The sequence below is a fragment of the Rutidosis leptorrhynchoides genome, chromosome 8, assembly GCF_046630445.1.
Source record: "Rutidosis leptorrhynchoides isolate AG116_Rl617_1_P2 chromosome 8, CSIRO_AGI_Rlap_v1, whole genome shotgun sequence".
NCBI classification, from domain to species: Eukaryota; Viridiplantae; Streptophyta; class Magnoliopsida; order Asterales; family Asteraceae; genus Rutidosis; species Rutidosis leptorrhynchoides.
This window is the reverse complement of record NC_092340.1, coordinates 258993757-259065845: the sequence shown is the minus strand read 5'-3', so window position 1 is coordinate 259065845 and position 72089 is coordinate 258993757. Positions and strand designations below refer to the sequence as shown.

Here is a 72089-nt window from a genome sequence, read left to right as displayed (position 1 = left end):
TATTACATTTATGGAAACATAAGTTGCAGTTGGTCAGTTGTAACCGTTGCCTTGTGACTTGTCTCTAAAGGGAAATGATGAAATAACATTTCTGATTCCAATTGTCAAATTACCTAAAAGGGTAATTTGACCCTCAAGTTGCTGTAATCTAACAGAAGCGTCAAGATGATTTTAATTTTTTGGCAGTTATATGAGCGAAAAAAGATACTAACAACTACTTGAGATATTTTAACACGTAAAAGTGTCAAAAAGTTATGGACACTTTATACCGTCAACGATTATTGAGTTTTTGACACTTATGATTGAGATAAACTACTACAAGTTTTTGACAGCTACAAGTGTAAAAAAAAAAAAAAAAAAAGTTCAGAATATAACAAATAAAAGAGTCAAGAAATTAACCTCAAAAAACAAACTAAGAATCTCAAAAAAAAAAAAATTATGCTCTCCAAGGCCCAAATAATAATCGTAGATCTCGTAAATGAAATTTAATTTGGGAACCTGTTCTCTCTCTCTCCCTCTCTCGTCTCTATCAAACCCAAACCCAAACCCTAACTTTAACGTTTAATTTTTCCAAATCATACACTGAGATTACTCAAATCAACCATAGATTCACTGGCTTCAAGTTTGCACTGATCTCGAAAAACTGTTGGAGGTTTTATTGAAATTTCGTGTAGGGTAAAATAATCGATAGCCGGATAAATCACTGAATCGTGGTATCACTTTCCGAAAGTAATTATTCGACCCTTATTGCCTGGGTTACACGAATATTACTTTGGGATAAGACAGAGATTAGTTCTTGTTATTGGCAGTAAACAAGAACTCTTTTGCATAAGAGTATTAAGGTGTTTTTGTATCTATTTTTTCTCATGAATGATAGTCCTTATTTATAGGCACCCAAAAACAAGTATTATTCCACGATGGAGATGTTTCACTAACTAATTTTCTTTTCAAATCTAAAACAAATCCTTTTCATAAAGTTGTTTGTTTTATTTCCAACAACCAAATCAAGGAAATCGATTAAATCCTTTTCATAAAATTCAATTTCCTTTTCAAATCTAAAACAAATCCTTTTCATAAAGTTGTTTGTTTTATTTTCAACAACTAAATCAAGAAAATCGATTAAATCATTTTCATAAAATTATTTGTTTTATTTTCATGATGGAGATGTTTCACCTAGTGCAGGAATAATACTTCCATAATCACTCAAATTTGTGATAATGGAAAATCACTTTCGGGTCCGGGTAATCTATCACTTAATGGTTGTACACTCCGTACCTCCTAACCCATTTACAAGTGTAGATTAAATCCCTCAATTACACTAAATTTCCAACAAAAACGCTGCTGGTTTGATTGTTGTCCATCTCATACTTGTGTATATATATTTTATACTTTGGTAGGTGAAAGTTTTGGTATCGGTTGTTTTGATTTCGTACAATTTGTTTGATAAATTTTGATTTGAAGGATCTATTGCATGTTAGGTGAAAATGTTTCAATATATGCGGATTTAGTATTTATAAAACTTAGGGTATATTTTGTTTTGAGTTATGTTGTTGGTTGCTTAGAGTAATACCTGTATTAATATGATAGTAACTAAATTATCACCGACTTTATGGTTTTTCTAAACTTTTAACTAACTCGGATCGAGTGTATAGAGTGCAACTCTCTTTTTGATAGACTTGTGAAGGAAAATGGCTTGTTTATTTGTTATATGTTTATCAAGTTTGTAGTGTTATATAATGGATTATGTTGTTGTTGTTGTTGGAAAAAGGACTTTGTGATAGAGTGTGATCAATTCAGGTGATTACTCCAATTCAAACTTAAATGGTAGTACCCGTCAATAACATTGATAAATGATTCTCATCAAATCATCAAATTTAGTTTCATTACATGGCTAACTGATTGTTGTTTATCAGAAAAATATGCATATAGATGGTAAGTTCAGTTTACAAAGTTGAGACTCTTTTTCAGGTTACAAGTGATTTTTTTTTTTAACAAGGTTGGTACTGGATTAGCAGGCACTCTGTCCCAAAGTATTGGAAACTAAGGTCATCTCCACGCATTGTAAGTTTATCGAACTGTTTTGTGTCATATATATTGGGATTTCTTCATTTGTTAGGTTATTGGTCATCCATATAGATCTAAGAATGTATATCCTTTAGTATGCACCAATACTGATACTAAGCAAGCAGGTACACATACTAATACTAAGCAAGCAAACGGTGTTTTTGTTATGCTTAATAAGCGTTCGTGTACTGGAGAACACGAATCAATAATGAAGTGAAGGTGGTGATATGCTTAATGAATTTCAGTGCATCCCACCCCTCTCTGACTTCCATTCACTCGCTGCTCGAACAAGGTACCTTCTTTCATATGCTATCATTAGTTTATTTAATTTCCTAATGAACTAAATATATATACTTTCACATATTTTGTAATGACCCAGAATTTTCCGACCAAATTATACTTATGAGATTAATATTTACATAAATTAAACCATATCAACATGATAAGCAATCTAAATTGTTGAGACTTGTGTTTTTGAAAAGAGCTTTACACTACGTTTGACCGTTCAATATGACCGATGATATCACGAACTATATAACATACGATAATTATACATTTGTGTATATATATGTATTTATATATATTTAACATGATCTAAGGATGGTTTAACATCTCATTGTGTACTAATGACAATGAGTTATAAGTATATTTTGAAACTACTAACTTAAGTTTTCAAAACGATAACTATACGTAACATTCTTTGATATATATACTTATAATATATAATGATTATACACGTATCGTATATATAAAGTATTTAATCACTTTTTAAGGACTTAAATACATAAAACAATATAAGTATATTCACAAAAGATAGCTATATTTGAATTCTCGTTCCGTTTCCTCAAGATTTCTATACGTATATCTAGGGTATATGTACCCATATCATACCCAGCTTCTATACGCATTTACTATTGGTATATACACATCAAATCAACATCCTAATCAACATTATTACTGCCCTAGATATGAGGTAACTAGGATTTGTCAAGTAGTATGAATTATTAGTAAGAAAACAAAATTAGGTATCCTTTTCTTTCTTTATAAACTAAAAACGTTTTTATAAATGAACACCATTTCTTCACTCCATTTTCTCATACCTACACCCTCATTTCTCTCTCAAAATACTCCTAACTTCATACTTGATCATCTCTAAGCATTTTCCTCATCATTTAGCTTCAATTACAAGCCTTAAACACCATAAGAAAACTCTTTCAAGAACATATCAAAATAACCACCCATTTGAAGAAGTTTACTTCCAACCTTTTGATCTAACTCCACCACTCTTTGATTCCAAGATTATTTCTTATCTTTTGCAGTAACTTTGTCCAAGTAACTTGAGGTAGTAACCTTGTTCATAATCTTATTCAATTCATATTCATATAGCTATCTTATTTTGTGGTATAAAATTTTAACAACAAGAACATAGTTTGAATGATTTCAAACTTGTTCGCAAACTAAATAGATCCTTCTAACTTGACTTTTAAAACAATTTAAGACCTGTAATATATCATAATGATATGCTAACCTAACAAGATATAACTTGGTTTTACAAAGAACATCTTAAAAACTGAATCTACGTCGTCGAAGTGCAACCGGGGGCTGTTTTGGGTTGGATAATTAAAAACCATCTTGAACTTTGAATTGGAAGTTCATGTTCTGGAAAAATGATATTTCTTATGAATATGTTAACACATAAAAATTTCATGGTTTAACTCAAAGTGTAAGTATTTTTAGAAAAATGATCATTAAATGTTATTTTTATGATGGAAAATGATCACTTTCATAAGTTTCACCAAAGTTTGACCTATAACCTATGATTTCGAATACAAACTAAGGTATTTTTAGTTCATATTCTTAAAATTTGACTCGATCCAAGGAAGTGGCAAGTTGAACCAACAAAAACGGAGTTGTAATGAAGAAACTACGACTAAAACAAGATTGGGTATCCGAAGCTAGTTTAGCTACGAAAATATTTGGAGAAAAAGTAAATTAATCATATCTTTTCTAATTAATATGATATTTTATATATAATTACTTATGATTTGATTTTATATATTTCAGGACCACCCGTAAACAACACGAGAAGATTAATCATAAGACCTCATGATTGTACGCAACACGTCATTTGACAACACGGTACTTTATGTACGCAACACGTCATTTGACAACATGGTACCATGGGTCGAGATTAATTCTGATCAATACGAATACGATGGAGTCTTTATTTATTTTATTTAAGCAACTAATTGTGGACCACTAACATCGGACTGCTAACTACGGACTAAGAAAATATTAAAAGTATTAATAGTATATATATATATGTAACGATTACTTAAAAAAGAAAATATGTTGATATATTATATATATGGTTAGGTTCGTGATATCTATCGGAGACCAAGTCGAATTAAATACCTTCAAGGCAAAAGTGAGTTTCATTTGCTCCCTTATATATATATTTTTGGGACTGAGAATACATGCGCTGTTTTTATAAATGTTTTACGAAATAGGCACAAGTACTAAAACTAATTCTACGTGGGTTTAAACCAGAAATATACCCTTAGCTTGGTAACATTAAACTACTTGTCTATGTACGGTAGGCGCAAATCCTAAAGATAGATCTATTGGGCCTGACAAACCCCATCCTGACTATGGGATGCTTTAGTACTTCGAGGTTATTTTAAACACACCTGATCTGGTGTACTTCAGAGGGTAAAACATGAACGTTAAGGCTTGTTACCGGGTGCCTACAACTTATAGAATACTTTTATACACTTGCGAGTGTACATATATTTATAAACGGAAATCTTGTGGTCTATTAATATATTGAAATGATTGTTATGATAAACCTATGAACTCACCAACCTTTTGGTTGACACTTTAAAGCATGTTTATTCTCAGGTATTAAAGAAATCTTCCGCTGTGCATTAGCTCACTTTAAGGATATTACTTGGAGTCATTCATGGTATATTTTGAAAGACGTTGCATTCGAGTCATTGAGTTCATCAAGATTATTATTAAGTCAATTATAGTTGGATATATTATGAAATGGTGTGCATACCGTCAATTTTCGTTGTAAAGAAAGTTTGTCTTTTAAAAACGAATGCAATGTTTGTAAAATGTATCATATAGAGGTCAAATAACTCGCGATGTAATCAACTATTGTGAATCATTTATAATGTATATGAACGAGTCCTTTCAGTTGGTATCAGAGCGGTGGTCGTAGCGAACCAGGTCTTGCATTAGTGTGTCTAACTAGTAGTTGTTAGGATGCATTAATGAGTCTGGACTTCGACCGTGTCTACATGTCAAAAGTTTTGCATATCATTTCTAGTCGAAAATCATCTGCTTATCATCCTTAGGAAATTACCTGCTTATCATTCATAAGTCTAGACACGTTTTACTGCATTTACTGCATTGATAGTGTATAGACGAATTCTTATCTTAGCATATCTGTTATTGCGAACTTTGACTGATATCTTTTCAAAGATTCTCCGTAATTTACGGGATTTTGGTATTATATATACATATGTAAATTATGTATTGAATAGTACCAAATCTAACTCCTATAATTTATTCCATACCAAAAATTCATTTTCCCCATCATACAAGATGGATTCCGCATCTAGTTCGAATTCTTCAGATTCCGACAGTTATGCCGATATGGATTTCCATTCAGGCTCCGAAAGCAGCGTCACCGGAATGGATCAACCAATTTCCCATCATATATTCTGGATGAATTGGGGATGGGTTCGTAATATACTAAATCACTGGAGATAAGAAGAAGGTGATCCATTCCATCCACCAAATTGCCCTCTTGGCGATGAACCTGAAGCACTTACCGGTGAACCTATTCGAAACACCATTTTCTCTCTCATTTCTAGAGTATCTCGTCACGATTATATACTATCCCATATTACAAATCTTGTTCATTGGCTCGCTCCAACCGCCAATCATCCCGGTGTACTAGCAGAAGTTAACGAACTTCACGCTCGCGTGACGGCTTTGGAGAACATGGTGCGAAGGTTGCAAACACCAGCAGCAGCACCAGCAGCATAATCAACACCACCATCAATAACATCAACAATACCATCATCACCACTAACAAACAACATCCGCATCACACGTTTGGACATCATAATCTGTCCCACAAACATCAACATCATACGCACCATAGATACCAAGGAGTACCAACAATAATGAACGATGAAGTATTGATCCATAACTTCATTGATGTTCTGCGAAAAATATGTGGTTTCAAAAAGTTTTAGAGATTTCTTATTCTAGCTCAAACCGAAAAGCAAATTAGATTAATATCATATTAACTCGTTAAATTCATGATTTCATCTGAAGAAAATATATATGTATATATGTTTTTATAAAGATTGTAATTAAAAGTTTTTTTGTACAAAATATTAATGGTGAAATTTTTTTTTAACGGGTAGGTAATACCCGAGGAATAATTAAATTTCATCTTAATAAGTTACATTGTACATTCGTCGAAGCTGATTCAACAGTCATTTACTATCCTACTTACAATCACCGATATACGTATCCGTTCATCGCAGAATAACCATTTTCATTCAATTTCATATTTGGATTTTGACTTCCCAGAATCCAACAAGTGGCATATGAAGAAAACATATGACAAAATAAAATCTGTTAGAAACAAACAAATTAACTATGAAATATTTTGTTAAGAATCCACGCTAACTGTTCCAGCTAACTGTTCCTAGCTAACTGATTACATTTTATTTATCGCAGTTTATTTATCGCAATTTAATTATCGTACTTTTATTTATCGTCATTTAATTTCCGTAATTATTTTACGCACTTTAAATATCGAGACACGTATACAATGTTTTGACATATCATATCGACGCATCTATATATATTATTTGGAATCACCATAGACACTCTATATGCAGTAATGATCGAGTTCTCTATACAGGGTTGAGGTTGATTCTACAATAATATATATAGTTTGAGTTGTGATCGAGTCTGAGACGTATACGGGTCACGACACGTATTAATTAATTCGTATATTATATATTAAACTATATATGAATTATTGGACTGTTACTGTGGACTATCGACTGTGGACTAATAACATTGGACAATTAAAATGAATTAAGATATTGATTATAACATATGAAACTAAACATTTCTTCAAGATTGCCACTTGATTTCATCTTAAACCTCATTGTATCTCGACGATTACAATCAGCGTTCAAATCTATCATGATTCTTAAAAACACCTCAATCGAGAGGATAAACCAACCACACTTCAACTACGGAAGAAAAGATTGATGCATATAGTTATGCACCTGAAAAATCCTCAGAAACTGAGTAAACGTTTGACACGTATCTGTTCTAGTTCCTTTGACATTGTTATTACCGAAGATCGTTTTGCAATCCCTTTCCAAAGTAGCTAATTTTGTCACAGCTCCAGCAAGTCAACTCCGACTTTTCATCCGAAACAACTTTATTATAACCGCGATATATATGCGTACTCTTTATTTTTACTGGGGAACCTTTTATATTCCACAATATTACCATCGGCGATTAATCATTCTAAAAACACAATTCTCCTGAAACTACCTCAGTTTGATAACCGATGACTTAGATCAGTTAACTTTGAAAATGCTGACGAAGCAGCATGTTGTAGATGATCTTAATGGCCAAAAGTTTGATGATAAAGAAAGGAGTGTTAGGAACGCTCGATAGAAAATTTAGTACCGAAAAGCAGATTATGCGAAACTATGAAGAAAGCCGTGGATAAATCACAAAGAATAAGTTTGCCTTCAAAGAATCCAAATGATTCTGTGCCTGCTGAAATCGTTAGCAAACATCTTATTTCTCATTCTAAACCTTCACAGACAAATCTTCTTCAACATCCATTGATATTAGAAATTCTAAGATATTCTCGTATGTTCTATTATAAATATCCTCCATATTTCTGGCGATATTTTCACAACTATTCTTATCAGAGATCATTTATTCTCTCCGTAATATCTGCAACATAAAAGAAACTGTGTTAGTTTCTAAATTCTGAAACCTTCGAGTTTAAAATATGAATGTTTTGAAGTAGTGTTGGGAACTGAAGCATGGATTAGTATAATATAATGACACTTGATCAATGTCATTATATTACAGTAAGTCATGCTGAGTATCTAATGAAGCATGATGATTCACAGTACCGTCATCATGTTCCATTTACACGACTCTTACATTCTATCTAATCTCTAAACATATCAAAAGAATATTTTTCTGGATGACTCGGTCTTCTCCAGGGTATTCTGGTAATTTAACAAATCAAAATCGTTCTATTACCATTTTCTTCTTAGAGCATTAGCTATGTTCATTCTGAATTTCATATCTACGAATTCCGGACCATTACTCGCTTGACTCGAAGTCGGGAAGAGAAAACGAAAGCATGAAGCTCCAAAAAATAATGAAGAATATAAACTCCGATAATAACCCCGAAATTACAAATCGTGTATATCGATGCAGATAGCAATATAGAGACACGGGAGAATTAGAAACACTATAAACACAATAGTATAGTAGAAGTAAATAGATTCTTCTGGTGGTAGATGAAAAAGAAGAATGACAGATATAAAAGTTAGGAGTATATCAAAAATCAGGACTGGATGGAGCATATTGATGAATGCTTTAAAGTAAGAATCAAGGGAGAAAGAATAGAAGGTGTAAGTCGTGGAAAATAAGGAAACGAAGGGGTGAATTTATAGTGAAATATCCGACAGAGCAATCGAAACAGATTATTGCATATAATCAAAGAAGATCCTGATTTCCTTAATCACCAAAGAACCAAATCTTGTTACGTAAGATTCTTTTTAAATCCCTTAAATCCCGGAAATCAATCATAACTACGTCATCGGTTAAGACGAATATATTTTACTCATCTCACTCTTTTACGATAGTCTCATTTATATTCTTCGCATAATCGAATCGTTTTATCTACATTACTCAATGATGATAAAACTCCATTATCACCTTATATTTGTCATGAAAACCTTCTTATTGTTATCCATAACAACCTCTATCAAATTTCGGGGACGAAATTTCTTTAACGGGTAGGTACTGTAATGACCCGGAATTTTCCGACCAAATTATACTTATGAGATTAATATTTACATAAATTAAACCATACCAACATGATAAGCAATCCAAATTGTTGAGACTTGTGTTTTTGAAAAGAGCTTTACACAACGTTTGACCGTCCAATATGACCGATGATATCACGAACTATATAACATACGATAATTATACGTTTGTGTATATATATGTATTTATATATATTTAACATGATCTAAGGATGGTTTAACATCTCATTGTGTACTAATGACAATGAGTTATAAGTATATTTTGAAACTACTAACTTAAGTTTTCAAAACGATAACTATACGTTACATTCTTTGATATATATACTTATAATATATAATTCTTATACACGTATCGTATATATAAAGTATTTAATCACTTTTTAAGGACTTAAATACATAAAACAATATAAGTATATTCACAAAAGATAGCTATATTTGAATTCTCGTTCCGTTTCCTCAAGATTTCTATACGTATATCTAGGGTATATGTACCCATATCATACCCAGCTTCTATACGCATTTACTATTGGTATATACACATCAAATCAACATCCTAATCAACATTATTACTGCCCTAGATATGAGGTAACTAGGATTTGTCAAGTAGTATCAATTATTAGTAAGAAAACAAAATTAGGTATCCTTTTCTTTCTTTATAAACAAAAAACGTTTTTATAAATGAACACCATTTCTTCACTCCATTTTCTCATACCTACACCCTCATTTCTCTCTCAAAATACTCCTAACTTCATACTTGATCATCTCTAAGCATTTTCTCCGTCATTTAGCTTCAATTACAAGCCTTAAACACCATAAGAAAACTCTTTCAAGAACATATCAAAATAACCACCCATTTGAAGAAGTTTACTTCCAACCTTTTGATCTAACTCCACCACTCTTTGATTCCAAGATTATTTCTTATCTTTTGCAGTAACTTTGTCCAAGTAACTTGAGGTATTAACCTTGTTCATAATCTTATTCAATTCATATTCATATAGCTATCTTATTTTGTGGTATAAAATTTTAACAACAAGAACATAGTTTGAATGATTTCAAACTTGTTCGCAAACTAAATAGATCCTTCTAATTTGACTTTTAAAACACTTTAAGACCTGTAATATATCATAATGATATGCTAACCTAACAAGATATAACTTGGTTTTACAAAGAACATCTTAAAAACTGAATCTACGTCGTCGAAGTGCAACCGGGGGCTGTTTTGGGTTGGATAATTAAAAACCATCTTGAACTTTGAATTGGAAGTTCATGTTCTGGAAAAATGATATTTCTTATGAATATGTTAACACATAAAAATTTCATGGTTTAACTCAAAGTGTAAGTATTTTTAGAAAAATGATCATTAAATGTTATTTTTATGATGGAAAATGATCACTTTCATAAGTTTCACCAAAGTTTGACCTATAACCTATGATTTCGAATACAAACTAAGGTATTTTTAGTTCATATTCTTAAAATTTGACTCGATCCAAGGAAGTGGCAAGTTGAACCAACAAAAACGGAGTTGTAATGAAGAAACTACGACTAAAACAAGATTGGGTATCCGAAGCTAGTTTAGCTACGAAAATATTTGGAGAAAAGTAAATTAATCATATCTTTTCTAATTAATATGATATTTTATATATAATTACTTATGATTTGATTTTATATATTTCAGGACCACCCGTAAACAACACGAGAAGATTAATCATAAGACCTCATGATTGTACGCAACACGTCATTTGACAACACGGTACTTTATGTACGCAACACGTCATTTGACAACATGGTACCATGGGTCGAGATTAATTCTGATCAATACGAATACGATGGAGTCTTTATTTATTTTATTTAAGCAACTAATTGTGGACCACTAACATCGGACTGCTAACTACGGACTACGAAAATATTAAAAGTATTAATAGTATATATATATATGTAACGATTACTTAAAAAAGAAAATATGTTGATATATTATATATATGGTTAGGTTCGTGATATCTATCGGAGACCAAGTCGAATTAAATACCTTCAAGGCAAAAGTGAGTTTCATTTGCTCCCTTATATATATATTTTTGGGACTGAGAATACATGCGCTGTTTTTATAAATGTTTTACGAAATAGGCACAAGTACTAAAACTAATTCTACGTGGGTTTAAACCAGAAATATACCCTTAGCTTGGTAACATTAAACTACTTGTCTATGTACGGTAGGCGCGAATCCTAAAGATAGATCTATTGGGCCTGACAAACCCCATCCTGACTATGGGATGCTTTAGTACTTCGAGGTTATTTTAAACACACCTGATCTGGTGTACTTCAGAGGGTAAAACATGAACGTTAAGGCTTGTTACCGGGTGCCTACAACTTATAGAATACTTTTATACACTTGCGAGTGTACATATATTTATAAACGGAAATCTTGTGGTCTATTAATATATTGAAATGATTGTTATGATAAACCTATGAACTCACCAACCTTTTGGTTGACACTTTAAAGCATGTTTATTCTCAGGTATTAAAGAAATCTTCCGCTGTGCATTAGCTCACTTTAAGGATATTACTTGGAGTCATTCATGGTATATTTTGAAAGACGTTGCATTCGAGTCATTGAGTTCATCAAGATTATTATTAAGTCAATTATAGTTGGATATATTATGAAATGGTGTGCATACCGTCAATTTTCGTTGTAAAGAAAGTTTGTCTTTTAAAAACGAATGCAATGTTTGTAAAATGTATCATATAGAGGTCAAATACCTCGCGATGTAATCAACTATTTTGAATCGTTTATAATGTATATGAACGGGACCTTTCATATTTCAACTGTATACTTATTTGTATGTTGGGTGGTTGTTATATGTTCATCGGTTTGTGGTTCTATGATATCTCAAAGAGCACCATACTAAGATTTTTGTGATTTGTTAATTATGATATTGGTTATTTTTCAGAAATATCATATTGATGTATTATCACAACAGAATCATTATCTTGCTATTGGTGATCAGTTGAGGTTGTACAATCTGGCTTGCTACCTCTATTTCGGTGTTGTTCACCAATGAGTTTTGGCTCAGTGTGTATATCATTGGCTCAAGTAAGCATCTTCTTTGGTCTCACTTTGTAAAAGCTGTTAAGTAGAAATTAACAGATCTTTACGAAATAACTGTTGTGATCAATTCCTCATAATACTTATACACTTCATTACACTAAATTCAAAAGGGAGATGAGTTTGTCACTAAATATATGTGACAAAACTCCTGGATTACTCGATGTAACACTTTCTTATTTTGTGATTATGTAATTATTTAATTATTTAATCTCTTGTTTCAGTCTCTGCATGCCACTCTTAGAAAGTTAGCGTCGATCTGTAAATCAGTTCATTATGCTGATGCCACCAGTAAGTATCAGTTAATCATTCATTAATGTGTAGTTTTTTGTTTATCTTCTTCTATATTAATGTGGTTCTACATGATCTTGTTTTTTTCAGCCACATAATATAATTGAATACATCCTGCAAGTGAACAAGGACCCTGTATATTGCTCCCTTTTAAGTACAGGTTTAATTCGGTGGAGTTGGGTCACATTTCTTGTTAAAATTTTTTGCTGCCATTTAGTTTATATGTATTTATGTATAAATGGATGTTTATCATTGTGTTAAGTATGATTATGTAACAAATTTGTTTGTGGGTCAAACTTCTGAAATTAATGATGGTTCAGGTTTATACTTGCAGGATGACGGGTCTCTTCCACACCACGATCAAGTAACGATTTCTGTCTCTATTTAGAACTTTTTAGGATCTACATAAAATATGTTCAACAACTTTTTTATACACATAAGTTATGCAAGACTTGATTGTATATGCTTTGTTTGGCCATTTTTAGTATTTATTTTATGCAGGATGATGCAGTTTACAAAGATATAGTTTATAAGATAAAGATGGTTTAAGTTTATAAACATGTATGTTGGGTGATAATACTTTGAGCGAAGATGTTAAAAGAGTTGAATAGTTTGTTTTAGTTTGGGTTGTTTTTGTTAGCTAGGATCAATCTGTAGATTGAATAAGATTGCTTAATGTTGGTGATTTTAGTGTCATCCAACATGCATTTTAGTTAGTTGCGATTTACTTGAATGTAGGTGTTAGCTAGTTATACTTAACAACGGGTTCGGAGCGTGTGGAGTTAAGGGGGTTAAGGGGGTTGCGCCCCCTTGCGGGGTCCAAGGGGCAGTGCCCCTGACGGGGTCCAAGGGGCAGCGCCCCTCGAGGGGCTCGGGGCAGCGCCCCTCGCGGGGCTCGGGGCAGCGCCCCGAAACCTCAACAGAAATTGCACTATTCGTTACATAGAAACGTTGCATTCGAATAAGTGTCCGCGAATAGTTGTACCTTTTGGTATAACCGAATTTCCCGCCAAAATTGAAGGGTTACACCCTTTCGGTTTAACTGTCTTCCTACAACAGTTTATGGACGTTTTTGTTCATTCACTCCGCATTCATCAAACCAACAGAAACACACACATATTCTCTAACAATTTGATCAGTGATTTCATTGCCAAAAACTCTGATTGCGTTCTTGTCTTATCCCTGTAAAGATTTCATGCAACCGAGGCAATCGTAGGGTCGAAATACTTTATAGAGACAGTGATTACACGATTCAAGAACGAATCCGGCAGTAAATTGATACCCGATTTATAACAAATCTATAAAGTATTTAGTCTGTAATCATGTATGGGAAAACGGTGAAAGAGATGACAAGGCAGTTTGCAAAACTGGAGAAATTTGAAGGAGTTAATTTTCGAAAATGGCAACAGAAGATGCGATTTCTGTTAACAACATTGAAGGTTGTTCATGTTCTATCCACCCCCATGCCAGAACTTCCCGAGGATGCAACTTTGGATCAAATCTGGAGAAGAAACAAGTGGGATAACGATGATTTCATATGTCGTGGCCACATTCTAAATGGTATGTCTGATGCTCTTTTTGATGTTTACCAATCTATAGAAACTGCTAAGGAACTATGAGATTCACTTGAATCCAAATACATGGCCGAAGATGCTTCGAGTAAGAAGTTTCTTGTGAGTAATTTCAATAATTACAAAATGGTGGATTCAAGGCCTGTTATGGAACAGTTCCACGAAATTCTTCGAATTTTGGGACAATTTACACAACACAATTTGAAAATGGATGAATCCATTTCAGTTTCTTCAATTATAGACAAACTGCCACCTTCATGGCAGACTTTCAAACACATGTTAAAACATAAGAAAGAAGAATTGTCCTTGACTGAATTGGGAGGCACCCTACGTATTGAGGAATCAATACGTGATCAAAAGGGTGGTAAGACTAAAGAAAAGGATGTTGCATCATCCTCTGTTAACATGATTGAGGATGGTAAACGTGGGAACAAAAACAACAAAAAGTTCAATGGAAAGAAACGTAAGTTTCAAGGGAACAACGATGGTTCCAACAAGAAGGATAAGAAATCTCTATCTTGTTGGATTTGTGGCAAACCTGGTCACTTTAAGAAAGAATGTCGTGTTGGAAAGAACAAGGATGGATCAAGCGGTTCGGGTTCGGGAAACGGGTCTAAGGACCAAGTTCCTAACCAAGGTCAGAATTTTGATTGTATTATAAATTCTGTTCATAATTATGTATCACATATTTCCGAAGCATTTTATGTGCAGGATGATAACATAGCGTGGTGGATTGATTCCGGGGCCACATGTCATGCATGTAAAGATCGCTATTGGTTTAAGACATTTCAACCTGATGATGATGTGCTTCACATGGGGAACGGATCAATCACTCATGTCCTTGGTCGTGGAGATGTTGTTTTACAATTTAGTTCTGATAAGACAATTACTTTAAATAATGTTGTGTATGTTCCTGGGTTGAGAAAGAATCTGATTTCCAATCCTATATTAAATAAGTGTGGTTATAAACAAGTATTTGAATCCGACAAGTATATCTTGTCGAAGGGTGGCATTTTTATTGGGTTTGGATACTATAATAATGGTATGTTTATGTTGAATCTTAAGAATGTTCCTGTTGTTGATAATTCTGCTTACATGATTAGTTCTAGTTCAAATGAGTCAAGTTTATGGCATGCGCGTCTAGGACATGTACATTATAAAAGAATGTATGAAATGTCTAAAGTTGATATAATTCCTACCTTTGAAAAGTGTTCTGGAAAATGTAATACTTGTATGTTGAATAAAATCACGAGACAACCTTTTAAGACCATAAACAGGACGTCTTTGAATTTAGAACTAATTTATAGTGACCTTTGTTATTTTCATGCTACACCTTCTTTAGGAAATAAGAAGTATGTAATCAAATTTATAGATGATGCGTCTAGGTACTGCTATGTTTATCTTTTGCATTCTAAAGATGAGGCCTTAGACAAATTTAAAATCTATAAGACTGAAGTAGAATTATAACAAAATGGTTTAATTAAAACGTTGCGCACCGATAGAGGTGGTGAGTATTATGATCCAATATATTTTCAATCTGTAGGGATCATTCATCAAACTACAGCTCCGTATACACCACAACAAAATGGTGTAGCGGAGAGGAAAAATAGGTCTCTCAAGGAAATGGTTAATTCCATGATGACATACTCGGGTTTGAGTGATGGATTTTGGGGAGAAGCCATGTTAACGGCTTGTCACATTTTGAATAGAGTTCCTAATAAAAGAGGAACTATGACTCCTTACGAACTTTGGTACAAGAAACAACCAAACTTGCATTATTTGCGAGTTTTTGGTTGTTTTGGAGTTGTCGGGCAATCGTAAGATTAACCGAACTCAAAAGGAAAACTTTGGGTGAAAGAGGTGTTGATTGCATCTTTATTGGATATGCTGAGCGTTCCAAAGTTTATAGGTTTTATGAGATAGAACCAAATGATTCTATTTCGATTAACACCGTTATAGAATCAAGAGATGCAATATTTGATAAATCCCATTTTACATCAATACCTAGACCAAGGGACGTGATTTCTCATTCAAATGAGACTACACAAGGAGTTAACTTGGAAGAAATTTCGAGTGAGTCACTAGAACCTCGAAGGGGTACTAGAACTAGGACACCCAAGTCGTATGGTTCCGATTTTCAACTTTATTTAGTTGAAGGATCGAGAGATTGTGTTAAATCACAATATTCTTACTGTTATACTCCCTCCGTCCCAAAATAATTGTCTACCTTACTATTTTTGTTTGTCTCAAAAAAATTATCCCTTACTTAAAATAACAATAAAAATCCCTTAAAGTTCCAATTAAATCCTCTCTGTTATTGGAAGATACAATTAAATATGGCAACTCATTAACAATTTAAGCAATTCTTAATAAATTAAATTAAGGGCAAAATGGACAATCCGCACATATCTCTTAAATTCAAAAAAAAGTCAAACCAGACAATCTTTTTGAGACGGAGGGAGTAGTATAGATGATGATCCTAGAACCTTTGATGAGGCTATGAAATCTCGTGACGTTGCTTTTTGGAAAGAAGCAATTGAAGACGAGATGAGTTCTATTTTGGAGAATAATACTTGGGTATTAACAGATTTACCATCGGGATGCAAACCTTCGGGAAACAAGTGGATCTTCAAGAAGAAGATGAAAGTCGATGGCACAATTGATAAGTTTAAAGCCAGATTGGTTATCCAAGGCTTTAAACAAAAGGAGGGTATTGATTATTTCGATACATATGCTCCTGTTGCTCGTATCACTACTATTAGATTGTTAATAGCACTTGCTGCTACGTATGATCTAGTGATCCATTAAATGGATGTTAAAACAGCATTCTTGAATGGTGATTTGGAAGAGGAAGTGTATATGAGACAACCAGAAGGGTTTGTTATGCCAGGTCAAGAGCATAAGGTGTGCAAGTTGGTTAAATCATTGTACAGGATGAAACAAGCTCCCAAGCAGTGGCATCAGAAGTTTGATGATGTGATGTTGTCCAATGGTTTTGTACTAAATCAATCTGACAAATGTGTATATAGCAAATTCGATCAATCTCAAAAAGGAGTGATCATCTGCTTATACGTGGATGACATGTTGATCTTTGGTACTGACCAAGATCAAATTGATAGAACAAAAGAGTTTTCATCTTCGAAGTTCTCCATGAAGGACATGGGAGTGGCGGATGTAATCCTAGGTATAAGGATTAAAAGGGATGACAGAGGTATCACGGTCACACAATCTCATTACATTGAGAAGATTCTGAAACGGTTTAAGTGTGATCAATGTTCTCCCTTGAATACTCCCGTTGATACAACTGTGAAGCTTATGCCCCATTAGGGTAAAGCTGTATCACAGCTTGAATACTCTCGAGCAATTGGATGTTTGATGTATGCTATGACAAGCACACGCCCCGATATTGCTTTCATAGTGGGAAAACTGAGTAGGTTTACTAGTAATCCAAATGCTACTCATTGGCGTGCTGTGGTTAGAGTATTCAAGTACTTAAAAGGTACTATAGATTATGGTATCACTTATACTGGGTTCCCTTCAGTTTTGGAAGGATATTCGGATGCAAGTTGGATAACCAATGTCGAAGATCATTCATCTACGACTGGTTGGATATTCTTATTTGGAGGAGGTGCTATATCATGGGCTTCTAAGAAGAAAACATACATTACAAATTCAACCATGGAGTCTAAATTTGTAGCTTTAGCTGCGGCTGGTAAGGAAGCTGATTGGTTGAGGAATCTGATTCATGAAATTCCTTTGTGGCCAAAGCCAATATCTCCTATTTCCATCCGTTGTGACAGTGAAGCTACTTTGGCTAAGGCTTATAGCCAAATGTACAATGGAAAGTCTAGACACTTAGGTGTTAGACACAATATGGTTCGCGAGCTGATTTCACATGTAGTGATATCCGTAAGTTTCGTTAGATCACAACAAAATTTAGCGGATCACTTGACTAAAGCATTAGCCCGAGACTGTAGTGACCCGAAATTTTCCATGTTTATATATATTAAATGAAATTGTTATTTACATGATTAAGTGTTTCCAACATGTTAAGCAATCAAACTTGTTAAGACTTGATTAAGTGAAATAGATTTCATATAGACAATTGACCACCCAAGTTGACCGGTGATTCACGAACGTTAAAACTTGTAAAAACTATATGATGTTATATATATATATATGGATATATATATATATATAGTTAACATGGTATTATGATAAGTAAACATATCATTAAGTATATTAACAATGAACTACATATGTAAAAACAAGACTACTAACTTAAGGATTTCGAAACGAGGCATATATGTAACGATTATCGTTGTAACGACATTTAATTGTATATATATATATATCATATTAAGATATATTAATACATCATAATATCATGATAATGTAATAATTTAACATCTCATTTGATATAATAAACAATAGGTTAACAACACTTAACAGGATCGTTAACCTAAAGGCCTCAAAACAACATTTACATGTAACGACTAACGATGATTTAACGACTCAGTTAAAATGTATATACATGTAGTGTTTTAATATGTATTCATACACTTTTGAAAGACTTAAAGACACTTATCAAAATACTTCTACTTAACAAAAATGCTTACAATTACATCCTCGTTCAGTTTCATCAACAATTCTACTCGTATGCACCCGTATTCGTACTCATACAATACATAGCTTTTAGATGTATGTACTATTGGTATATACACTCCAATGATCAGCTCTTAGCAGCCCATGTGAGTCACCTAACACATGTGGGAACCATCATTTGGCAACTAGCATGAAATATCTCATAAAATTACAAAAATATTAGTAATCATTCATGACTTATTTACAAGTAAACAAAATTACACATCCTTTATATCTAATCCATATACCAATGGCCAAAAACACTTACAAACACTTTCATTCTTCAATTTTCTTCATCTAATTGATCTCTCTCAAGTTCTATCTTCAAGTTCTAAATGTTCTTCATAAATTCTATAAGTTCTAGTTTCATTAAATCAAGAATACTTTCAAGTTTGCTAGCTTACTTCCAATCTTGTAAAGTGATCATCCAACCTCAAGAAATCTTTCTTATTTACAGTAATATATCTTTCTAATACAAGGTAATACTCATATTCAAACTTCGATTCAATTTCTATAACTATAACAATCTTATTTCAAGTGGAAATCTTACTTGAACTTGTTTTCGTGTCATGATTCTGCTTCAAGAACTTTCAAGCCATCCAAGGATCCTTTGAAGCTAGATCTATTTTTCTCATTTCCAGTAGGTTTGTCAACAAAACCTGAGGTAGTAATGATGTTCATAACATCATTCGATTCATATATATAAAACTACCTTATTCGAAGGTTTAAACTTGAAATCACTAGAACATAGTTTAGTTAATTCTAAACTTGTTCGCAAACAAAAGTTAATCCTTCTAACTTGACTTTTAAAATCAACTAAACACATGTTCTATATCTATATGATATGCTAACTTAATGATTTAAAACCGGAAAACACGAAAAACACCGTAAAACCGGATATACGCCGTCGTAGTAATACCGCGGGCTGTTTTGGGTTTGATAATTAAAAACTATGATAAACTTTGATTTAAAAGTTGTTCTTCTGGGAAAATAATTTTTCTTATGAACATGAAACTATATCCAAAAATCATGGTTAAACTCAAAATGGAATTATGTTTTTCAAAATAGTCATCAAGACGTCGTTCTTTCGACTGAAATGACTACCTATTACAAAAACGACTTGTAACTTATATTTTCGACTATAAACCTATACATTTTCTGTTTAGATTCATAAAATTGAGTTCAATATGAAACCATAGGAATTTGATTCACTCAAAATGGATTTAAAACGAAGAAGTTATGGGTAAAACAAGATTGGATATTTTTTTGATTGTTGTAGCTACGGGAAATATTGTAACAAATCTATATTAATCATATCCTAGCTAACTTATATTGTATTATACATGTATTCTAATATATTATGTAATCTTGGGATACCATAGACACATATGCAAATGTTTTGACATATCATATCGACCCGTCTATATATATTATTTGGAACAACCATAGACACTCTATATGCAGTAATGTTGGAGTTATCTATACAGAGTTGAGGTTGATTCTAAAAATATATATACTTTGAGTTGTGATCTAGCCTGAGACGTGTATACACTGGGTCGTGGATTGGGTCAAGATAATATATATCAATTTATTTCTGTACATATAACTATGGACAATTAGTTGTAGGTTACTAACGAGGACAGGTGACTTAATAAACTTAAAACATTAAAACGTATTAAAAATGTTGTAAATATATTTTGAACATACTTTGATATATATGTACATATTTGTTATAGGTTCATGAATCGACCAGTGGCCAAGTCTTACTTCCCGACGAAGTAAAAATATGTGAAAGTGAGTTATAGTCCCACTTTTAAAATCTAATATTTTGGGATGAGAATACATGCAATTTTATAAATGTTTTATGAAATAGACACAAGTACATGAAACTACATTCTATGGTTGAATTATTAAACCGAATATGCCCCTTTTTAGTCTGGTAATCTAAGAATTAGGGAACAGACACCCTAATTGACGTGAATCCTAAAGATAGATCTATTGGGCCCAACAAGCCCCATCCAAAGTACCGGATGCTTTAGTACTTCGAATTTATCATGTCCGAAGGGAGTCCCAGAATGATAGGGGATATTCTATATGCATCTTGTTAAGGTCGGTTACCAGGTGTTCACCATATGAATGATTTTTATCTCTATGCAGTTTGCAAAATGCCTGATACGAGATGTGTATTTATGAGAAATGAAATCTTGTGGTCTATTATTACAATTTGATAAATATATAGGTTAAACCTATAACTCACCAACATTTTTTGTTGACATTTTAAGCATGTTTATTCTCAGGTGATTGTTAAGAGCTTCCGCTGTTGCATACTAAATTAAGGACAAGATTTGGAGTCCATGCTTGTATAATATTGTTTAAAAACTGCATTCGAAGGCATATATTAATGTGTATTATTATTGTAAACTATTATGTAACGGTCGTGTGAAAACGCTATATTCTAGATTATCATTATTTGATAATCGTCGTAATATTTAAAAATTTATGGTTTGTTTTAAAATCGAATGCAGCCTTTGAAAAACGTATCATATAAAGGTCAAAACCTCGCAATGAAATCAATTAATATGGAACGTTTATAATCAATATGAACGGGACATTTCAGTTGGTATCAGAGCGTTGGTCTTAGAGAACCAGAAACTTGCATTAGTGTGTCTAACCGAATTTGTTAGGATGCATTAGTGAGTCTGGACTTCGACCGTGTTTTCTTTAAAAACGATTGCTTAACATTTTTTTGTTTGTTGGAAACTATATATTATTAACATGTAAATATTATGTGATATATTAATCTCTTAACGTATTTGATATTGTGTGATAGATGTCTACCTCTAATACAAATTCCACCGACTCACCTAATAATAATGAAGAGTCGAATATATATTGGGAAGATTCACAAATTCCCGAAGAGGAACCGGAAGAAGAGGAACCGGAAGAAGAGGAACCGGAAGAAGAGGAACCCAAAGAAGAAGAGGTTTCGGGGGAGGAAATATTAGAAACCACTGAAAAACAGATAAATAAAAGAAAATCCTCAACCAATAGACCAAAATTAATAATGGTCAATGGTGTTTCTGCCGAGGAAGCAAAATATTGGGAAGATTACCAATTTTTCAATGAATCGGATCCCGATGAGGATTCCGATGATGTTATAGAAATTACCCCGACACAATTTGAAAAGGCAAAAGAAAATAATAAGGGAAAAGGCATAAAAATAGAAAAACCCGAGTCCAACCCCGGTGACCTCTATGTTAACATGAAATGTCCCGATGAAAAATACCATCAACACCCGTATTTCTTAAGTTTTAGCTATAACTAGGGAACATCTAAGCCACCGGGTCCTTCTAGACCATTTGTGAAAAGAACGGCTCGTATTAGGGGAGCACCATATATCCCTAGGAAATTAGCGAAACAAACCAAGTCCGAAGAAGAAGAAACAAGTGAGTCGGAATAAAGAGTTGTAATCATGCGGTGTAATATATGTAATATTAGTGTACTTGTACTTTCATGTTGTATGTAAAAATTACTTGTATTATTTGATAATTATCTTTTACGAATCTAATTCTCGTCTGTTTTACAGTATAAAAACACAATGGACATTAAGACAACCAAAAATTTTAGAAGACCTACCCGGGGACATGATTGATGAAATCTTGTCTAAAGTCAGTCAGAATTCGTCGGCACAATTATTTACAGCAAAATTAGTTTGTAGAACATTTGAAGAACGTTCCAGGCATGCCTTAGTTTATAAAAGGCTTTCATTTAAAAGATGGGGTATATCACATTGGGGACACCGTAAGTTACGCCGTGTTTTCTTTAAAGCGTTAAATGCGGGGAACCCAAATGCAATTTTACGCTACGGGTTAAGAACCTATTTTGACTCAACATATCCCAACGTAGGACTTCGTGAGTTAGAAAGAGCTTCTAACATGCAACATAAAGAGGCATGTTATGCTTACGGGTTAGTGATGTTCGCTTCTCACCAAAGTGAGAAAAAGAACATCGGATTACAACTTTTAAATAAAACCTTCCCACAAGTGACGGATTCAGTAGTTGGGGGGAGAAACAAGGTTTTTAGATTATTACGGGGCTGTTAGGCATTACGAAACCCTCGTCCCTTTGACGACGTTACAACATGCTGTCTTGTCAACGACCACAACGGTTATGTTCCACAAGACCAAGGATAGGAAGTAGTCTTAGTAAAATCAGAATGCATGACTTGTTTCTGGACTTATGAATTACGTATTTTTATTGCCTTTGCTGAACGACTTGCGTATTAACTAGGATTGTTGTCACAACTGTTTTGTATCAAAGTTATTGTGCGCTATATTTCATGCTATATGTATAATAGCGGTATTGTAAGTTTGTAAAATATTGTATAATAGTTTGAACGCGAAATATTATTATAACTATAAAATGCTAATATGAAGAAAAAGCTTTTATAAATGAGTTCATACTATGCTACGAAATACTATTGACTACTCTTAATATTCTATATGATTAACTTAATTCTTTTTTGCTATTTTTGAAGGAAATGGCACCGACGACTCGTCAGAATTTGAACATGAGCGAGGAAGACTTTCGTGTTTTCCTTGCAGCAAACATAGCCGCAGTACAGGCTGCTATGCAAAACAACAACAATAACTCTGAATCTAGCAATGCAAATAACGCCACAAGAAATCGTGTAGGATGCTCCTACAAAGAATTCATTGCCTGTAAACCTTTGGAATTCGATGGAACCGAGGGTCCAATCGGATTGAAACGGTGGACCGAAAAGGTTGAATCGGTGTTTGCAATAAGTAAGTGTACTGAAGAAGACAAAGTAAAGTACGCTACGCATACCTTCACAGGTACCGTGTTAACATGGTAGAATACCTATCTAGAGTAAGTGGGACCAGATGTTGCGTACGCATTACCGTGGTCAGCATTCAAACATCTGATAACTGAGCAGTATCGTCCCAGAAACGAGGTCAATAAGCTCAAAGTAGAGCTTAAGGGATTACGAACACAAGAATTCGATATTATCACATACGAACGATGATTCACGGAGTTGTGTTTATTGTACCCAAGAGCGTTCGAAGATAAAGAGGAGAAAATCGACGCACTTGTAAAAGGGTTACCAGAAAGGATCCAATAAGATATAAGTTCACACGAGCCCGTCTCCATACAAAAGGCGAGTCGAATGGCTCATAAACTCATAAATCAGATTGAGGAAAGAATTAAAGAGCAGGCGGCTGAAGAAGCCAACGTGAAACAAATCAAGAGAAAGTGGGAAGAAACCAGTGACAAGGGTCACAATTTTAACAATCAACACAACAATCACAACTTCAATCGCACCAAATTTTGCAACAACAACTATCTCAACAACAATAAACATTACAACCACCGTCCCAACAATAATAACAATCGCAACAACAACCATTTCAATAACAACAAACAACAGAAACAACTATGCTTCAGGTGTGCAGAGTACCATCTGAATGTGTTCTGCACAACATTTTGCACCAAGTGTAAGAGAAGTGGTCATGGCGCGGCAAAATGTGAGGTTTACAGACCAAAGAACAACAAAAATAAAGAAACAAATAATGTCGGAACAAATAATGCCGACGTAGTTTGTTATAAATGTGGAAAACCGAGCCACATTATTAGAAATTGCCTAAACCAAGGGAATACTAATGGGCAAGGCCGCGGAATATTTTTCAATATTAATGCGGCAGAAGCGCAGAAAGGCCCGGAGCTTGTTACGGGTACGTTTCTTATTGACAATACATCTGCTTATGTTTTATTTGATTCGGGTGCGGATAGAAGCTATGTGAGTAGAGATTTTTGTGCTAAATTAAGTTATCCATTGACGCCTTTGGATAATAAATTTTTACTCGAATTAGCAAACGGTAAATTAATTACAGCAGATAATATATGTCAAAATCGAGAAATTAAGCTGGTTAGTGAAACATTTAAGATTGATTTGATACCAGTAGAGTTAGGAAGTTTTGATGTGATAATTGGCATGGACTGGTTGAAAAAGGAGAGAGTAGATATCGTATGTTACAAAAATGCAATTCGCATTGTACGGGAAAAAGAAAAACCCTTAATGGTGTACGGAGAAAAGAGCAACGCGAAGCTAAATCTTATTAGTAATTTGAAGGCGCAAAAGCTAATAAGAAAAGGTTGCTATGCTATTTTAGCACATGTTGAGAAAGTACAAACCGAAGAAAAGAACATCAATGATGTTTCCATCGTAAAAGAATTTCCCGATGTATTTTTGAAAGAATTACCGGGTCTACCTCCACACCGATCCGTTGAATTTCAAATAGATTTTGTACCCGGATCTGCACCAATAGCTCGTGCTCCATACAGACTCGCACCCAGCGAAATGAAGGAACTCCAAAGCCAATTACAAGAACTTTTAGAGCGTGATTTCATTCGACCAAGAACATCACTATGGGGAGCTCCTGTTTTGTTTGTCAAAAAGAAGGATGGTACATTCAGGTTGTGTATCGACTACCGAGAGTTGAACAAACTTACCATCAAGAACCGTTATCCACTACCGAGAATCGACGACTTATTTGATCAACTACAAGGCTCGTCGGTTTATTCGAAGATCGATTTATGTTCTGGATATCATCAAATGCGGGTGAAGGAGGATGATATTCCGAAAACAGCTTTTAGGACGCGTTACGGTCATTACGAGTTTATGGTTATGCCATTTGGTTTGACTAACGCACCAGCTGTGTTCATGGACCTTATGAACCGAGTGTGTGGACCATATCTTGACAAGTTTGTCATTGTTTTCATCGATGACATACTTATCTACTCAAAGAATGATCAAGAGCACAAAAAACATTTGAGAAAAGTGCTAGAGTTGTTGAGGAAAGAAAAACTGTATGCTAAGTTTTCAAAGTGTGCATTTTGGTTGGAAGAAGTTCAATTTCTCGGTCACATAGTGAACAAAGAAGGTATTCAGGTGGATCTGGCAAAGATTGAAACCGTTGAAAAATGAGAAACCCCGAAAACTCCAAAAATCCGAAACACATACGCCAATTTTTAGGACTAGTTGGTTCCTGAAGAAGATTCATCCAAGATTTTTCCAAAATAGCAAAATCCTTAACTGCATTAACGCATAAAGGGAAGAAATTTGAATGGAAGGATGAACAAGAAAAAGCATTTCAATTGTTGAAGAAAAAGTTAACTACGGCACCTATATTATCATTGCCTGAAGGGAATGATGATTTTGTGATATATTGTGACGCCTCAAAGCAAGGTCTTGGTTGTGTATTAATGCAACTAACGAAGGTAATTGCCTATGCGTCTAGAGAAATAAAGATTCACGAGCAAAATTATACGAAACACGATTTGGAACTAGGCGCGATTGTTTTTGCATTAAAGACTTAGAGGCACTACTTATATAGGGTCAAAAGTATTATATATACCGACCACAAAAGTCTCCAACACATATTTAATCAGAAACAACTGAACATGAGGCAGCGTAGGTGGATTGAGTTATTGAATGATTACGATTTCGAGATTCGTTACCACCCGGGGAAGGCGAATGTGGTAGCCGATGCCTTGAGTAGAAAGGACAAAGAACCTATAGGGGTAAAAGCTATGAATATAATTATTCGTACTAACCTTACTACTCAAATAAAGGAGGCGCAACAGGGAGTTATAAAAGAATGGAATTTGAAGAATGAAATACCCAAAGGATCGGAGAAACACCTTAATATTCGAGAAGACAGAACCCGGTATAGAGTTGAAAGAATTTGGGTACCAAAGTTTGGAGATGTGAGAGAAATGGTACTTGGGGAAGCACATAAACCAGATACTCAATACATCCCGGAGCGGGAAAGATGTACAAGGACCTCAAGAAACATTTTTGGTGGCCGAGTATGAAAGCCGATATTGCGAGATATGTAGGAGAATGTTTGACGTGTTCTAAGGTCAAAGCTGAACATCAGAAACCATCAGGTCTACTTCAACAACCTGAAATCCCGGAATGGAAATGGGAAAACATTACCATGGATTTCATTACTAAATTGCCAAGGACTGCAAGTGGTTATGATACTATTTGGATAATAGCCGATCGTCTCACCAAATCAGCACATTTTATGCCAATGAGAGAAGATGAAAAAATGGAGAAGTTGGCGTGATTATACTTGAAAGAAGTTGTCTCCAGACATGGAATACCAATCTCTATTATCTCTGATAGGGATGGCAGATTTGTTTCAAGGTTTTGGCAGACATTACAGCAAGCATTAGGAACTCGTCTAGACATGAGTACTGCCTATCATCCACAGACTGATGGGCAGAGCAAAATGAGGATACAAACGCTTGAAGACATGATACGAGCATGTGTTATTGATTTTGGAAACAGTTAGGATCGACACCTACCGTTAGCAGAGTTTTCCTACAACAACAGTTACCACTCAAGTATTGAGATGGCACCGTTTGAGGCACATTATGGTAGAAAAGTGCAGGTCTCCGATTTGTTGGAGTGAAGTTGGGGATAGACAAATTACGGGTCCGGAGATAATTCAAGAAACTACCGAGAAGATCATCCAGATTCAACAACGGTTAAAAACCGCCCAAAGTCGACAAAAGAGCTACGCGGACATTAAAAGAAAAGATATAGAATTTGAAATTGAAGAGATGGTCATGCTTAAGGTGTGACGACCCGAAAATTTCTGACTAAATTTAAACTTTATCTTTATATTATTCTGACACGATAAGCAATGTTTGTTAAGTTAAATCTCAAGGATTTTAAACTATGTTTATACATTCATTTAAACCTCGACAAAATTCCAATGATTCATGAACCATTAAATGAACATATATGAATATGTATGTATATGTGTATATGTTATAAATTGAAAATGTCAACAAAGTATTTAAACATATAATGCTTTATATGAACGTATTTGTTTCAATATGATTATCGACGAAATTAAAAAAAAATATATTAAATGATTGAATTATCAGAAACATTGAATTATGATTACAAGTTTCTGTTGAGAGGTCCACTATGATTTGAGAAAATCTATTCATCTTAACGATATTTGGAATAATTTGTAAAGATATTTATAAATAAAAATAAAAAGTGTCATTTATGAAATTTAGACAAAAGTTAGTGGAGAATTGGTTTCTATAATATTCTATTAATCTATTTTCAAATGTACAAAGACGTTTTCAGTTTAAAAAGAACTTTATTATTAAAACGTATATAACTTTTATAAATATCTAGAATCACTTTTGACAACTCATTACTTAACCAGTATAATAAATATAACGATATTTATATTTTATTTCATTAAATATATATAACAATTTAAATTAATATTATATATATTTATACGCGTATTATACATACATAGTTTTTATACTTTTACTATACTTTAACTTTACCTTTACTTTACTTTTACTTTACTTTAACTTTAATAATTCACTTTAATAATTTATACTTTAATAATTCACTTTAATAATTCATACTTTAATAATTTACTTTAATAATTCACACTTTAATAATTCACACTTTAATAATTCATACTTTAATAATTCACTTTAATAATTCATACTTTAATAATTCACTTTAATAATTCATACTTTAATAATTCACTTTAATAATTCAAAAATCTATTATAAATAGAATTCAATAGGTTTCATTATTTCATAGAAACTTGAAAATATATTTCTCTAAACTCTCTCAATCGATTTATATATATATATATATATATATATATATATATATATATATATATATTTGCTCTGTATTATTTCAAGATATTATTAGTATACATAAAATATTACGACGAAGTACTGTCCGAGTGATTTCAAAATAGTTTTTTTTTTTGAATGAGTCGAAGCTAAGGAAATTATGGGTTATAGCTATGGAGGTGATGGGTATGGTTCATGGGTATGCTCGTGAGGTCAATCTAGTGTTTATCATCTCCGTTGCGTCTACGTACTTTCCTGCAATATTGAATCTCAATATTGATACGTTCGTGAATCCGAGGCCAACCTTGCACTTGTTAAATGACGTTATACGTATTTTTACTACGAAATACAGTATTGTGAGTTTCATTTGCTCCCTTTTTAATTGCTTTTGCAATATATATTTTTGGGCTAAGAATACATGCGCTATTTTATAAATGTTTTACGAAATAGGCACAAGTACTAAAACTAATTCTATGTGGGTTTAAACCAGAAATATACCCTTAGCTTGGTAACATTAAACTACTTGTCTATGTACGGTAGGCGCGAATTCTAAAGATAGATCTATTGGGCCTGACAAACCTCATCCTGACAATGGGATGCTTTAGTACTTCGAGGTTATTTTAAACACACCTAATCTGGTGTACTTCAGAGGGTAAAACATGAACGTTAAGGCTTGTTACCAGGTGCCTACAACTTATAGAATACTTTTATATATTTGCGAGTGTACATATATTTATAAACGGAAATCTTGTGGTCTATTAATATATTGAAATGATTGTTATGATAAACCTATGAACTCACCAACCTTTTGGTTGACACTTTAAAGCATGTTTATTCTCAGGTATTAAAGAAATCTTCCGCTGTGCATTAGCTCATTTTAAGGATATTACTTGGAGTCATTCATGGCATATTTTGAAAGACGTTACATTCGAGTCATTGAGTTCATCAAGGTTATTATTATGTCAATTATAGTTGGATGTATTATGAAATGGTGTGCATGCCGTCAACTTTCATTGTAAAGAAAGTTTGTCTTTTAAAAACGAATGCAATGTTTATAAAATGTATCATATAGAGGTCAAATACCTCGCGATGTAATCAACTATTGTGAATCGTTTATAATGTATATGAACGGGTCCTTTCAGTTGGTATCAGAGCTGGTTTAATGCCGTTTATTAGCGGGTTAATCGTAGAGGGGGTTCTCACAGTGTTACATGTGACGAAGCATTGGCTCTTACTCCTCGCGGTCCCTATTAGGGTTGGCTGTACTGCCGAGATACGGGCCGTAAAATCAGTGTCTGAGGTACGCTCAGTGGTCACAGGCGGTTAGCTGAGAAGGCACTGAGTGGGATGCGTCCCCAACTTTCAGTTGGTATCAGAGCGGTGGTCTTAGTGAACCAGGTCTTGCATTAGTGTGTCTAACTGATAGTTGTTAAAATGCATTAGTGAGTCTGGACTTTGACCGTGTCTGCATGTCAAAAGTTGCTTATCATTTTTAGTCGGAAATCATCTACTTACCATCCTTAGGAAATTACCTGCTTATCATTCTTAAGTCTAGACGCGTTTTCCTACATTTATTGCATAATAATGTATAGACGAATTCTTATCTTAGCATATCTGTTACTGTGAACTTTGATTGACATCTTTCAAAGATTCCTCCGTAATTTATGGGATTTTGGTATTATATATACATATGTAAATTATGTATTGAAGAATACCAAATCTAAATTCTACAATCTATTTCATACCAAAAAATTCTTTCCCTGATCATACAACATGGATCCCTCAACCAGTTCGAGTTCCTCGGATTCTGACAGCTATGCCGATATGGATTTTCACATGAGCTCCGAAACCACCGTGACCGGAATGGATCAACCAATTAGCCATCATCTATTTTGGATGAATTGGGGATGGGTTCGTAATCTACTTAACCATTGGAGACAAGAAGAAGGTGATCCCTTTCATCCACCACATTGCCCTCTTGGCAATGAACCTGAAGCACTTACCAGCGAACCTGTCCGAAACACCATTTTCTCTCTTATTTCTAGAGTATCTCGTCACGATTACATACTACACCAAATTCTAGATCTTATCTATCATCTCGTCCAAACCGACAATCACCCCGGTGTAATAGAAGAAGTCAACGAGCTTCGCGCTCGGGTAGTGGCTTTGGAGAATATGGTGCAAAGGTTACAAACACCAGCAGCAGCACCAGCAGCATAACCAGTACCACCATCAACAACATCAACAGTACCATTACCACCACCAACAACAACCGCATCGCAAACCTCAACTTCACAATCTGTCCCACGAGCATCGATGTCATACGCCATGTAGATACCAAGGAATACCACAACGATGAAGTATTGATTCATAACTTCATTGGGGAAACATTCTACGACGATTATGTAATTTCTAAAGTTTAGAAATTATCTATCCTAGCCTTAACCATAAATCAAATGAGTTTAATTTAATATTAACTCATTAAATCTATATTACATCTGAAGAAATATACACATATATATTTCCATAAAGACTGTTATAAAATTCTTTGGTACAAAATATTAATTGTGAAATTTTTTTTTTTAACGGGTAGGTAATACCCGAGAGATATATAAATTCACAATTAATATGTTACATTCTTTGAATCTGATTCAGCAGATCATCCATTATACTCCCTACTTTCATAACAATATACATTCTTTTATAGAAATCAAAACAACCATACTCGTTCAAAATCTAATTACATATTCTGATTTTGAAATCTCAGAATTCGATTCAAGATATAACCGAAATCATCACTCTTAGATTTCTACATCTTTCAAAACTATACTTTGACTTTAAAACTGTCCTAGAACCTCATTTCTATTCATGGAACTCACAAAAATATTTGTATCATTCAAAATCTTAGAAAATCATATGTATATTAACGATTATAAACTGTGTTCAAACTCTCCGAAGTTTTTGAAGACACTTCAAACAATGAACAATCGAGATGATGATCCAACCACATATTATCCACATTTATGTACCTAAAAAGCTCTCGAAGCCAAAGTCATAGTTCGACGCGTATCCGTGTCAGACCCTTTGGCATTTATTAGCTAAAATGACTTTTCAATTCCTTTTCAAAGTAGACAGTCTTGTCACAGCTCCAGCAAGTCAACTTCGACTTTTCAGTCGGACTAGTCTTATTATAACCTCGATAGATACGTTGTCCTTTTGTCATCGTTACTGGGGACCTTTTATATCTCGCCACCTTAGCAATAAACTTACCAACAACTTCAATTATCTTTGACTTTTCGAAAAATCATTATATTTATTGAAATCACATCATTTACTCATTCGCATCTTGTAACGAGAATTGTCATATGAATCATCGAAAAACAGTAACCAGTATTTTGAAATCTCGCAGCATGTCTACGCCAACAGTTATATGTGCACGTAAAACGTCTATCTCCAGGACTTACATACTTTGAATGTGAAGTTCTGAAAAATATTTTGAACTGCAAACTAGTTCTTGAAATGCTGACGAAGCATCAAAAACTATAAACGATCTTAACAGTAAAAAGTTTGATGACAAAGAATAGTAAGGTGGTAAAGCTGAGAAAAACAGAAGGTTTGGAACTGGAAAATGGATTGAACAGACTATGAAGGAGGCTGTGGACAAATCACAAAGACTAAATCTGCATTCAAAGAATCCAAATGATTCAGTGCCTGTTAAAGTCATTAACGAATACCTTACTCTTTATTCTAAACCTTTACAGACAAATCTTCATCATCATCCATCAATATTAGAAATTCTAAGTTATTATCATATCTTTCATTATAAATATCCGCAATATTTCTGAAGATATTTTCACAACTAATCTTATCTGAAGTCATTTATCTCTTTGCGCTATCAGTGTTACAGCATATAAGAAACTATTAGTTTCTATATTCTATAAACTTTCGAGTTTAAATTATGAATGTTTTGAAGTAGTGTTGGGAACTGAAGCATGAGTTAGTATAATATAATGACACTTGATCAACGTGATTATATTACAGTAAGTCATGCTGAGTTTCTAATGGGACATGACGATTCACAGACCATGCCGTCATCATGTTCCATGTTACACGAATCTTGTATTCTATTTAATCTCTAAAAATATCAAGAATATATTTTCTTGATGATTCGGTCTTTTCAGGGTATTCTGGTAAATTAACAAATCAAGATCGTGCCATTACCATTTCCTTCTTAGAACATTAACTATGTTCATTCTTAAATTCATATCTGCGAATACTGGACCATTACAAACGTTGCTTAATGGCAAGAAGAAGAAACGAAAGGACAAAACTCCAAAATAGAAATTGGAGTATAAATCGCAGCAAATAGAAGGGAGCATTAACTGTGGATGTCAATGATTATAGAAGACAAAAGCAGGGGCTTTGAAATATAAGGGAAGATATAAAACCCAACAACCACCCAAAAATTATAAACCGTATATATCGATGCATATAGCAATATAAAGACACGGAAGAACTATAAACACTATAAAATCGAGAGTATAGTAGAAGTAAATAGATTTTTCTGGAGGCAGATGAAAAAGAAGAACGACAGATATGAAAGTGAGGAGTATATCGAGAATCAGTACTGGATGAAGCATATTGACAAATACCTTAAAATATGAGTTGAGGGAGAAAGAATAGAAGGTGTGAGTTGTATGGAAACGAAGGAGGCGGATTTATAGTGAAATACCCGACAGAGAAATTAAGATGGATTATCGTATTAATTCGAAGAGAATCATAATCTCCTTAATCATCGAAGCATCAAATCCAACATAGATTACAAAGATTTTCTTTAAATTCGGAGATCAATTGTGATGACGTCAAAAGTTATGACGAATTACTATAATCTTATTTCCTTCATTTACGATAACTTCCCTGATACGCTTTGAGTAATCGAATTATTTTATCCATACTTCTTAGACATGATAAAACTTCATAATCGTCATAATAACATTCTCATTGTTAGCCATAACGACCTCTATCAAATTTCGGGGACGAAATTTCTTTAACGGGTAGGTACTGTGACGACCCGGAAATTTCTGACTAAATTTAAACTTTATCTTTATATTATTCTGACACGATAAGCAATGTTTGTTAAGTTAAATCTCATGGATTTTAAACTATGTTTATACATTCATTTAAACCTCGACAAAATTCCAATGATTCACGAACCATTAAATGAACATATATGAATATGTATGTATATGTGTATATGTTATAAATTGAAAATGTCAACAAAGTATTTAAACATATAATGCTTTATATGAACGTATTTGTTTCAATATGCTTATCGACGAAATTAAAAAAAATATATTAAATGATTGAATTATCAGAAACATTGAATTATAATTACAAGTCTCTGTTGAGAGGTCCACTATGATTTGAGAAAATCTATTCATCTTAACGATATTCGGAATAATTTGTAAAGCTATTTATAAATAAAAATAAAAAGTGTCATTTACGAAATTTAGACAAAAGTTAGTGGAGAATTGGTTTCCATAATATTCTATTAATCTATTTTCAAACGTACAAAGACGTTTTCAGTTTAAAAAGAACTTTATTATTAAAACGTATATAACTTTTATAAATATCTAGAATCACTTTTGACAACTCATTACTTAACCAGTATAATAAATATAACGATATTTATATTTTATTTCATTAAATATATATAACAATTTAAATTAATATTATATATATTTATACGCGTATTATACATACATAGTTTTTATACTTTTACTATACTTTAACTTTACCTTTACTTTACTTTTACTTTACTTTAACTTTAATAATTCACTTTAATAATTCATACTTTAATAATTCACTTTAATAATTCATACTTTAATAATTTACTTTAATAATTCATACTTTAATAATTCACTTTAATAATTCATACTTTAATAATTCACTTTAATAATTCACACTTTAATAATTCATACTTTAATAATTCACTTTAATAATTCATACTTTAATAATTCACTTTAATAATTCAAAAATCTATTATAAATAGAATTCAATAGGTTTCATTATTTCATAGAAACTTGAAAATATATTTCTCTAAACTCTCTCAATCGATTATATATATATATATATATATATATATATATATATATATATATATATATATATATATATATATATATATTTGCTCTGTATTATTTCAAGATATTATTAGTATACATAAAATATTACGACGGAGTACTGTCCGAGTGATTTCAAAATAGTTTTTTTTTGAATGAGTCGAAGCTAAGGAAATTATGGGTTATAGCTATGGAGGTGATGGGTATGGTTCATGGGTATGCTCGTGAGGTCAATCTAGTGTTTATCATCTCCGTTGCGTCTACGTACTTTCCTGCAATATTGAATCTCAATATTGATATGTTCGTGAATCCGAGGCCAACCTTGCACTTGTTAAATGACGTTATACGTATTTTTACTATGAAATACAGTATTGTGAGTTTCATTTGCTCCCTTTTTAATTGCTTTTGCAATATATATTTTTGGGCTAAGAATACATGCGCTATTTTTATAAATGTTTTACGAAATAGGCACAAGTACTAAAACTAATTCTATGTGGGTTTAAACCAGAAATATACCCTTAGCTTGGTAACATTAAACTACTTGTCTATGTACGGTAGGCGCGAATTCTAAAGATAGATCTATTGGGCCTGACAAACCCCATCCTGACTATGGGATGCTTTAGTACTTCGAGGTTATTTTAAACACACCTGATCTGATGTACTTCAGAGGGTAAAACATGAACGTTAAGGCTTGTTACCAGGTGCCTACAACTTATAGAATACTTTTATACATTTGCGAGTGTACATATATTTATAAACGGAAATCTTGTGGTCTATTAATATATTGAAATGATTGTTATGATAAACCTATGAACTCACCAACCTTTTGGTTGACACTTTAAAGCATGTTTATTCTCAGGTATTAAAGAAATCTTCCGCTGTGCATTAGCTCATTTTAAGGATATTACTTGGAGTCATTCATGGCATATTTTGAAAGACGTTGCATTCGAGTCATTGAGTTCATCAAGATTATTATTATGTCAATTATAGTTGGATGTATTATGAAATGGTATGCATGCCGTCAACTTTCATTGTAAAGAAAGTTTGTCTTTTAAAAACGAATGCAATGTTTATAAAATGTATCATATAGAGGTCAAATACCTCGCGATGTAATCAACTATTGTGAATCGTTTATAATGTATATGAACGGGTCCTTTCATAAGGTTTCACCTTGGAAAGGTGTTGTTCAATTTGGTAAATGGGGGAAACTAAATCCAAGATATATCGGGCCATTCAAGATTATAGATCGTGTCGGACCTGTAGCTTACCGACTTGAGTTACCTCAACAACGCGCGGCTATACATAACACTTTCCACGTCTCGAATTTGAAGAAATGTTTTACTAAAGAAGATCTCACTATTCCGCTAGACGAAATCCAAATCAATGAAAAACTTCAATTCATCGAAGAACCTGTCGAAATAATGGATCGTGAGGTTAAAAGGCTTAAGCAAAACAAGATACCAATTGTTAAGGTTCGATGGAATGCTCGTAGAGGACCCGAGTTCACCTGGGAACATAAAGACCAGATAAAGAAGAAATAGCCGCACTTATTTCCAGAAGATGTGTCAACACCTTCAATTTCTTAAAATTTTGAGACGAAATTTATTTAACGGGTAGGTACTGTAGTGACCTAAACTTTACCATGATTATATATTAAATGAAAACTATATTTGCATGATTAAATGTTTCCAACATGTTAAGCAATCAAACTTGTTAAGACTTGATTTATTGAAATGAGTTTCATGTAGACAATTGACCACCCAAGTTGACCGATGTTAAAACTTGTAAAAACGACATGATATATATATATATATATATATATATATATATATATATATATATATATATATATATATATATTTAACATGATATTGTGATGAGTAAGTATCTCACCAAGTACATTAAAAATGAGTTATATACATAAAATGAAAGTAGTGAATTAAGAAACGCAAAATGATATATATAACGACTATCGTTACAACAACGTCTTACTAAATACATATGTATTATGTTAAGATATTAATACACTATGTTTAACATCATGAAATGATAATTACATATATCATTAAGCATATTAACAATGAACTACACGAGTAAGATGAGACTACTAACTTAAGGATTTCGAAACAATACATATATGTAACGATTATCGTTGTAATAGTATTTTACACATATTTATATGATATTAAGATATATTAATACACCATGTTAACATGTTAACATAACAATTTAACATCTAATTTAAGTGTAATAAAAATGGATCAATTACATTTAACAAGATCGTTAACTTAAAGGTTCCGAAACAACACTTACATATAACGACTAACGATGACTTAACGACTCAGTTAAATGTATATACATGTAGTGTATTAAGATGTATTAATACACTTTTGGAAGACTTCATGACATATATCAAAGTACTTCTACTTAACAAAAATTCTTACAATTACATCCTCATTCATTTTCATCAACAATTCTACTCGTATGCACCCGTATTCGTACTCGTACAATACACAGCTTCTAAGATTTATATACTACTGGTATATATACTCAATCATCAGCTCCTTAGCAGCCCATGTGAGTCATTAAACATGTGGTAACCATCATTTGGCAACTATCATGAACTATCTCAAAAAATTACAAAAAATATTATAAATCATTCATGAATTATTTACATGAAAACAAACTTACACATCCTTTATATCTAATCCATATACCAACGACCAAAAACACCTACAAACACTTTCATTCTTCAATTTTTCTTCATTTAATTGATCTCTCTCAAGTTCTATCTTCAAATTCTAAGTGTTCTTCATAAATTCTATAAGTTCTAGTTTCATAAAATCAAGAATACTATCAAGTTTGCAAGATTACTTCCAAGCTTTCTAATCCAATCCAAGTAATCATCTAAGCTCAAGAAATATTTCTTATTTAGAGTAAGATATCTTTATAATACAAGGTAATACTCATATTCAAACTTTGATTCAATTTTTATAACTATAACTATCTTATTTTGAGTGGAAATCTTACTTGAACTTGTTTTCGTGTCATGATTCTACTTCAAGAACTTTCAAGCCATCCAAGAATCCTTTGAAGCTAGATCAATTTTTTTCACTTCTAGTAGGTTTACCTACTAAACTTTAGGTAGTAATTATGTTCATAACATCATTTGATTCATATATATAAAACTATCTTATTCGAAGATTTGAACATGTAATCACTAGAACATAGTTTAGTTAATTCTAAACTTGTTCGCAAACAAAGTTAATCCTTCTAACTTGACTTTTAAAGTCAACTAAACACATGTTCTATATCTATATGATATGCTAATTTAATGATTTAAAATCTGGAAACACGCAGAACATCGTAAAACCGGACATACGATGTCGTAGTGAAATCGAGGGCTGTTTTGGGTTAAAAAAATAAAAAGTATCTTAATCTTTGAATTGAAAGTTTGTTTTCTGGAGAAATGATATTACATATGAACATAATACTATATCCAAAAATCATGGTTAAACACAAAGTGGAAGTATGTTTTTTAAAATGGTCATCAAGATGTCGTTTTTCGACGGAAATGACTACCTCTTTAAAAAATGACTTGTAACCTGTATTTCCGACTATAAACTTATACCTTGCGAGGTCGTAGAGCCCACCTAAGATCGAAAAAGGTCTGTCTGTGATTGAGACTAAGGAACGCTAGCTATATGCTTAACACTAGGTTCTATACTTTTTCTGTTTAGTTTCATAAATTTCAGTTCATTATAGCAACTTAAATCACTCAAAACGGATTTGAAACGAAGAAATGACGGGTAAAACAAAATTGGATAAACTTGCTAGTTTTAGCTACGAAAATTTTGTAACAAATCTAGACTAAACATATCCTAACTAATTTATATTGTATTATACATGTTATGTAATCTTGGGACATCATAGACACGTATACAATGTTTTGACATATCATATTGACCCATCTATATATTATTTGAAACAACCATAGATACTCTATATGCAGTAATGTTTGAGTTAGCTATACAGGGTTAAGGTTGATTCCAAAAATATATATACTTTGAGTTGTAGCCTGAGACGTGTATACACTGGGTCGTGAATTGATTCAAGATATATATATATATATATATATTGATTTATTTATGTACATCTAACTACGGACAACTAGTTGTAGGTTACTAATGAGGACTGCTAACTTATCAAACTTAAATCATAAAAACATAATAAAAAATGTTGTGAATATATTCCGATCATAAATTGATATATATGTACATATTTGTTATAGTTTCGTGAATCGACCAGTGGCCAAGTCTTACTTCCCGACGAAGTAAAAATCTGTGAAAGTGAGTTATAGTCCCAATTTTTAAATCTAATATTTTTGGGATACATGCAGTTTTATAAATGTTTTACAATATAGACACAAGTATGTGAAACTACATTCTATGGTTGAATTATTAAACCGAATATGCCCCTTTTTAGTTTGGTAATCAAAGAATTAGGGAACAGACACCCTAAATGACGCGAATCCTAAAGATAGATCTATTGGGCCCAACAAGCCCCATCCAAAGTACCGGATGCTTTAGTACTTTGAATTTATCATATCTGAAGGGAGTCCCGAAATGATAGGGGATATTCTATATGCATCTTGTTAAGGTCGGTTACCAGGTGTTCACCATATGAATGATTTTTATCTCTATGCAGTTTGCGAAATGCCTGATACGAGATGTGTATTTATGAGAAATGAAATCTTGTGGTCTATTATTACAATTTGATAAATATATAGGTTAAACCTATAACTCACCAACATTTTTTGTTGACGTTTTAAGCATGTTTATTCTCAGGTGATTGTTAAGAGCTTCCGCTATTGTATACTAAATTAAGGACAAGATTTGGAGTCCATGCTTGTATAATATTGTTTAAAAACTGCATTCGAAGGCATATACTAATGTGTAATATTATTGTAAACCATTATGTAATGGTCGTGTGAAAACGCTATATTCTAGATTATCATTATTTGATAATCGTCATAATATTTAAAAAGTTATGGTTTGTTTTAAAATCGAATGCAGCCTTTGAAACGTCTCATATAGAGGTCAAAACCTCGCAACGAAATCAATTAATATGGAACGTTTATAATCAATATGAACGAGACTTTTCAATTCCCTTCTAGTACAACGCTAGAAGCTGAATTCAATGAGGTAAGCTTACTTTCTGAAGATTGAAACACATAAAATTCTGATCCCAAAGTATGTGTTTAGACCTGCAAGTTGAGTTAGGTTGAAGTTATTCTTCTTTATAGTTCTTTTGAAAAATTGCATATCCAGGTGCAAGATATAAAAGGATTACCTATGTGAGCATGAAATTTTGCCGCTTCAATGGAGTTTTGGACTTAGCTGCCAAAATGTTCACTGAAGGATTGGGACACATGGCTTATAATAGTGTCAAGATTGTTTTAGGGATATGTAAGAAACTGATGTGTATAATATTTTATAGTTTTCATACGAGTGGAAGGGTTCAATTTCTGAAACACCCTGATACTCGAATTCTCGTAAATATTATACTAAGTGAAAATTCAATTTCTGAAACATTTTCATTTATGCATTAGTTTGTTCTGTTTATTTAGTTATTTTAGTAAATCAAGGATTACACTAAAATGGAGGGGATACTGAAATGACCCGTCCTAATCCATCCGGACGAATACATTACATTTGGTTACATCGCGAGGTACTTGACCTCTATATGATACATTTTACAAACATTGCATTTGTTTTTAAAAAACAAACTTTCATTTCATCGAAAGTTGACGGCATGCATACCATTTCACAATATATCCAACTATAATTGACTTAATAATAATCTTGATGAACTCAACGACTCGAATGCAACGTCTTTTGAAATATGTCATGAATGACTCCAAGTAATATCTCTAAAATGAGCAAATGCACAGCGGAAGATTTCTTTCGTACCTGAGAATAAACATGCTTTCAAGTGTCAACCAAAAGGTTGGCGAGTTCATTAGTTTAGCATAAATAATCATTTCATAATTTTAATAGACCACAAGATTTCATATTTCCATTTCTCATAAACATACGTCCCATGCATAGAGACAAAAATCATTCATATGGATTGAACACCTGGTAACCGACCTTAACAAGATGCATATAGAATATCCTCATCATTCCGGGACTCCCTTCGAACACGATAAATTCAAAGTACTAAAGCATCTGGTACTTTGGATGGGGCTTATTGGGCCCAATAGATCTATCTTTAGGATTCGCGTCAATTAGGGTGTCTGTTCCCTAATTCTTAGATTACCAGACTAAAAAGGGGCATATTCGGTTTAATAATTCAACCATAGAATGTAGTTTTAAGTACTTGTGTCTATTACGTCAAACATTTATAAAAGCAGCGCATGTATTCTCAGTCCCAAAAATATATATTGCAAAAGCATTTAAAAAGGGAGCAAATGAAACTCACCATACTGTATTTTGTAGTAAAAATACATATGACGTCATTGAACAAGTGTAGAGTTGGTCTCGGATTCACGAACCTATATTATTTGTTTAAATATTAATACCTATATTCGTAATTGACCAATTTCATATATTATAACCTTATATATTATATATTTAATTTGTATATTAGTTTGAAAGTGATTATTATTTTATATATATATATATATATATATATATATATATATATATATATATATATATATATATATATATATATATATATATATATATATATATATATATATATATATTTAATTTGTTATGTGTGAATGTTTATATAAAGATTGTTAATATTAATAATTTCTTACTTTTATGTATTACTACTTTTAAGTATATTTTTATATACGTAATAATATTAATAATAGTTGTATATTGATAGTAATGATATAAAAAAAATAACATTACTTATGATAATTATAATAAGAATCATAGTAATGATAAAAATAATGATATTAGTAGTAAAGATGGTAATAATAATAATAATTATTATTTAGTTGTAATGATAACAAAATAACAATATTTGTAAAAATGATATGATTTTTAATAACAATACTAATAATGATAATCATATTAATAATACTTGAGTTAATAATAATAATAATAATAATAATAATAATAATAATAATAATAATAATAATAATAATAATAATAATAATAATAATAATAATAATAATAATAATAATAATAATAATAATAAAAATAATAGTACTGTTAGTAATATTTATAATCATACTACTGATAATATTATGAATAATACCATTTAATAGTAATGATAAAAATAACAATAATACTAAATAACAATAATATTTGATATTGATAATAATATTAGTATAATTCCTAAAATTGTAATAATAATAATTATATTAACAATATTCCTAATTATAATCATAATGATAAATGTTAACTAATACTAATAATAATAATAATAATAACATAACAATAATAATAATAATAATAATAATAATAATAATAATAATAATAATAATAATAATAATAATAATAATAATAATAATAATAATAATAATAATAGTACTATTAGTAATATTTATAATCATACTACTGATAATATTATGAATAATACCATTTAATAGTAATGATAAAAATAACAATAATACTAAATAACAATAATATTTGATATTGATAATAATATTAGTATAATTCCTAAAATTGTAATAATAATAATTATATTAACAATATTCCTAATTATAATCATAATGATAAATGTTAACTAATACTAATAATAATAATAATAACATAACAATAATAATAATAATCATAATATTAATATTAAAGATAATAAACCACATAATAATAAAAATAATGGAGATAAATAAACTACCTCATTAATCTCTTCCTAAAAATTTGTGGCAGGTACAAGTTTCGAACCCAGATCCCTCATTTACACAAACAACGACACAACCATCTGTTCCAACTCGTTTTTCTGAAATATTATACCTTGTTTTTAAATATAACCTGTAACTGTTATTAATCCAAATTCCTTCTTCTCCTTCAACCCAGCAATCGACCAGATTATAAATGAATCAACATAACTATTTAAAATTTGATTTTAGGATCCTCATAACCACAGAAATCGACTCTTAATGTTTGATGAATTTAAATGAAGCAAAATACTAAATATTAAACTGTAAAAATGAAGTGAAGAACACGTACCCATCCCAGAATCAAATTCGAAGTTTTAGAAAGTTTCAGACCATGGTATCTAAATAAAAAAGGTTCTAAATCGATATTAGAAACTGTTTGTAACCTCAATTGAAACTAACACATCAAATTGAACTCAAATTTCTCGATGAACAAATCTTTTGACTTTTTGAATCATAACTTTGACCTCAAAATTCTCGATAAATAATACGAATTGGGACTTCAAACTTTGCAGAAAGATTAAGTAACATATTCCTAACAAGACCTCATTTACACAATTTGAAATTTTATAACAGAGCCTCATCTGCTCTTTTTTAAAAAAAAATTTGTTTCAATTTATGAAGATAAAGGCTGTGATGATTTTAATTGATAATGAAATACTAAGTCACTCTTCACTAATATCGTGACTTAATTTGATAGATAACAGAAACAAGTCGCCAAAATTTGAGTTATCGTACAGACAGAAAAAAAATAAAATAAAAATAAAATAAAAAGTGATTTAGATTGTTAACTGCTTTTGGATTGGCCCTAGAGTTTAAATCCTGATTTGTACTATCAGATCAATCATCTATAGCTAGAGAACGACATGGAACTGATTTAAAACAGGATACGTAACTAGACAAATTTTCAGTATTTATTTATATGTATAAATTGTATTTATATAATTATATAACTGAATATATGTATTTTTCCATATATAAAACTGAAATTTATATATGTATACGTATTTATATCTATTTATAACAGTATCAGTATGTATATATATCTGACTGTATATATATATATATATATATATATATATTAACATTATTTTATATCTACTTATTTATATATATTTGAATTTATATATCTTATTTATATAATTGTGTTTAAATATCAAATTCTAATTAATTAGTATAATTATATTAATATTATTGGTAATACTAATAATAATTTTATTAGTTATAATAATATTATTGATAAAGGGTTTAATAATAAATATTAATATGATAATATTAATATTAAACAAAATGGTAGTTTTTAATAAGTTTAATTACTAGTAATAGCAATGGTATTAATAGTCTTATAAATGATATCAATAGTACTACTAGTTATATTAATAATATTAATATTATTAATGATCCTTATAATATAACAGCTTATACATATTAAATTTTATAAATATATTTTATACTAGGCTTGACATTATTAATATTAATATTAAAAAAAACTAATAATCACAAAAGTAATGATAATAATTTTAATATAGCTACTATAATACAATTTATTAATTATATCATATTTACAAACTATCATATATTGAATCATTAGTATCTATTAATTACAATGTATATAACATTTCTTTTGTATAGAAATTATATTCATTTATATATATATATATATATATATATATATATATATATATATATATATATATATATATACACACACACATATATGTTTACACGCAATTGTTCGTGAATCGTCGGGAATAGCCAAAGGTCAAATGGTTTCATGTACTGTTCAAAATTTTTGAGACTCGGTTTAATAGACTTTGCTTATCGTGTCGAAATCATACAAAGATTAAGTTTAAATTTGGTCAGAATTTTCCGGGTCATCACAGATTTGTTGGTGATTTTAGTGTCATCCAACATGCATTTTAGTTAGTTGCGATTTACTTGAATGCAGGTGTTTGCTAGTTATACTTAACAACGGGTTCAAAGAGTGTGGAGAGCACGCCCGTAAGAGTTGGCTGCTAACGGTCGCACAAAATGCGGGGGTCAAGGGGGCTGCGCCCCTTGCTGTGACGACCCGAAAATTTCTGACCAAATTTAAACTTAATCTTTATATGATTTCGACACGATAAGCAAAGTCTGTTAAACTGAGTATCAAAATTTTAAACTGTTTCATATATTCATTTGACCTTTGACTATTCCCGATGATTCACGAACCATTAATTGTAAATAGATATGTATGTATATGTATATATGTAATAATTTGAAATATAATTTCTGATGTAATTGTTAGAGATTAATTATGTAAAAATAATAATTATTATTTAGAAACATATCTATATATATAAATAAAGTATATTGAATAAGTATATATAGTTTTGAATTTATTTTGTAATCGTCAATAGCACTAAATTGTCATTCGATGGATATTAAACAAGTCAAATACTAATTTATATGAGTTTAAAAATAAACGATGATCCGAAAAGAAGTTATATAAATTATAACTTTATTAAATATATATTTAGAATATATTTGTTAAGTTTCAACACTTATTATATTTTACTAGAGGTTGGGGGCTAATAATTTATTTAATTTTTAATTAATAATTTTAAATAGTTAATGCCTGAATTCTTTTACACTAATGACTAAAATAAATAAATATAATTAAGGTAAAAATTTGGGATTTTTCTGTGTAGTTTTGGCTGCCACTGATTAACGACGAAGATCAATATAATATCTAAGATTAAAACGTCGGCATATAAATCTAAATGTTAGACTGCTTCACCGTATTTAATTGAATTATTGATTGATTATTATTTACGTTAGTGTTTAACATGATTAAACTACTTTATCTATGTGTATTGACTTTCTCCATTTCTTCCTCAATATATGTAGTATACACCAACATATCCAGGGAAGTACCACAATAAACAAAACCCACTTCTTCTTCTCCATAACGTCATCACTCGATGTATGTTCACGTTTTTATTTCAAATACAATAACAATCATCATCTCGATCACCTCAACCACCACCTTTGTGATTTATCAAGCTCGAAACTCATTAAACCATCGACACTTTTGATCACCTTCATCATCATAATTGAACCACTTTGTGTTGCTAGCTGTGAAAACAGTCTAACCCCGTCGACATCACCTTCATCCTCCTTGTTCCATTGACATAACCCATTATCTCCATAAAACCCACTTGATCACCATTTTCATCAAACCCACTTCACATGGAACTAGTCGTTTTATGTTTCTTCAACCAACAAGAACACACTATCACCTTTGAAACACCACCATAACTTGTCGTTCTTATTGTTACTAATGCTCAAGAGCTTACAGTTTATTTTCCCGTTTTAAAATGCCAAACCAAGAACCACAACATCATCACCAACAAATATCAAAACACCACTTACGTATTTGTTACTGATTCTTGTCCAAACCCAATCACCTGCAACATCTTTAAGAACACCACATCGCCACCATTGAAAATCATTTCTCTATTTCTTTCCTTTCTGCTTCTTTTTCGAATTAACAAGTCAACACCATTTTATTTTGTATGCTACTGTTATTGCTCGACTTTTTCTATTTTTGTTAAATGGAAAAGTTGATTAGGTGGTAAAGGATGCATTTCTAGAGGATAAGTGCTAGTGGGCCGAATGAAGCACTCACCATTCCACCTTGTTCTTTTTATCAAAAGATAAGTTTAGTATTATATTAAATTTAGTATTATTATTAGTTGCCGATCATCTATCGGTTGATTAAGTTAGTGGAAGATGATGTGAATGATGATGTAATGATAAGAACCGAAACCCTGTTAAAATTATGATTAATGTACCTGGTCGATTAATCTATTGTGGATTGGGATGCTAAGAGACTATTTATGATTATAATTGGGCTTGTGATTGTTCGGGCTTGTAAAACTGTAGTTGGACCGAGACTGCCTTTGCTGTTGGGCCATAGTTCTTCTGTAGGGCTGTGAAGTTAACTCGCGTTTTCTTTTTTTGTTAGAACAATTGTTGTGGTCACTCGATTAAAACCATCATGAACTACCATCGTAAACCACTTAGCTTCTTTTAGCCATCATCAAACAACCACCTTGTTTTCTGGTTCGAATAAAATCACCAAACTAACCAACAATCAACGTTGTACCGCTGCTACTTTGTTCTCCTGATTTTTTTCTTTCTTGCTTCTGTATTTATTTCCTGATGCAAACCGAAGCCCACACCATTTAATTTCAATCTCTTTCTTTGTTCTTAATTTGGAAGATAATGATGTTATAAAGAGAAAGTGATGATGACGGTAATGCTTTATGATGATGAAGATTTTTCTTTTCTATCCCACTTGCATTTAACAATACCAATCTTTAAGCTACAGAACTTAAATCGCATATATTGGACTTTCTAAATGGACCATAAATTGTTCATGGGCTTGTTGATGTTAGATTATTGGGCTGGTAAAATAAACTCATAAATCCCACATCTTTAAATCGGGTGTAATTAATTGTTGGGCCTGATTTTATAAACGGACTATGAGTTTTAGACTCAATAACATTCATTTAGATGATGCAAGTGTGATGTTTATAAAATAATGATGATGATGGTACGTAAAGGATTATATTTAGATGATAAGGATATGATGATGTTTGATGATGTTAAGTGATGATGATAATATGAGTAAAAATGATGATGGATGCAGTGGCGATAGGAATGACGAGGATGAATGGAGGTAAAGATGAGATGATAATGATATACGTAACGTGATGATGATGTTAATCATGTTTATGTATGACGATTATGAAGAGGTTTATGTCGTGATGTTTATGGATGGGTATAATGATGGGCACATGATCATAGTATATGATGATCATGACGATGATGTAGTGGTGATGTTACACATGATGATATATGATATATGAAAATGAAGAATGATACTCGAGTTAATAAGTTAATGATGATGACGATCGGTTAAGATATTGATGATCATTATTGATGATCGTGCGATTATGATTTATGGTGATGAACCAAAGACGTATAGGTTGTTATCGGGTTAGCGGGACGTCGCGGGTTCAAACCCGGACTTGGGCATTTTTTTAGGACTACTCCTTTGAGGTAGTTTACTTATTACTCATTATTATTATTATTATTATTATTATTATTATTATTATTATTATTATTATTATTATTATTATTATTATTATTATTATTATTATTATTATTATTATTATTATTGTTATTATTATTTATTATTATTATTATTAGTATTATCCTTAAAATTATCATTTTTGAAATTATTATTATTAACAAAAGTATCCTTATTAAAATTATCATTATCATTATAAGTATTATTATTATTTTTATTTATCATTACTAACATTATTATTATTATTATTATTTTTATTACTATTATTATCTCTTTTATTATTATTATTATTATTATTATTATTATTATTATTATTATTATTATTATTATTATTATTATTATTATTATTATTATTATTATTATTATTATTATTATTATTATCATTATTAACATATAACATTTTTATCATTAGTATTATTATTATTATTATTATTATTAAAAGTATTATCATTTTATTATTATCATTACTATTATTATTTTAGTATTATTATAATTATTATTTTTAACAAACAAATGCTATCTATATAAAAATATATTACAAATCAACTAATATTACATACTAATATGTTTTTAACTAATATATTACCATTTATATTGATAAAACATTAATTAAATTATATATCATACATTTATTATAAGTATAATTATATTTAAAGATACTAATTTTAATAAATTATAAGATATAGGTAAACTTAGTTGATTAAATGGGATATGTTTTAATGTATATGCAACTTATATAGATTCGTGAATCCGAGGCCAACCTTACACTTGTTCAATGACGTCATATGTATTTTTACTACGAAATACGGTATGGTGAGTTTCATTTGCTTTTTTACCCTTTATATTTTTGGGCTGAGAATACATGCGCAACTTTTATAAATGTTTGACGAAATAGACACAAGTAATTGAAACTACATTCTATGGTTGAATGATCGAAGCCGAATATGCCCTTTTTTGCTTGGTAACCTAAGAATTAGTAAACCGATCTACTAATTGACGCGAATCCTAAAGATAGATCTATTGAGCCTAACAAACCCCATCCAAAGTACCGGATGCTTTAGTACTTCGAATTCGTTTTTATCATGTCTGATGGATGTTCTGGAATGATAGGGGATATTCTTATATGCATCTTGTTAATGTCGGTTACCAGGTGTTCAATCCATATGAATGATTTTTGTCTCTATGCATGGGACGTATATTTATGAGAAATGAAAATGAAATCTTGTGGTCTATTAAAATAATGGAAATAATTGTTTATGATAAACTAATGAACTCACCAACCTTTTGGTTGACACTTTAAAGCATGTTTATTCTCAGGTATTAAAGAAATCTTCCGCTGTGCTTTTGCTCATTTTAGTGATATTACTTGGAGTCATTCATGACATATTTCAAAAGACGTTGCAATTGAGTCATTGAGTTCATCAAGATCAATATTATGTCATTCATATTTTGGATATATTATGAAAGGATATGCATATCTGTCAACTTTCGATGTAAGGAAAGTTTGTCTTTTAATAACGAATGCAATGTTTGTAAAATGTATGATATAGTGGGCAAGTACCTCGCAATGTAACTAAATGTAATGTATTCGTCCAGATGGATTAGGACGGGTCTCTACAGGTGGTATCAGAGCGGTGGTCTTAGCGAACCAGGTCTGCATTAGTGTGTCTAACTAATAGTTGTTAGGATGCATTAGTGAGTCTGGATTTCGACCTTAGTTGCATGTCAAAAGATCTGCTTATCATTTCTTATCGAAAATTACCTGCTTATCATTCTTAAGTCTAGACACATCTTACTGCATTGATTGCATGAATAGTGTATAGACAAAATTCATATCTTAGCGTATCTGCTAATTCATATCTTAGCGTATCTGCTAATTCGTATCTTATCGTATCTGCTAATTCGTATATTAGCGTATCTGTTACTGTAAACTTTGCCTGACATATTCCGTAAATTCCTCCGTAATCTACGAAACCTTTTACTATATATATATATATATATATATATATATATATATATATATATATATATATATATATATATATATATATATATATATATATATATATATATATATATATATATATATATATATATATATTCTATGTAATTAGAATACCATCCGATAGCCGAAAATCATTTCACATTGAAAAGTCCTTTATTTAATTGTACGAAATGGAACTCGCCACTAGTTCAAGTCCCTTGGATTCCGATATGGAGATTCACTTGAGCTCCAAAAATAGTGTGACCGGAATGGATCAACTAATCAGCCATCATCAATTCCGGATGAACTGAGGATGGGTTCGTCGTCGACTTAATCAATGGAGACGCGAAGAGGGCTATCCCTTCCACCAACCGAATTCACCTATTAGCGAAGGACCTGAAGCACTTACCGGCAAACCTATCCGAGACACCATTTTCTCTCTCATTTCCAGAGTATCTCGCCACGATTATATACTATCTCAGATTTTAGATCTTATTCATCCGCTCGTTCCGACCGACAATCATCCCGGAATAATGGAAAAAGTCAACGAACTTCGCGCCCGAGTTGTAGCCTTGAAAAAAAAAATGGTGCACAACGTACCAGCTTCAGCCACATCACCGGCACCAACAGTACCACCAACAACCCAAGTTTCAACATCACATGCCTCAACATCACAATCTGTACCTCGAACATCAACATCATACTCACCATAGATACCAAAGAGTACCAACAACAATGAACGATGAAGTATTGATCCATAACTTCATTGAAGAAATATTCTGCGAAGAATATGTGGTTCCTAATAGTTAACGATGAAGAATTGATCCATAACTTCATTGAAGAAATATTATGCGAAGAATATGTGGTTCCTAATAGTTTTAGAGATTACTTATTCTAGCTCAAATCGAAAATCATATGAGTTTAATATCATATTAACTCATTAAATTCATGATTTCATCTGAAGAAAATATATATGTATATATGTTTTCATAAAGATAGTAATTAAAAATTCTTTTGTACAAACTGTTAATGGAGAAAATATTTTAACGGGTAGGTAATACCCGAGGAATATTTTGATTTCACATTAATAAGTTACACTGTACATTCTTTGAATCTGATTCAACGGTCATTTACTATCCTATTTACATCCACAGATATACGAATCCATTCACCACAGAATAACCATTTTCATTCCAATTCAATTTCATATATGAGTTTCTGCCGATCAAAATCCAAGTTAAGATTTGACAAGTGGCATAATGAAGAAAATAATGAACAAAATAAAATTGATTAGTAACCAATTAATTAACTACGTAAAGTTTTAAACCTATACTAACAAAATCCTAGCTAACTGTTCCTATATGACTATATCCTTATAATATACTAGTTTTGGTTGAACTATTGGACTATTGGACTACTATTATTGGACAATTAAAAAGTATTAAAAGAGTAGGAAATATTAATTACAAAACATTTTGACTTAAAAGATCGTAAATAAAATTACATCTACTACAGTTAAATATTTCCTCAAGTTGCCACTTGATTTAATCTTAAACATCCTTTGTAACTTGATTTCATCTTAAACCTCATTTGTATCTTGACGATTCCAATCTGCGTTCAAACATTTCATAATTCTTGAAAACACTTCAATCGAGAGGATGAACTAACCGCACTTCATCTACGGAAAAAAAGATTGATGCATATAGTTATGCACCGGAAAACACTCAGAACCTGAGTAAATGTTTAAAACGTATCTGTGCTAACCCTTTGGGAGTTGTTATAAAAAAAATATAACTTTGAAATCCCTTTTCAAATTAGCCAATTTTGTCACAGCTCCAGCAAGTCAACTTCGACTTTTCAATCGAAACAACCTTATTATAACCTTGATGTATATGCGTGCTCTTTTATTGTTATCAGAGAACCTTTTATATTGCACCACATCACCAGCAGACGTACCTCGTTGCTCCTTAACTTAAATCTCTCTGATAAATCACTATATTTATCTATTAAAGTCTTATCATGAACTCATCCGCACCTTGTAACGAGAATTGCCATACCAATTACTAGAAATCAGCGTTTAATAATCTAAAAACACAATTCTCTTGAAACCCCTCGGTTTGATAACCAATGATCCAGATCCGTTAACTTTGAAAATGCTGACGAAGCAGCATGTAGTAAACGGTCTTAATGTCCAAAAGTGATGATAAAAGAATGGAGTGTTGGAAACACTCGATAGAAAATTTGGTACTGAAAAACGGATTGAGCAAATCATGAAGGAGACGAAGGACAAATACAAGGACCAAACCCTATATTCAAAGAAACCAGGTAATTCTGGATCCGATGAAATCTTTAGAGAATATCTTGCTCCGAAGTCATGTTAAAATCTTGTGGAAAATTTTTCTTCGTCAACCTTCGAACTTAGAAATTCCGAAATATCATCATAAATATCTTCGATATTTCTGAGGATATTTTCATAAATAGTCTTGTCCGAAATTATCTACCTCTTCGTGTTTTCTATATTCCATTATATTGGAAACTTCTGTAAAAACTAAGTATAAATTATGAATGACTTGTGGAGAAGTGTTGAAAATTGAAGCATGGGTTAGTATAATATAATGACACCCGGCCAACGTGATTATATTACAGTAAGTCATGCTTAGTTTTTAAAGGAACGTGATGATGGTTCACAGTTTATACCGTCATCAAGTGCCATGTTACATTGCTCTTTCATTCTAACTTAACCTCCGAACATATCAAGAAAATATATTCTTGATAGTTCTATCTTCCGTGATTTCCAGTAATCTACAATTTCAATCGTGCTATTACCTTTCATTTCTGCTTAGAATCTTAATCATGTTCATCCGAAATTCATACCTACGAACCCGAGACGTCTTAATCGCTTCACTTAAAGTCGGGAAGATAAATAAAAGCATGAAGCTTCAAAATATGATGGAAAATATAAGCACGACAGCAACATAGAAATTACAAACCGTGTATATCAATACGTATAACATCATAAAGACACGGGAGAATTAGAAAGACTATAACCTCAAGAGCGTTGTAGAAGTAAAAATTTCTTCTAGTGGAAGATAGAAAAGAAGAATGACTGCATATATGGTCAATATAATAACAAGGATCAGAACTAGATTAAGCATTTCCTTAATCTTTTGGAAGTATGAATTGAAGAAGAAAGTATATGAATGGTGAAAATAATGGAACGGAAGAGATTAATTTATAGCGAAATATCAGACAAAGCAATCAAGGTAGATGACCGCATTTAATTAAAGAGAATCATGATTTCCTTAATTACCGAAGAATCAAATCTTATATAGATTTCTAAGATTTTCTCTAAATTCCTTGAACTCCGGAAATCAACCGTGACTATGATAGAAGTTAAGGCGGACAATTGTTTTTCTCATTTCACTCTTTTGTGATAGCTTCACTCGTACGCTTCGAGTAATTGAATTATTTTATCCCTATTACTCAAGGGTGATAAAACTTTATTTATCAACTCATATTCGTCATGAAAACATTTTTATTGTTATCCATGACGACTTTACTCAAATTTCGGGACGAAATTTCTTTAACGGGTAGGTATTGTGACGATCCGGAAATTTCCGACCAAATTTAAACTTAATCTTTATATGATTTCGACACGAGAAGCAAAGTCTGTTAAACTGAGTATCAAAATTTTGAACTGTTTCATATATTCATTTGACCTTTGACTATTCCCGATGATTCACGAACCATTAATTGTAAATAGATATGTGTGTATATGTATATATGTAATAATTTGAAATATAATTTATGATGTAATTGTTAGAGATTAATTATGTAAAAATAATAATTATTATTTAGAAACATATCTATATATATAAATAAAGTATATTGAATAAGTATATATAGTTTCAAATTTATTTTGTAATCGTCAGTAGCACTCAATTGTCATTCGATGGATATTAAACAAGTCAAATACTAATTTATATGAGTTTAAAAATAAACGATGATCCGAAAAGAAGTTATATAAATTATAACTTTATTAAATATATATTTAGAATATATTTGTTAAGTTTCAACACTTATTATATTTTACTAGAGGTTGGGGGCTAATAATTTATTTAATTTTTAATTAATAATTTTAAACAGTTAATGCCTGAATTCTTTTATACTAATGACTAAAATAAATAAATATAATTAAGGTAAATATTTGGGATTTTTCTGTGTATTTTAGGCTGCCACTGATTAACGACGAAGATCAATATAATATCTAAGATTAAAACATCGGCAGATAAATCTAAATGTTAGACTACTTCACTGTATTTAATTTAATTATTAATTGATTATTATTTACGTTAGTGTTTAACATGATTAAACTACTTTATCTCTGTGTCTTGACTTTCTCCATTTCTTCCTCAATATATGTAGTATACACCAACATATCCAGGGAAGTACCACAATAAACAAAACCCACTTCTTCTTCTCCATAACGTCATCACTCGGTGTATGTTCACGTTCCTATTTCGAATACAATAACAATCATCATCTCGATCACCTCAACCACCACCTTTGTGATTTATCAAGCTCGAAACTCATTAAACCATCAACACTTTTGATCACCTTCATCATCATAATTGAACCACTTTGTGTTGCTAGCTGTGAAAACAGTCTAACCCCATCGACATCACCTTCATCCTCCTTGTTCCATTGACATAACCCATTATCTCCATAAAACCCACTTGATCACCATTTTCATCAAACCCACTTCACATGGAACTAGTCGTTTTATGTTTCTTCAACCAACAAGAACACACTATCACCTTTGAAACACCACCATAACTTGTCGTTCTTATTGTTACTGATGCTCAAGAGCTTACAGTTTATGTTCCCGTTTTAAAATGCTAAACCAAGAACCACAACATCATCACCAACAAATATCAAACCACCACTTACGTATTTGTTCCTGATTCTTGTTCAAACCCAATCACTTGCAACATCTTTAAGAACACCACATCGCCTCCATTGAAAATCATTTCTCTATTTCTTTCCTTTCTGCTTCTTTTTTGAATTAACAAGTCAACACCATTTTATTTTACATGCTACTGTTATTGCTCAACCTTTTCTATTTTTGTTAAATGGAAAAGTTGATTAGGTGGTAAAGGATGCATTTCTAGTTGATAAGTGCTAGTGGGCCGAATGAAGCACTCACCATTCCACCTTGTTCGTTTTATCAAAAGATAAGTTTAGTGTTATATTAAATTTAGTATTATTGTTAGTTGCCGATCATCTATCGGTTGATTAAGTTAGTGGAAGATGATGTGAATGATGATGTAATGATAAGAACCGAAACCCTGTTAAAATTATGATTAATGTACCTAGTCGATTAATCTATTATGGATTGGGCTGCTAAGTGACTAGTTATGATTATAATTGGGCTTGTGATTGTTCGGGCTTGTAAAACTGTAGTTGGACCAAGACTGCCTTTGTTGTTGGGCCATAGTTCTTCTGTAGGGCTGTGAAGTTAACTCGCGTTTTCTTTTTTTGTTAGAACAATTGTTGTGGTCACTCGATTAAAACCATCATGAACTACCATCGTAAACCACCTAGCTTCTTTTAGCCATCATCAAATAACCACCTTGTTTTCTGGTTAGAATAAAATCACCAAACCAACCAACAATCAACGTTGTACCGCTGCTACTTTGTTCTCCTGATTTTTTTCTTTCTTACTTCTGTATTTATTTCCTGATACAAACCGAAGCCCACACCATTTAATTTCAATCTCTTTCTTTGTGCTTAATTTGGAAGATAATGATGTTATAAAGAGAAAGTGATGATGACGGTAATGCTTTATAATGATGAAGATTTTTCTTTTCTATCCCACTTGCATTTAACAATACCAATCTTTAAGCTACAGAACTTAAATCGCATATATTGGACCTTCTAAATGGACCATAAATTGTTTATGGGCTTGTTGATGTTAGATTATTGGGCTGGTAAACTAAACTCATAAATCCCACATCTTTAAATCGGGTGTAATTAATTGTTGGGCCTGATTTTATAAGCGGACTATGAGTTTTGGACTCAATAACATTCATTTAGATGATGCAAGTGTGATGTTTATAAAATAATGATGATGATGGTACGTAAAGGATTATATTTAGATGATAAGGATATGATGATGTTCGATGATGTTAAGTGATGATGATAATATGAGTAAAAATGATGATGGATGCAGTGGCAATAGGAATGACGAGGATGAATGGAGGTAAAGATGAGATGATAATGATATACGTAACGTGATGATGATGTTAATCATGTTTATGTATGACGATTATGAAGAGGTTTATGCAGTGATATTTATGGATGGGTATAATGATGGGCACATGATCATAGTATATGATGATCATGACGATAATGATGTAGTGGTGATGTTACACATGATGATATATGATATATGAAAATGAAGAATGATACTCTAGTTAATAAGTTAATGATGATGACGATCGGTTAAGATATTGATGATCATTATTGATGATCGTGAGATTATGATTTATGTTGATGAACCAAAGACGTATAGGTTGTTATCGGGTTAGTGGGACGTCGCGGGTTCAAACCCGGACTAGGGCATTTTTTTAGGACTACTCCTTTGAGGTAGTTTACTTATTACTCATTATTATTATTATTATTATTATTATTATTATTATTATTATTATTATTATTATTATTATTATTATTATTATTATTATTATTATTATTATTATTATTATTATTATTATTATTATTAGTAGTAGTAGTAGTAGTAGTAGTAGTAGTAGTAGTAGTAGTAGTAGTAGTAGTAGTAGTAGTAGTATTAGTATTATCCTTAAAATTATCATTTTTGAAATTATTATTATTAACAAAAGTATCCTTATTAAAATTATCATTACCATTTTCATTATCATTATAAGTATTATTATTATTTTTATTTCTAATTACTAACATTATTATTATTATTATTATTATTATTATTATTATTATTATTATTATTATTATTATTATTATTATTATTATTATTATTATTATCACTTTTATTATTATTATTATCATTATTAACATATAACATTTTTATCATTAGTATTATTATTATTATTATTATTAAAAGTATTATCATTTTATTATTATCATTACTATTATTATTTTAGTATTGTTATAATTATTATTTTTAACAAACAAATGCTATCTATATAATAATATATTACAAATCAACTAATATTACATACTAATATGTTTTTAACTAATATATTACCATTTATATTGATAAAACTTTAATTAAATTATATATCATACATTTATTATAAGTATAATTATATTTAAAGATACTAATTTTAATAAATTATAAGATATAGGTAAACTTAGTTGATTAAATGGGATATGTGTTAATGTATATGCAACTTATATAGGTACGTGAATCCGAGGCCAACCCTACACTTGTTCAATGACGTCATATGTATTTTTACTACGAAATACAGTATGGGGAGTTTCATTTGCTTTTTTACCCTTTATATTTTTGGGCTGAGAATACATGCGCAACTTTTATAAATGTTTGACGAAATAGACACAAGTAATTGTAACTACATTCTATGGTTGAATGATAGTAGCTGAATATGCCCCTTTTTGCTTGGTAGCCTAAGAATTAGTAAACCGATCTACTAATTGACGCGAATCCTAAAGATAAATCTATTGGGCCTAACAAACCCCATCCAAAGTACCGGATGCTTTAGTACTTTGAATTCGTTTTTATCAGGTCCGATGGATGTCCCGGAATGATAGGGGATATTCTTATATGCATCTTGTTAATGTCGGTTACCAGGTGTTTAATCCATATGAATGATTTTTGTCTCTATGCATGGGACGTATATTTATGAGAAATGAAAATAAAATGTTGTGGACTATTAAAATAATGGAAATGATTGTTTATGATAAACTAATGAACTCACCAACCTTTTGGTTGACACTTTAAAGCATGTTTATTCTCAGGTATTAAAAAAATCTTCCGCTGTGCATTTGCTCATTTTAGAGATATTACTTGGAGTCATTCATGACATATTTCAAAAGATGTTGCATTCGAGTCATTGAGTTCATCAAGATCAATATTAAGTCATTCATAGTTTGGATATATTATGAAAGGATATGCATATCTGTCAACTTTCGATGTAAGGGAAGTTTGTCTTTTAAAAACGAATGCAATATTTGTAAAATGTATCATATAGTGGGCAAGTACCTCTCAATGTAACCAAATGTAGTGTATTCATCCAGATGGATTAGGACGGGTCTCTACACTTGCGAGGTCCAAGGGGCAGCGCCACAAAACCTCAACAGAAATTGCACTATTCGTTACATAGAAACGTTGCATTCGAATAAGTGTCAGCAAAAAGTTGTACCTTTTGGTATAACCAAATTTCCCGCCAAAATTGAAGGGTTACACCCTTTCGGTTTAACTGTTTTCCTATAACAGTTTATGGATGTTTTTGTTCATTCATTCTGCATTCATCAAACCAACAGAAACACACACATATTCTCTAACAATTTGATCAGTGACTTCATTGCCAAAAACACTGATTGCGTTCTTGTTGAAATGTCCCGTTCTTATTGATTAAAAACGTTCCATATTAATTGATTTCGTTGCGAGGTTTTGACCTCTATATGAGACGTTTTTCAAAGACTGCATTCATTTTTAAAACAAACCATAACCTTTATTTCATAAATAAAGGTTAAAAAAGCTTTACGTAGATTATCAAATAATGATAATCTAAAATATCCTGTTTACACACGACCATTACATAATGGTTTACAATACAAATATGTTACATCTAAATCAGTTTATTGAATGCAGTTTTTACACAATATCAGACAAACATGGACTCCAAATCGTGTCCTTATTTTAGTATGCAACAGCAGAAGCTCTTAGTATTCACCTGAGAATAAACATGCTTTAAACGTCAACAAAAATGTTGGTGAGTTATATGTTTAACCTATATATATCAAATCGTAACAATAGACCACAAGATTTCATATTTCAATACACATCCCATACATAGAGATAAAAATCATTCATATGGTGAACACCTGGTAACCGACATTAACAAGATGCATATATATAAGAATATAACCATCATTCCGGGACACCCTTCGGATATGATATAAATTTCGAAGTACTAAAGCATCCGGTACTTTGGATGGGGTTTGTTAGGCCCAATAGATCTATCTTTAGGATTCGCGTCAATTAGGGTGTCTGTTCCCTAATTCTTAGATTACCAGACTTAATAAAAAGGGGCATATTCGATTTCGATAATTCAACCATAGAATGTAGTTTCACGTACTTGTGTCTATTTTGCAAATCATTTATAAAACCTGCATGTATTCTCATCCCAAAAATATTAGATTTTAAAAGTGGGACTATAACTCACTTTCACAGATTTTTACTTCGTCGGGAAGTAAGACTTGGCCACTGGTTGATTCACGAATCTATAACAATATATACATATATATCAAAGTATGTTCAAAATATATTTACAACACTTTTAATATATTTTGATGTTTTAAGTTTATTAAGTCAGCTGTCCTCGTTAGTAACCTACAACTAGTTGTCCACAGTTAGATGTACAGAAATAAATCGATAAATATTATCTTGAATCAATCCACGACCCAGTGTATACGTATCTCAGTATTGATCACAACTCAAACTATATATATTTTGAAATCAACCTCAACCCGGTATAGCTAACTCCAACATTCACATATAGAGTGTCTATGGTTGTTCCGAAATATATATAGATGTGTCGACATGATAGGTCGAAACATTGTATACGTGTCTATGGTATCTCAAGATTACATAATATACAATACAAGTTGATTAAGTTATGGTTGGAATAGATTTGTTACCAATTTTCACGTAGCTAAAATGAGAAAAATTATCCAATCTTGTTTTACCCATAACTTCTTCATTTTAAATCCGTTTTGAGTGAATCAAATTGCTATGGTTTCATATTGAACTCTATTTTATGAATATAAACAGAAAAAGTATAGGTTTATAGTGGTAAAAATAAGTTACAAGTCGTTTTTGTAAAGGTAGTCATTTCAGTCGAAAAAACGACGTCTAGATGACCATTTTAGAAAACATACTTCCACTTTGAGTTTAACCATAATTTTTGGATATAGTTTCATGTTCATAATAAAAATCATTTTCCCAGAATAACAACTTTTAAATCAAAGTTTATCATAGTTTTTAATTAACTAACCCAAAACAGCCCGCGGTGTTACTACGACGGCGTAAATCCGGTTTTACGGTGTTTTTCGTGTTTCCAGGTTTTAAATCATTAAGTTAGCATATAATATAGATATAGAACATGTGTTTAGTTGATTTTAAAAGTCAAGTTAGAAGGATTAACTTTTATTTGCGAACAAGTTTAGAATTAACTAAACTATGTTCTATTGATTACAAGTTTAAACCTTCGAATAAGATAGCTTTATATGTATGAATCGAATGATGTTATGAACATCATTACTACCTCAAGTTCCTTAGATAAACCTACTGGAAATGAGAAAAATAGATCTAGCTTCAAAGGATCCTTGGATGGCTTGAAAGTTCTTGAAGCAGAATCATGACACGAAAACAATTTCAAGTAAGATTTCCACTCGAAATAAGATTGTTATAGTTATAGAAATTGAATTAAAGTTTGAATATTATTATTACCTTGTATTAGAAAGATAACCTACTGTAAGTAACAAAGGTTTCTTGATCTTGGATGATTACTTGGAATGGATTTAGAAAACTTGGAAGTAAACTTGCAATCTTGGAAGTATTCTTGATTTTATGAAACTAGAACTTTTGGAATTTATGAAGAACACTTAGAACTTGAAGATAGAACTTGAGAGAGATCAATTAGATGAAGAAAATTGAAGAATGAAAGTGTTTGTAGGTGTTTTTGGTCGTTGGTGTATGGATTAGATATAAAGGATATGTAATTTTGTTTTCATGTAAATAAGTCATGAATGATTACTCATATTTTTGTAATTTTATGAGATATTTCATGCTAGTTGCCAAATGATGGTTCCCACATGTGTTAGGTGACTCACATGGGCTGCTAAGAGCTGATCATTGGAGTGTATATACCAATAGTACATACATCTAAAAGCTGTGTATTGTACGAGTACGAATACGGGTGCATACGAGTAGAGTTGTTGATGAAACTGAACGAGGATGTAATTGTAAGCATTTTTGTTAAGTAGAAGAATTTTGATAAGTGTCTTGAAGTGTTTCAAAAGTGTATGAATACATATTAAAACAATACATGTATATACATTTTAACTGAGTCGTTAAGTCATCGTTAGTCGTTACATGTAAGTGTTGTTTTGAGACCTTTAGGTTAACGATCTTGTTAAATGTTGTTAACCCAAAGTTTATAATATCAAATGAGATTTTAAATTATTATATTATCATGATATTATGATATATTAATATATCTTAATATGATATATACATTTAAATGTCGTTACAACGATAATCGTTACATATATGTCTCGTTTCGAAATCCTTAAGTTAGTAGTCTTGTTTTTACTTATGCAGTTCATTGTTAATACACTTAATGATATATTTAATTATCATATTATCATGTTATATATAATATAACAATGTATTAATATGCTTCATATATATTTAGTAAGACGTGGTTATAACGATAATCGTTATATGTATCGTTTCGAGTTTCATACGTCAATAGTCTCCTTTTTAAGTATATAACTTATTGTTACTATTTTTAATGAGATACTTGATGATCATTATATCATGTTAAACATATATATTTATTCATTTATGTATCATCATGTCATATACAACTTATAGCGTTCGTGAATCATTGGTCAAACTGGGTAATCAGACGTTTACAAAATTTCCGTTTCAATTAACCAAGTCTTAACAAGTTTGATTGCTTAACATGTTGGAAACACTTAATCATGTAAATAACAATTTCATTTAATATATATATAAACATGAAAAAGTTTGGGTCACTACAGTACCTACACGTTAAATAAATTTCGTCCCGAAATTTTAAGCAGTTGGAGGTGTTGACGTATCTTCTAGAAATAAATGCGGGTATTTCTTCTTCATTTGATCTTCATGCTCCCAGGTGAACTCGGGTCCTCTACGAGAATTCCATCGAACCTTAACAATCGGTATCTTGTTTTGTTTAAGTCTCTTAACCTCACGATCCATTATTTCGACGGGTTCTTCAATGAATTGAAGTTTTTCATTGATTTGGATTTCGTCCAACGGAATAGTGAGATCTTCTTTAGCAAAACATTTCTTCAAATTTGAGACGTGGAAAGTGTTATGTACAGCCGCGAGTTGTTGAGGTAGCTCTAGTTGGTAAGCTACTGGTCCGACACGATCTATAATCTTGAATGGTCCAATGTACCTTGGATTTAGTTTCTCCCGTTTACCAAATCGAACAACGCCTTTCCAAGGTGAAACCTTAAGCATGACCATTTCTCCAATTTCAAATTCTATATCTTTTCTTTTAATGTCGGCGTAGCTCTTTTGTTGACTTTGGGCGGTTTTCAACCGTTGTTGAATTTGGATGATCTTCTCAGTAGTTTCTTGTATTAACTCCGGAACCGTAATCTGTCTATCCCCCACTTCACTCCAACAAATCGGAGACCTGCACTTTCTACCATAAAGTGCTTCAAACGGAGCCATCTCAATGCTTGAATGGTAGCTATTGTTGTAGGAAAATTCTGCTTACGGTAGATGTCGATCCCAACTGTTTCCGAAATCAATAACACATGCTCGTAGCATGTCTTCAAGCATTTGTATCATCCTTTCGCTCTGTCCATCAGTTTGTGGATGATAGGCAGTACTCATGTCTAGACGAGTTCCTAATGCTTGCTGTAATGTCTGTCAGAATCTTGAAATAAATCTACCATCCCTATCAGAGATAATAGAGATTGGTATTCCATGTCTGGAGACGACTTCCTTCAAATACAGTCGTGCTAACTTCTCCATCTTGTCATCTTCTCTTATTGGCAGGAAGTGTGCTGATTTGGTGAGACGATCAACTATTACCCAAATAGTATCAAAACTACTTGCAGTCCTTGGCAATTTAGTGATGAAATCCATGGTAATGTTTTCCCATTTCCATTCCGGGATTTCGGGTTGTTGAAGTAGACCTGATGGTTTCTGATGCTCCGCTTTGACCTTAGAACACGTCAAACATTCCCCTACATATTAGCAACATTGGCTTTCATACCTGGCCACCAAAAATGTTTCTTGAGATCCTTGTACATCTTCCCCATTCCAGGATGTATTGAATATCTGGTTTTATGAGCTTCTCTAAGTACCATTTCTCTCATATCTCCAAATTTTGGTACCCAAATCCTTTCAGCCCTATACCGGGTTCCATCTTCCCGAATATTAAGATGCTTCTCCGATCCTTTGGGTATTTCATTCTTTAAATTTCCCTCTTTTAAAACTCCTTGTTGCGCCTCCTTTATTTGAGTAGTAAGGTTATTGTGAATCATTATATTCATAGATTTTACTCGAATGGGTTCTCTGTCCTTTCTACTCAAGGCGTCGGCTACCACATTTGCCTTCCCCGGGTGGTAACGAATCTCAAAGTCGTAATCATTCAAAAATTCAATCCACCTACGCTACCTCATGTTCAGTTGTTTCTGATTAAATATGTGTTGAAGACTTTTGTGGTCGGTATATATAATACTTTTGACCCCATATAAGTAGTGCCTCCAAGTCTTTAATGCAAAAACAACCGCGCCTAATTCCAAATCATACGTCGTATAATTTTGCTCGTGAATCTTCAATTGTCTAGACGCATAAGCAATTACCTTCGTTCGTTGCATTAATACACAACCGAGACCTTGCTTTGAGGCATCACAATATATCACAAAATCATCATTCCCTTCAGGCAATGACAATTTTGGTGCCGTGGTTAGATTTTTCTTCAATAACTGAAACGCCTTCTCTTGTTCATCCTTTCATTCAAATTTCTTCCCTTTATGCGTTAATGCAGTCAAGGGTTTTGCTATTTTGGAGAAATATTGGATGAATCTTCTGTAGTAACCAGCCAATCCTAAAAATTGACGCATATGCTTCGGAGTTTTTGGGGTTTCCCACTTTTCAACGGTTTCGATCTTTGCCGGATCCACCTTAATACCTTCTTTGTTCACTATGTGACCGAGGAATTGAACTTCTTCCAACCAAAATGCACACTTTGAAAACTTAGCGTACAATTCTTCCTTCCTCAATACTTCTAACACCTTTCTCAAATGTTCACCGTGTTCTTGGTCATTCTTTGAGTAAATAAGTATGTCATCAATGAAAACAATGACAAACTTGTCAAGGTATGGTCCACACACTCGGTTCATAAGGTCCATGAACACAGCTGGTGCATTAGTTAAACCAAACAGCATGACCATAAATTCGTAATGACCATAACGCGTCCTAAAAGCAGTTTTTGGAATATCATCCTCCTTTACTCGCATTTGATGATATCCAGAACATAAATTGATCTTCGAATAAACCGACGAGCCTTGTAGTTGATCAAATAAGTCGTCAATTCTCGGCAGTGGATAACGGTTTTTGATGGTAAGTTTGTTCAACTCTCTGTAGTCAATACACAACCTAAATGTACCATCTTTCTTCTTGACAAACAAAACAGGAGCTCCCCACGGTGATGTGCTTGGTCGAATGAAACTACGCTCTAAAAGTTCTTGTAATTGGCTTTGCAGTTCTTTCATCTCGCTGGGTGCGAGTCTATAAGGAGCACGAGCTATTGGTGCAGCTCCTGGTACAAGATCTATTTGAAATTCAACAGATCGATGTGGAGGTAGTCCCGGTAATTCTTTCAGAAATACATCGGGAAATTCTTTTGCGACAAAAACATCATTGATGCTCTTTTCTTTAGTTTGTACTTTCTCGACATGTGCTAGAACAGCATATCAACCTTTTCTTATTAGTTTTTGTGCCTTCAAATTACTAATAAGATGTAGCTTCGTGTTGCCCTTTTCTCCGTACACTATTAAGGGTTCTCCTTCTTCTCGTACAATGCAAATTGCATTTTTATAACATACGATCTCTGCTTTCACCTTCTTCAGCCAGTCCATGCCAACTATTACATCAAAACTCCCTAACTCTACTGGTATCAAATCAATCTTAAATATTTTGCTAGCTAGTTTAATTTCTCGATTCCGACATATATTATCTGCTGAAATTAATTTACCGTTTGCTAATTCGAGTAAAAATTTACTATCCAACGGCGTCAATGGACAACTTAATTTAGCACAAAAATCTCTACTCATATAGCTTCTATCCGCACCCGAATCAAATAAAACGTAAACAGATTTATTGTCAATAAGAAACGTACACGTAACAAGCTCCGGGTCTTCATGTGCCTCTGCCGCATTAATATTGAAAACTCTTCCGCGGCCTTGTCCATTCATGTTCTCCTGGTTCGGGCAATTTCTAATAATGTGGCCCGGTTTTCCACATTTATAACAAACTACATTTTCATAACTTGCTCCGACACTACTTGCTCCACCATTACTCGTTCTGACACCATTTGTTCCTTTCGTTCTGTTAACCCCTGGTCCGTAGACCTCACACTTCACCGCGCTATGACCATTTATTTTACACTTGTTGCAAAATTTGGTGCAGAACCTCGAGTGATACTTTTCACACCTTTGGCATAGCTGCTTCTGATTATTGTTGTTGTTGCAGTTGTTATTGTTGTTGGGATGATTGTTGTAGTTGCTGTTGTTGTTGTTGTTGTTGTTGTTGTTGTTGTTGGGCCGTTTGTTGTAGTTGTGATTGATGTTGCGATTGTTGGGATAGTTGTTGCGATTATTGTTGTAATTGCTGTTGTTGTTGTATTGGTGATTCTTATCACCGTTTTCCTCCTACTTTCTTTTGACTTGCTTCACATTGGCCTCTTCCGCCGCCTGTTCTTTAATTCTTTTCTCAATCTGGTTCACTAGTTTGTGAGCCATTCTACATGCCTGTTGTATGGAGGCGGGCTCGTGTGAACTTATATCTTCTTGGATTCTTTCCGGTAATCCTTTCACAAACGCGTCGATCTTCTCTTCCTCATCTTCGAACGCTCCCGGACACAATAGGCACAATTCTGTGAATCGTCTTTCGTACGTGGTAATATCAAATCCTTGGGTTCGTAACCCTTTAAGTTCTGTCTTGAGCTTATTGACCTCGGTTCTGGGACGGTACTTCTCGTTCATCAAGTGCTTGAATGCTGACCACGGTAGTGCGTACGCATCATCTTGTCCCACTTGCTCTAGATAGGTATTCCACCATGTTAACGCATAACCTGTGAAGGTATGCGTAGCGTACTTCACTTTGTCCTCTTCAGTACACTTACTTATGGCAAACACCGATTCGACCTTCTCGGTCCACCGTTTCAATCCGATCGGTCCTTCGGTTCCATCAAATTCCAAAGGTTTGCAGGCAGTGAATTCTTTGTAGGTGCATCCTACACGATTTCCTGTACTGCTAGATCCAAGGTTATTGTTGGTATGTAGCGCAGCCTGTACTGCGGCTATGTTTGAAGCTAGAAAAGTACGGAATTCCTCTTCATTCATATTCACGATGTGTCGAGTAGTCGGTGCCATTTCCTTCAAAATAGTCAAATGGAACAAGTTAATCATACAGAATATTAAGAGTAGTTAATAGTATTTCGTAGCATAATATGAACTCATTTATAAAAGCTTTTTCTTCATATTAGCGTTTTATAAGTTTAAATTCGGGTAGTACCTACCCGTTAAGTTCATACTTAGTAGCTAATATACAATTCAACTACTACAATTCTATATGAAAAACTGATTATAATAATATTTCGCGTTCAAACTTTTATACAATATTTTACAAACTTACAATACCGCTTATTTTACATAAAGAATAAAATATAGCACACAATAACTTTGATACAAGATAGTTGTGAAGACAATTCTAGCTAGTACACAAGTCGTTCAGCAAAGGCAATAAAGACACGTAATTCATACGTCCAGAAACAAGTCATGCATTCTGGTTTTACTAGGACTACTTCCCATCCTTGGTCTTGTGGAACATAACCGTTATGGCCGTTGATAAGACAGCGTGTTGTAACGTCGTCAAAGGGACGAGGGTTACGTAATGACCAACAGTCTCGTAATAACCTAAAAACCTCATTTCTTACCCCAATTACCAACTCCGTCACTTGTGGGAACGTTTTGTTTAATAGTTGTAGCCCGATGTTCTTTTTATCACTTTGGTGAGAAGCGAACATTACTAACCCATAAGCATAGCATGCTTCTTTATGTTGCATGTTAGCCGCTTTTTCTAAATCATGAAGTCCTATATTCGGATACATTGAGGTAAAATAATTTCTTAACCCGTTCCGTAAAATAGCATTTGGGTTCCCCGCAATATATGCGTCAAAGTAAACACATCGTAACTTATGGGTTTCCCAATGTGATATCCCCCATCTTTCAAACGAAAGTCTTTTATAAACCAAGGTATTCTTGGAACGTTCTTCGAATGTCTTACAAACTGATCTCGCCTTAAATAGTTGTGCCGAGGAATTCTGACCGACTCTAGACAAGATTTCATCAATCATGTCTCCGGGTAGGTCTCTTAAAATATTGGGTTGTCTATCCATTTTGTGTTTTTATACTGTAAAATAGACAAGAGTTAGATTCATAAAAAAAAATACTTATTAATACAAGCAATTTTTACATATATCATAAAGCATAAGCACACTATATTACATATATTACACCACACGAATACAACTATCTTATTCCGACTCGCTCGTTTCTTCTTCTTCTTCGGTTTTGGTTCATTTTGCCAAGTTTCTAGGGATATATGAGGTTCCCCTAATACGAGCCGTCGTTTTCCACATTGGTTTAGAAAAACCTGGTGGTTTAGAGGTTCCCGGGTCATTATTACAACTTAAGGGCTTCAGGGGTTGACGATACATATAAAGTTCATCGGGGTTGGAATTAGATTTCTCTATTTTTATGCCCTTTCCCTTATTATTTTCTTTTGCCTTTTTAAATTCAGTTGGGGTAATTTCTATAACATCATCGGAATTCTCGTCGGAATCCGATTCATCGGAGAATTGGTAATCCTCCCAATATTTTGCTTCCTTGGTGGAAACACCATTGACCATAATTAACCTTGGTCGGTTGGTTGAGGATTTTTTTTTACTTAACCGTTTTATTATTTCCCCCACCGGTTCTATTTCCTCCTCCGGTTCCTCCTCCTCCGGTTCTGATTCTTCTTCCGGTTCTGATTCTTCTTCCGGTTCTTCTTTGGGAACTTGTGAATCAGTCCAATATATATTCGACTCTTCGTTATTATTAGGTGAGTCAATGGGATTTGTGCTAGAGGTAGACATCTATCACACAATATCAAACATGTTAAGAGATTAATATATCACATAATATATACATGTTAATAATATATAGTTTCCAACAAAAATGTTAAGCAATCATTTTTAAAGAAAACACGGTCGAAGTCCAGACTCACTAATGCATCTTAACAAACTCGATAAGACACACTAATGCAAATTTTCTGGTTCTCTAAGACCAACGCTCGGATACCAACTAAAATGTCCCGTTCTTATTGATTAAAAACGTTCCATATTAATTGATTACGTTGCGAGGTTTTGACCTCTATATGAGACGTTTTTCAAAGACTGCATTCATTTTTAAAACAAACCATAACCTTTATTTCATAAATAAAGGTTTAAAAAGCTTTACGTAGATTATCAAATAATGATAATCTAAAATATTCTGTTTACACACGACCATTACATAATGGTTTACAATACAAATATGTTACATCGAAATCAGTTTATTGAATGCAGTTTTTACACAATATCATACAAACATGGACTCCAAATCTTGTCCTTATTTTAGTATGCAACAGCGGAAGCTCTTAGTATTCACCTGAGAATAAACATGCTTTAAACGTCAACAAAAATGTTGGTGAGTTATAGGTTTAACCTATATATATCAAATCGTAACAATAGAACACAAGATTTCATATTTCAATACACATCCCATACATAGAGATAAAAATCATTCATATGGTGAACACCTGGTAACCGACATTAACAAGATGCATATATATAAGAATATCTCCATCATTCCGGGACACCCTTCGGATATGATATAAATTTCAAAGTACTAAAGCATCCGGTACTTTGGATGGGGTTTGTTAGGCCCAATAGATCTATCTTTAGGATTCGCGTCAATTAGGGTGTCTGTTCCCTAATTCTTAGATTACCAGACTTAATAAAAAGGGGCATATTCGATTTCGATAATTCAACCATAGAATTTAGTTTCACGTACTTGTGTCTATTTTGCAAATCATTTATAAAACCTGCATGTATTCTCATCCCAAAAATATTAGATTTTAAAAGTGGGACTATAACTCACTTTCACAGATTTTTACTTCGTCGGGAAGTAAGACTTGGCCACTGGTTGATTCACGAACCTATAACAATATATACATATATATCAAAGTATGTTCAAAATATATTTACAACACTTTTAATATATTTTGATGTTTTAAGTTTATTAAGTCAGCTGTCCTCGTTAGTAACCTACAACTAGTTGTCCACAGTTAGATGTACAGAAATAAATTGATAAATATTATCTTGAATCAATCCACGACCCAGTGTATACGTATCTCAGTATTGATCACAACTCAAACTATATATATTTTGGAATCAACCTCAACCCGGTATAGCTAACTCCAACATTCACATATAGAGTGTCTATGGTTGTTCCGAAATATATATAGATGTGTCGACATGATAGGTCGAAACATTGTATACGTGTCTATCGTATCTCAAGATTACATAATATACAATACAAGTTGATTAAGTTATGGTTGGAATAGATTTGTTACCAATTTTCACGTAGCTAAAATGAGAAAAATTATCCAATCTTGTTTTACCCATAACTTCTTCATTTTAAATCCGTTTTGAGTGAATCAAATTGCTATGGTTTCATATTGAACTCTATTTTATGAATCTAAATAGAAAAAGTATAGGTTTATAGTCGGAAAAATAAGTTACAAGTCGTTTTTGTAAAGGTAGTCATTTCAGTCGAAAGAACGACGTCTAGATGACCATTTTAGAAAACATACTTCCACTTTGAGTTTAACCATAATTTTTGGATATAGTTTCATGTTCATAATAAAAATCATTTTCCCAGAATAACAACTTTTAAATCAAATTTTATCATAGTTTTTAATTAACTAACCCAAAATAGCCCGCGGTGTTACTACGACGGCGTAAATCCGGTTTTACGGTGTTTTTCGTGTTTCCAGGTTTTAAATCATTAAGTTAGCATATCATATATATATATATATATAGAGAACATGTGTTTAGTTTATTTTAAAAGTCAAGTTAGAAGGATTAACTTTTATTTGCGAACAAGTTTAGAATTAACTAAACTATGTTCTAGTGATTACAAGTTTAAACCTTCGAATAAGATAGCTTTATATGTATGAATCGAATGATGTTATGAACATCATTACTACCTCAAGTTCCTTGGATAAACCTACTAGAAATGGGAAAAATAGATCTAGCTTTAAAGGATCCTTAGATGGCTTGAAAGTTCTTGAAGCAGAATCATGACACGAAAACAATTTCAAGTAAGATTTCCACTCGAAATAAGATTGTTATAGTTATAGAAATTGAATTAAAGTTTGAACATGATTATTACCTTGTATTAGAAAGATAACCTACTGTAAGTAACAAAGGTTTCTTGATCTTGGATGATTACTTGGAATGGATTTAGAAAACTTGGAAGTAAACTTGCAATCTTGGAAGTATTCTTGATTTTATGAAACTAGAACTTTTGGAATTTATGAAGAACACTTAGAACTTGAAGATAGAACTTGAGAGAGATCAATTAGATGAAGAAAATTGAAGAATGAAAGTGTTTGTAGGTGTTTTTGGTCGTTGGTGTATGGATTAGATATAAAGGATATGTAATTTTGTTTTCATGTAAATAAGTCATGAATGATTACTCATATTTTTGTAATTTTATGAGATATTTCATGCTAGTTGCCAAATGATGGTTCCCACATGTGTTAGGTGACTCACATGCTCTGCTAAGAGCTGATCATTGGAGTGTATATACCAATAGTACATACATCTAAAAGTTGTGTATTGTACGAGTACGAATACGGGTGCATACGAGTAGAATTGTTGATGAAACTGAACGAGGAAGTAATTGTAAGCATTTTTGTTAAGTAGAAGTATTTTGATAAGTGTCTTGAAGTCTTTCAAAAGTGTATGAATACATATTAAAACACTACATGTATATACATTTTAACTGAGTCGTTAAGTGAAAGGACCCGTCCTAATCTATCCGGACGAAGTCCATATCGATTATAAACGATTCCCAACAGTTGATTACATCGCGAGGTACTTGACCTCTATATGATACATTTTACAAACATTGCATTCATTTTGAAAAGACAATCTTTCATTACATCTGAAGTTGACAGACATGCATACCATTTCATAATATATCCAACTATAATTGACTTAATAATGATCTTGATAAACTCAATGACTCGAATGCCACGTCTTTTGAAATATGTCATGAATGACTCCAAGTAATATCTTTAAAATGATCAAATGCACAGCGGAAGATTTCTTTCGTACCTGAGAACAAACATGCTTTCAAGTGTCAACCAAAAGGTTGGTGAGTTCATTAGTTTAGCATAAATAATTATTTCATAATTTTAATAGACTACAAGAGTTCATATTTCCAATTCTCATAAACATACGTCCCATACATAGAGACAAAAATATCATTCATATGGATTGAACACCTGGTAACCGACATTAACAATATGCATATAAGAATATCCCCATCATTCCGGGATCCTCCTTCGGACATGATATAAATTTCGAAGTACTAAAGCATCTGGTACTTTGGATGGGGCTTGTTGGGCCCGATAGATCTATCTTTAGGATTCGTGTCAATTAGGGTGTCTGTTCCCTAATTCTTAGATTACCAGACTTTAATAAAAAGGGCATATTCGATTAGATAATCCAACCATAGAATGTAGTTTCGATTACTTGTGTCTATTTCGTAAAGCATTTATAAAAGCAGCGCATGTATTCTCAGTCCCAAAAATATATATTGCAAAAGCATTTAAAAAGGGATTAATGAAACTCACAATACTGTATTTTGTAGTAAAAATACATACGATGACATTGAACAACTGAATGATGCAGGGTTGGCCTCGGATTCACGAACCTATATCAATTATTTATATTAAAATATATAATTACAATCAGATAAGTTTATATATATTAATTATATATATTACTTATTTAGAATAGTAATATATTTATTATTTTAAATG

General features: G+C 32.1%; 1 protein-coding gene across 1 annotated transcript; it reads left to right on the top strand.

Moving 5' to 3' along the window:
- Positions 1-17537: 17537 nt before the first annotated feature.
- LOC139864148 (secreted RxLR effector protein 161-like) lies at positions 17538-53903 on the top strand. The gene is made up of 2 exons (XM_071852736.1): positions 17538-18062; positions 53889-53903. Exons 1-2 carry the CDS (start codon positions 17538-17540, stop codon positions 53901-53903), a joined length of 540 nt encoding a protein of 179 aa, XP_071708837.1.
- The last annotated feature ends 18186 nt before the right edge of the window (positions 53904-72089 follow it).

Coding starts and splice junctions, on each gene's coding strand:
- LOC139864148 (XM_071852736.1), top strand. CDS start 17,538: ATGACAAGCACACGCCCCGATATTGCTTTCATAGTGGGAAAACTGAGT.